Source organism: Hemibagrus wyckioides, linkage group LG21 (assembly GCF_019097595.1).
Source record: "Hemibagrus wyckioides isolate EC202008001 linkage group LG21, SWU_Hwy_1.0, whole genome shotgun sequence".
In the NCBI taxonomy this organism is placed as follows: Eukaryota; Metazoa; Chordata; class Actinopteri; order Siluriformes; family Bagridae; genus Hemibagrus; species Hemibagrus wyckioides.
The window spans coordinates 12,118,623-12,190,711 of NC_080730.1; the positions used below are offsets into that span (position 1 = coordinate 12,118,623).

The following is a 72,089-nucleotide window of genomic DNA, read 5'->3' on the forward strand; positions in this document are numbered from 1 at the left end:
TCATTGTGAATGAATATACAAATGATATTCATAAGAGTTTCATTAAACTGATCAATCTGCAGATGTAAGCACTGATGCACATCACCAATAATTTGTACAGTTAATGGTTGCTAGGATCTCCTGTCAGGATCCCATCCTCTGGCCACTCCCACATATACGATATACAGCACATTCAAGATGGTTTAACAAGGCCTCAGGATCATAAGTACAAGTACAGGTCAAGACGTTCTTGGTGTTGGCTTTCATGGAGGATGGCAAGGGAAAGCTTCCATTATGGTGTCTGATTCTTGGGTTTTGGCACTTCTGAAGAACCCAGTGACTCCTCTCTTTTGCTTTGTTTGACTTTATTTCATGCCCCTTGGCATGTAGGTGTATATGTGTCTGTGTGTGTTGCACACATTGCCAATTTTATCACTCACTCACTGTCTCTCTCTGGTTATGGCTGAAGGCACAAAGAAACACAAATAAGTAGACTGTGGTAACAAAGTTAATGTGGTGAGAATCCTCATGCCTCCTTTCTGTATATACCTGAGACCATGAGACCATGCCCCCCACATGTAGTAATAATATGGTTTCTTTGGAATCAAACACTGAACTAAAACTCACAAATAAACATTTTATGTTGTCTTAAAAATAATGTACTAAGTAGCTAAAATAACTTAATAAATAAGTTAAGTTGTTGGTTATCTAGGCTCTATAGCTTTATAGCTAGGCTCTATAGCTAGGGATATTGTAACAGCCAAAATATCACAATTACTGGGGGAAATCTTTTTGAATTGAATTTAAAAGCTTTTTGGAAAAAAAGAAAATAAATTAAGCATTATCAGCATAAAAGAAGGTCATATTTGAATTTTAATTATGTTTAATAATTTTTTAAATTTCAAATAATGTTTTCATAATTCTTCTTAAGAGACATATGTAAAAGGTAGAAGGTAAACAGAGCTTCAGATATAGTGTAAAGGTGGAAAATTAAGTAAATCATTAATTTCATTGTTTATTGTTTTCAAATGTTTCATTACTCATTTATTGAATTGATAGTGCAGTGGTTTGCCTGGTTGTAATTGCAAAAATAAATATATTAACATTTAAAATGTAATGTTTTATGCCAGTAACGTTTTGTGAAACCTGCATAGGATGTCACAAATCGTGGCTTTAACGTATAATATGACTAATAAGGGCCTACTTTTGATTCCAGTTTAAAGCTTTATCTGAGTCTGTTCAATTGTGATGTTAGAGTTTGATTTCTTTTTTTTTTTATGATATAAACATACAAACAAAAATCTCTATGAAAACCAAATTTGATTTCTTCCGATGGCCATTTTTCCCGGACCAAAACACACACCACGTGGGTTAATCACCACCACCGAATTCGTCCGCACGAACTTCCGAGGAGGCAGCGTTATGGTTTAACTTACACAAAAATGTCACTTCCGCTGAATCAGTTCGCCATCTTGAACAGGCTTGGCTAGTAAATGAAATGGTCTAGACCTAAAGAAAAATGTACGATGTGCTATTTATTTTGATAGTATTGTTTTTTTTAATGTCTCGATGATGATAAATTTAGCAGAGAGATCAATAGACTTCTTAAGACAATCGCAAATTTAGCCGATTATGGAAACCTATGGATCCCCCAAGATAAAGTTGAAAAGATCCACCGGCAGCAAAGCTGAACCGAAAGACAATTGCAGCATTTGTTTGGTTGTTTTCTAATCGCCCGGACTAATTCATTCAAGAGCAAACGAAAAGTTCCAGGCAACACGGGTAACATTTTTTTCTTCTTTATATTAGCTTGCTATCTACCTAACAAATGAGTACCAGAACAATCTACAGCCAGCTGCCGCAATGTTTGGTTTGTCATTTGTTAGCTTGCTAACAACTACTAACACACTACACACTTAAACTGGTGATTTAATCGGCAACCTTCTCGCACGATGGCATGTTTTAAATAATCTTGTAACCGGTGATATTTTTGTTAGCCAATTGATCCGAGGCCATCTACTGAAAAGCTAGCGTTTATTGCCAAACATAAGTAAGGCTTTTTTTCTAATTTGTTACATAGATTCTTTCAAGTCGCTACTCTATTCTTTGTATCCGATAAATGATGTGATTTTAACCATACACGGGTCTGTGAAAAGAGCAGTAATATTACTGGATCTAATGACGTTTTGAATAAGAGGCTGCAGCCGGAATTTATATTACTATATTTATTATCATCTGTTTGTTCTTTAATTTTTTTTTTGAAGTAGCTACAGCTGTAATCAGTTCAACGATATTCTAATACTAAAAGAACATCCATGATGATTTTTTGCTCTTCTTTGACAGGAGAAATGTTTCAGCTTCCAGTAAACAACCTTACACGACTGAGAAAAGCTAGGAAAAGGGTCAAGAGGCTGTTAAGTGATATTGGTTTGGACTACTGCAAAGAACATATAGAGGTTGGTAATTAAAAAAGTTTCATGCAGTTTGTATTGTAATTTTATGCCACACAAGTAAAAGACTTGTTCTAGATACGTACAACTTACTGTATTTTTATATTTTTAGGGCTGAAACATCAAGTGTGTGTAGTTCCCTCTTGCATCTGTTATGAATGTAAATTCCTTTCTTGACTGTGTACCAGTAAAAAAAAAAAAAAAAAAAAAAAATCAGTCTGCAGTTCCCCATCAAGCTACACAATATGGCCACCTGACCATCATACACATAGAGTATGTAAGTCTTCCACAAACTCTTGCCACAAATTGGGAAGCACATACTGTCTAGAATGTCTTTGTATGCTGTAGTATTAAGATTTTAAGATCTTTTGGATTTGTTATGCTATATATTGATAGTAGTGTGATGAGCAGTGTTAAATCTAGGTGCTTGAGGAAGTTATTATTTAAATGGTGTTCTGCAACTGTGAAATGTAATCAAGATGTTATAATTGTCTGTATGTCTCATGTCACACTTAAAGATGAACTGGAATCCCAAACTGGAATGCCTTTTCACCTGACATTAAATTCTTCCTTTAGTAATGCTTTTCTGAATGGGCACAACTCCTAATTGCCACATCACAAAATTTAGTGGAAAGTTAGGACAGATTGGGGTGTGATTGTTAGGTGTGACCAAGCCTTTCATCATTCATCAATAAAAGACTGGAAATATACAAGGAAACATAATATACAGGATACATTTTAATATGTATTTACAATATTTTCATTGTTCCTATGTAGCAGACTGTACTGTAGTGTAACCATGGCTATGTATTTTGTAAACATTGAAAAGAAAATATATTTGATGTGAGCAGAACTGTCATGGTTATATATCAGCATAAATGAATACACCCCAACAGATTTGTCAGAAAACCTTTAGTTTTCTTTCAGAATAAACATTTTCTATGGAATACTATACTACAAATGTGGACCATTGATTGCAAACAAGATGTGCAAATGAACACACAAAGTAATTTTCCTTACAAATTCATTCAAGACCATGTTGCAAAAATGAGTACACTCCAATTAAAGTTTAAGGAGCAAAGCTAAATTTTAGACAGCAAAATTCTAATTAATGAGAATTCAACCACAGGTGAGTCTAATTATTCATTATTCATTCACAGGTGTCCAGCAGACAGTTGACTATAATAGGCCGTTACTTAACATACTGATTTCATGCTGTCAGCAATGGCACCACATGGAAGAGAAATGTCAAAAGACCTGAGAAAATCATTTCTTTACACAAGAAAGGTGAATGCTATAAGATCAGCAAAACTTTTACTAATCATTCAGAATACTATAGCAAAAGTGATACTACGATGGAATTGCAACCATCTCAGAGAGACGTCCAGGACGTTCACAGAAGTTAAAACCTTGACAGGAGCATCTTCTGATGAGAAGGGTTGAAGAAAATCGGCATGCAAGTTCTCTGCAGTTAGCTAAAGAAGTAGAAACCCAAACTGGGGTGACTGTTTCCTATGACAAGCAAGTGAACACTTTGTCCTTAAAGTTGATGCATTAGAAGCAGGAAAAATGGGCAAGTGTAAGGATTTAAGTGAGTTTGACGACGGGCCAAATTGTGATGCCTGGACGACTGGATTAGAGCATCTCCAAAACTGCAGCTCTTGTGGGGTGTTCACGGTCTGCAGTGGTCAGTATCTATCAAAGATGGTCCAAGGGGTAAACTGGCGACAGGGTCATGGGCGGTCAAGGCTTATTGATGCACGTGGGGAGCTAAGGCTTGCCCGTGTGGTCCAATCAAACAGACAAGCTACTGTTGCTGAAATTGCTGAAGAAGTTAGTGCTGGTTATGATAGAAAGGTGTCAGAATACACAGTGCATCACAGTTTGTTGCGAATGGGGCTGCATAGCTGCAGACCAGTGAGGGTGCCCATGCTGACCCCTGTGCACTACCAAAAGTGCCAACAGTAGGCATGTGAGCATCAGAACTGGACCATAGAGCAATGGAAGAAGGTGGCCTGGTCTGATGAATCACATTTTCTTTTACATCACGTGGATGGCCGTGAGCGTGAGCATCGCATATCGGGAATACATGGCACCAGGATGCAGGCAAGCTGGCGGAGGCAGTGTCATGCTTTGGGCAATGTTCTGCTGGGAGACCTTGGGTCCTGCCATCCATGTGTATGTTACTTTGACACATACCACCTACCTAAGCATTGTTGCAGACCATGTACACCATTTCATGGAAACGGTATTCCCTGATGGCTATGGCCTCTTTCAGCAGGATAATGCTCCGTGCCACAAAGCAAAAATGTTTCAGGAATGGTTTGATGAGCACAACAACAACTTTGCCAATTGACCATCTGTGGGATGTGCTGGACAAAGATGTCTGATCCATGGAGGCCACACCTCGCAACTTAGAAGACTTAAAGGATCTGCTTCTAAAATCTTGGTACCACAGCACACCTTTGCAGCAAAAGGGGCACCAAAACAATATTCAAAGGTGGTCATAATGTTATGGTTGTGTGTGTGTGATCATGAGCTATGGCCACAGAACATGTTTTCTGTGTGAATTATTGTGCAGGGTTTTTCAGTACAAACACTAATGAGCAAAAGAAAAAAATCACACTTTGTAAATGTATATAAAAGTATAAATATGAAGTTTTCATATATATATATCACAGATTTTAACATAACATTTCTACCATAGTAAAAAAAAATATTAATGGAACTGAAGAAAAATTCTGAGGTGTCATTGATTTAAGGTTGTTATGAATATATTTTCCATAGTGTTCTGACAATTTCAATTTATGCTTTTATTTCTGCTCTGCATTAGGATTACAAAGCATTTGGTCCTGATGAGTTCCATATGAAACATTTTTACCTTGATGTATGCGTGTGGGATCCATCCTGGACGAAGTCACAGGTAAGACATTTTAACTTTCTTTCATTTTCATGCATTTTTGTAATTTTGTTCCAATATACTTATTGATATTGCTATATTGTTAATTAACTGTCAATTTCTCACAAATTGCTTTCTCCATTTGTGTTTTAGGACTACAGAACGAAGCAATTTTGCTGCTCAGACTGTCCCTTTGCTTCCAAATACTTCTCAGCCTACAAAAATCACTTTCGTAATGTTCACAGAGATGATTTTGAGAACCGCATCCTGCTCAACTGCTCCTATTGCATGTACAGTGGGAACAAACGAACTCTGGAGACTCATGTTAGGCTTTTCCACATGCCTTATAACATTGTACGACAGGGCATTGTCAGTCCACTTGGAACCATGGTAGGTGGTAAGGATAGTATACGGATGGACAAGTCTGTGCTGACTGACAGAAAGGAGCTGGCAGTATATTACTGCAAGAAATGCAATTATCGGGACAGATTATACAATGTAGTGCGCAGGCACATTTATAGGGAACACTTCCAGCATGTGACTACACCTTATGTAGTCAAAAACTCAGAGAAGCAAGAAAACAGTGAGGAAGCCACAATTAGTAATTATGGGATTCACTGTAAGAGCTGCCTCTTTGTCCCTCGTTCCTATGAGGCACTGGTTCAACATGTTATTGAGTTCCATGAACATATTGGCCATCAAGTAACTGCCATGATTGGCCACACCAATGTTGTAATGGCTCGTTCTCAGGCCAGCATAATTCAGAAGGGTGCTTCAGTCACACCTAGAATACCTACGCATATGGTGCAGCCTGTAAATTGCTTTAACATGCCCAAAGTAATGAGGGTGCCTGTTGGCAACCATTTCAAGCAGGGTGTCACAGGAAGCCCTGGCCAACCACTGTGCATTACACTACCTGACAAAGCTCTGTTGTCCAGCACAGCTTCCCAGTCATATACAGGAAAGCACCTAGGTAGCTTAGTGATAACATCGTCACATGGTAATGTGTCTATCCCCCCCCCAATGAAGTCCCTACCCCTCTCTTCACTGCACCCTGGTACTGCCACTTTGACCTCATTACAGGCCAAGAAGGGTTCAGCTAATGCACTGAACACCTCACAAAAACAGAAGTGGAAGATTTGCACAATTTGCAATGAACTCTTCCCTGAGAGTGCGTACAATGTTCATGTTGAAAAGGAGCATCAGCTTGATAGGGTGCAGGCTATGGCTAAGTACATAATGAAGATCCACACTTTCACAAGCAAGTGTCTGTATTGTAATCGCTACCTGCCAAGTGACACTCTGCTAAATCACATGCTAATACATGGACTGACATGCCCACAGTGTCAGTCCACATTTTATGAGGTTGACAAGATGGTAATGCACAAGAGGCAGATGCATCCAAACGAACCAGCGGATCTTTCTATTGACTCTCCATTGACATTTGATCTGACACTTCAACAAGGCAGTCCAAAGAATGTGCAGCTTATAGTGACTACCTATAATGTGAAGGAAGTACCCAAGTCATTATCCACAACTGTGCATTCACCAAACAGTATTGGATCCAGGACTACAATAATTGTAGCAAAGGGGCCAAAAAAATCCACTGAGTCAGTTATAAGGAATCGATCCCAAAATTTAGTACCCCAGAACACAGGAGTGGGAAAGACACTATGTCCACTCTGCTTTACAATTTTAAAGGGCCCCATTTCTGATGCACTTTCACAGCATCTTCAAGACCGGCACCAGGTGCTTCAAACTCTCCATCCAGTTGAGAAAAAGCACACTTACAAGTGTATCCATTGCTTGGGTGTCTACACAAGTAACATGACAGCTTCCACAATTACGCTGCATCTTATACACTGCCGAGGGGTTGGACAAGCTCCAAAGCTTCATGACAAGAACTGCATTTCAGCTCTTAAACGAGAAATGGTTGACTCGGACCCATTTGACTCTAAGAAGACAAAAATGGTTGCTCAGAGTAGATACTATCCCACAATATTTGTGGAAAAGCCTGCAGAACCCGTTCTCATCTTGGACCCCAGAGCCCACGCAAATGAGTCTTATGATGCACGTAAGGGTTTCCTGACCACCTATTTCAACCAACAGCCATACCCATCCCAACGAGAGGTTGAAAAACTTGCCGCAAGTCTATGGCTCTGGAAGTCTGATGTCTTAAATCACTTTGCCAACCAAAGGCGGTCATGTGATCGGGACTTTGTGAATCGTAAACCATTAGTCTTACTAGGCTTTAACATGCAAGCAGTGAACCAACTCAAGCATGAAATGAACTTTGGTTGTGAGTGGTTGTTCACAGTTGATGAGAAGAAAAGTGGAATTTCAAGAACTGCAAAAAAGAGACTGATGGGTTTTTTTGATTTTTCTACTGGCAAAAGCACACATGGGAAAGAGGCTGTAAACTCGGGACAATGTACTCAAAGCAGTTGTGCCTTCAAGCCAAGCCCTGGGTCTTCAGAACCCATTGACTTTCATAGAGAATCAGAGCAAGAGGAGGTGTCTATGGAAAATAGGATCCTGAAAACTACACCTGCATTTCCTTCAGTGGTTCAAAATTGGACAAAAGAGACAGTCCTGCAGGAGAAGTTTCTATATAAGAGAGGTGGGAGGGTGGCAGGTACAGATTTTACAAAGGGAGGGTCAAAAAAACTTGATGAATGTGTATCTGGTTCCAGAACTGAAGAAGCAACATGGCCAGGAGGTATCTCCCCAAATGAAAACCTTTATAGACCAGCTGGACGATTTGAAGAGAAGGGGAAAGAAATGGGTTTACTGGGTACTTGATCCAAGTTTTGGTCCAAGTCTCCCAACTTCCAAGGCAAACATCCTTCAGTCTTGTATAAGCCCCTGAACCATACATTGTGACTAATAAAACAACAAAAGTGTTTTCTTTCTTTCTTTCTTTCTTTCTTTCTTTTTTTAATAAAGGTACAAGCTTACTGAAAGAACACATTTTACTTTCATTGTTCCAGTTATGAACAAGCAGGAAAAAATAACATACTGAATCAACATACTTTCATCACTCATGTCCCCCTATGTTTTTTACTGCCTTGTGTATTTACTCACACAGTTGATTGAATTGTTACAAAATGTAGACAGTCTGTTTCTCTCTGATTAAAAATAAAATTAACATTGTAATTTACTTTATAGTGCTTGGATATGATTTTATTGTTCTAAACAGAGGTCAGTGGATTTCATGTTCTCACTTATGAACTCAGTTTTCACTGACTCAGTTCATGTTTCAGTAGATCCAGTTGATTTAACAATTTATTGGATTACAAAATCATCCATATATTTAACATTTTTTGATAAATGTTGTAAACATTGGTTATTTTGAGTTCAATGTAAAAATGTTTTTCTACAGTTAGCATATTCATTTGATGAGCAGAGCCAATGTGTTTTTTCCAGATCTGAATAAAGGTAAATTGGCTTTGTGAGTGTTAATTTAGTTCTATTTTCAATATGCTCTTAAGCTTTCAGATTGGATGAAAATGTTTGTGACCAGTATTGCCGGAGGAAGTGCCTTTTTGCAAACTTCTAACAGATTGTCACATTGCTTGGTGTCTGACTTATGATTGCCTTGTGACATTCTTCTTAAATCTGTGGATTTCTCCAGCTCCTTCAGTTACCATTGATCTCATGGTTGCTCCTCTGATAAATAGTAGACACTGATATTTAGTATTGGTCTCTTTTTGAAAGTTTTGGTTGTGCCATTTTTTTTTAATAGTGGATTTATTCCTGCCATTTTGAGATATGTTTTATGGCCAAACCCTCACTGAAACTTTCCCAAAAGTTCTGTCATGGAATTGTATCTTAGTTTCTCACCAACAGCCTCTGGAGTCATTTAGAAACAGGTGTAAGTTGTCTATAATATATTTAATTAAATGAATACATAAAGGTATTTAATAAATTAATTTACCTTTTGGTTCTTCACAACTGTAAAGAACAGAGTAAAACTTAACACAATTCAAGTCCTCCTGCTTCCCCAAAATGGTTTAATTACATTTGGCTAACATATTTTTGTAATCTTTATATTTCTGAAGATCCATCTTTTTCAAAGATGCAGTTCTAATGCATTTATTTCCTCAATCATTGGATATACAAAGACCAAGAACTTACAAAACAAGTGACCTAGATATTAAGTGAGGTTACATTGAGTGAAGTCACCTAAAAAAGAATTGCTATGGCCCGTTGGACGAGTAGAATGGCGTGCACAGCGCCATTACTTAGTATTAGTTCTAAAGTCATCAATTTTGTCATGTACACTTCTCGAACTGCACAAATTATTGGTGAATAGATTTAAACATGCACTTACCATATGCAAATGTATGGCCTGGTTGAGTAATTTAATCAGATGCTTAAAAATAATTGTAAGCTTGTACACAAACCATATTTCTCGAACCCCTAATTGCAGTAAAAGAGGTCCCGCAATTCTCTACAGGGATGTCTCTATTCATTACACCGTATCTTAGAAGACACTGGTGTTGTCTTCTAAAGCAATGTTAAGAAAAATGTTTCAATTTTCTTTTTAGCCTTTCTCAAGGTTCTTATATATTTTGATTGTTTATTTTTATGTAAATCAAGAAGAAAAATCTAAATCAAATCAATATTTGGTGTGACTATCCATCTTTATACAATTGCAAAGTCAGGAATTTTGTAGGATCAGTGTCAGATTTATGATTAACCAATTACACCATGCAGGTGCTATATTTCATATGTAGTTTGAAAGAGTCATTAACTGAAACAGAAACAGCTATCTAGGAGGCTTAAAACTGGGTGAGGAACAGCCAAACTCTGCTACTAAAGTAGGTGTGGAAGACAGTTTCATGTCACAGGTCATACATCATGAACACAGATGTTATGCACTGGCAATGTCTTTCCCAGGCAAAGATTTCAAAGCAGACTGGAGTTTCAAGATGTGCTTTTCAAGCTATTTTGAAGAAGCACAAAAAAATTGACAATTTTGAGCACTGCAGATGCAGTGGTTGGTCAAGGAAACTTAATGCAGCATATTAAAGACACATTGTACTGACTTCCCTTTGTCGGAAGATGTCCAGCAGTGGCATCAGCAAAGAACTGGCAGAAACCAGTAGAACCCTGGGTACACCCATCTACTGTCTGGCCAGAAGTGTCCTCATGAAAGAACTCCGGCCAAAAAGCCATATCCCTGACTCAACTATGCATAAGAACATAGGAGCTGAGGTGCAGAAAAATGGCAGCAGGTGCTCTGGACTGATTAGACTATATTTGAAATATTTGGCTGCAGCAGGAGGCAGGTTGTTCCCGGAAGGGCTTTAGAATGGTACAATAACAACTGTCTCCAGGCAACCATGAAGCTTGGAGGAGGTTCCTTGCAAGTTTCTGGCTGCATTTCTACAAATTGTATTGGAGATTTGGTCAAGATTAATGGTGTCTTCAATGCTGAGAAATACAGGCAGATACTTATCCATCATGCAATACCATCAGGAAGGGGTCTTCTTAGCCACAAATGCAGCAGGACAGCAACCCCAAACATACAGTGGCAGGAAATGAAGCAGGACAATGACCCCAAACATACAAACCATCATAAAATATTGAGTTGTGGTCTAAAGTCAAGGGATTTAGGTGTAGTAAATGATAATATTTCAGAAAATAAAGTGATAAATATACAAGATGGGACAATTGTCTCATTATTTTATAAGTGTTATGTATACAACATGGAATGTAAAGTTGAATGACAAAAATGTTTTCTTATGGTACTGTCCTCAGTTATAGCAGCATACAAATGTTTAGCATGAATATGGCTGTTGTAGAAGGACATTACATTTACATTATTTACTGTCCAGTGTCACCCGAATGATTAGGGGTTCCCTTCTGAGCCTGGTTCCTCTAGGTTTCTTCCTCAAATCATTTCAGGCGGTTTTTCCTTGCCACTGTTGCCCCAGGCTTGCTCATTAGGGATAACTGTTAGGGATAAACATTAGCTTTAAACTTTATATTTTTTTCTCTGTTTTTATACTTCTGTAAAGCTGCTTTGAGACAATTTCCATTGTTAAAAGTGCTACACAAATAAATTGAATTGAATATGGCCCAGTATACAACTCCACAGTATCCACAGGATCAACAACTGGTTTAGTCCCAAGTATTTTGTCCACATCTTTTAACCAGTCATAATTGCCTTTTTTAACTCCAGAATTCCAGTGAATTTATTAAAGTGATTACCAAACTTGATAATGTCTTCTTGACAGATGCACAGAAATGGAATGGAAATGGCATGGAAATGGCCTTTATTTGTCACATATACATTATAGCACAGTGAAATTCTTTCTTCGCATATCCCATCCTTGGAGGTTGGGGTCAGAGCGCAGGGTCAGCCATGATACAGCGCCCCTGGAGCACAGAGGGTTAAGGGCCTTAGCAAAGCACTGTTCCACCAAATGATTATAGCCCCTTTCATTTAGCTTAACAAGCTGCAATCCTCCACATTTTAATGTGTTTTGCATGATGATGGAAATATGTTTGTCAGACCAAATCTTTTTTAATGGGGATTTTTTAATGGTCCATGTTAACCTGTGATTCATGTTCACTATTAGTTAACCAAACATGCTATGTAACACCCTACATAATGCAGTTCCCATCATTCATTGCTATACAGGATGGTTCATTGGTCCATTTGATTGGATTGCTTTCTCACCACAAGTGAACTGCTCTAGAGTTTGTTTGTACTTGGGCCCACCCAAACCACCTCATGCCACCTCAAGGCTCTTGACCCTTCCTGAAGGTTTTAGTGTGGATCCAAGCAAGATTGTTTTGTCTAGGCAAACTGAACCAAAGAGAAAAAACACCAGGCAAAACGAATGCTCTGAACAAGCCAATTGTGAAAATAAAATGAACTGCTTGATTGGTTAGGTTTTATTTGACTCTTTATTTGACTAAGGGATATTTGGAAAATCCCCTTGAATGCAATGTCTCAAAAAGTTATAACACAACATCAAGGATCCAAGGGCTTCCAGTAGCACCCATCAACAAATGACACATGAAAGTGGGCCACTACATTAATGAGATTATATTTGGAGTAAATTCTCCAATTGTCAATTGCACATTTATAGAATTATGTTTTTGGAATGAAAATTAATAATTTAATGCAGCCTTGATGCAAACATGTGCAGTCAATTGCCCTGATGACATTGGGCATTGTATTTCAATTCAGTTAAATTTTATTTGTATTAAACTTTTAATTATATACATTGTTGAAAAGCAGCTTTACAGGAACATAAATTTTAGATTCAAATTAAACAGTTTAAAATTAAAATTTATATTTAACCCTCATATTTATCCCTAATGAGCAAGCCAGACAATATGAGGATGAAACCTTGAGAGGAACCAGACTCAGAAGGGAACCCATCCTCATCTGGATGACACATTAGAGTGTGATTATAATTTTTTTTTTCTTGAACTGTATATAATCAATATAACATCGGAATTGTGTACCCAGGAGCTTTTGATACAAGTATGAGCATCAGTGTAATTTTTGAATTTATTCAGCTGTAAGTTAAATTCCTTTCAAGCCATGGAATGTTCAATGATGAAAACCCAAGTGCAAACCCGACCATGGCTATAAAGGTCAGAGCTGATGCCAATCCAAGTGGTACTATCCACAGCAGTCCCATGTATCTCCAGTCTACATAAGACCATAAGTTGGGCATCAGGATGGATCAGGCAGGTCCAGAGAGCAGACGTGGTCAGTAACACTGGGAGACAGAGACAGAATATAAGATATGCTTGTAGTGATGCCAAAGAATGTATGCTTCACCTCCAGCTGATGAACCATGCTGTAGGGCAGTGGTTCTCAAAGCCAACGACTCCTAGATTAAGACTGACAATTGACAAGAACTTGCGACCCCCTCTACCAGACTATACAAAGAAAACTATTTTTAATTAAGATAATACATAATACATATATATATATGTATGTATACACACACACACAGTATCTCATCTGAGTACACCCATCACATTTTCGTAAATATTTTATTATATCTTTTCATGTGACAACACTGAAGAAATGACACTCTGCTACAATGTAAAGTAGTGAGTGTACAGCCTGTATAACAGTGTAAATTTGCTGTCCCCTCAAAATAACTCAACACACATTAATGTCTATACCGCTGGCAACAAAAGTGAGTACACCCCTAAGTGAAAATGTCTTTCTATGTTCTATCTTTCACCAATATACTTTTCTCACTATATTTTTTTTTCCAAACTATATATATATATATATATATATATATATATATATATATATATATATATATATATATATATATATATATATATATAAATCAAGCATAAATAATAAAGCACAATTTACAGTTTGGAAAAAAAATGATAGAAAAGTATCATATTGGTGAAAGATTAGATAAATCGTTAAGGGAAATGCATTGAATAACTAATCGTTTTTGGAAAGAGTCATCTAGATGAAAGAAAGAATGAATATTTAGTGAGGATAACTGGAATATTAAACATAGAAGAAGAATGGCCATACATGACAGAACAGAGATATGGATATCAAGACAAATGCCCCATGGGTCCTTTTTTGGTACTCTGCATTAATATCTGTTTAGTAGCAGCCTTGGCCATAAGAGTTCTAAAAGTAGGGTGAACACAACGAAACAAAACACCACCAACAACTACACCAATCATTATTCACAAACCACCTCTGAATATTCTATCCATGAGCGGTCCTCGGTTCGAACACTTAACGGCAGAGTCGCGCTTCCATAACGTCATTACTTCCCTCTTATTGATTGGCTAGAGCAGGGCTGTCGGTTTAGAACCAGTAGAGCAAAGGAAACTTTAATCCCGCCCCTAATTTGCATAAAACTTCTGTAAATTTTGGAATCGCAGGCGAAAAGTAGGAAAGAAGCGCAAAGAAAACTGATGCATGGATAAAAAGGGCAAAAAAATAGCAGAGAGAGCAAGAGCAAGTATCAGAGAAAATTAACCAAGGAAAACATAATTGTGTTGTTAATTCCTATTATTTTGCGTCCTTTTTGTTAGTTTTTTTTTTTTTTAAATCGTGCGTTCAATTCTATGAAACGTGCGTATTACTTATAACGTGGACTTGACGCAATACATCCCCCCACCCTTTTCGTTCTGCAGTAAGGGCGCTCGTGGAGTCTTAACCGGCAAGTTCAAACCTGTATACTTACAAATTCAAACTCATGACCAATGAACGTCAAGCACAGCTGGCGGATAGCGAATATTCAACCAATACCGTGTCGCCGTATGGGCCTGCGTTACCTGGAGAAAACTGTTAAGGCTTGTTTAAACTACTAAGCAGACGTTACAGTCCAAGAATTAAGCTTCTAAGTATGGCTATGTCGCAGTGTCTAGAGGATTTACCAGACTGGAGAAGGTCAGAGGTGCGACAGGATTCAAGCATAAAAGAATTATATAATGAAAGGCACCGACTTGCCCTGGAAACGCTGCTTTCTGAAGGAATTGACTCCTTTACAGACTTTCTGAACAAGGAGAGAATACCGAATTTTCTCTCCGATGACGAGATCAGACGAATCTCCCGGGCCGCGGTTGTACCGAGATGCGTTTCCTTGGTTGGGGATGATTCACATTTAGAGCAACTTAGTACTTTAGATTGTTCGTCTGTCACGTATTTCCCGGAGATTTCCGACCTAGAGCCCCCGATTTTAGAACTAGGTTGGCCTGCTTTCACTACGGGGTCGTTCCGTGGAGTCACGCGTGCTGTAGCATACTTCCAGCCAAGTTATGGCGAAAGTATTTACAGCTGCAAAGAAGCAGCAAGAAGGATGATCAAAAATGCAAAGGAGGTATTACTTACATTCAATTCCTTGCAGCTATCCACTACAGCGTATACATTGAATAACAAAAACTCAAAACTTAAAATATAACTTCCACAAATACAGCTTGGATTTGGTTTGAACACTGTACGGTGGGAGGTTGTGGGGCGGGGGTTGTTGGTGTTATTCGGGGCACGATGTCCAGTGTGAAGAACCTTGTTAATAATAATTAGAACTATTAAAATAAATGTAGCTAACATGACACAATGTTGTTTTTAACTTGTTGTATTGATCGTTATGGCTAAATTACACTGAATTAACTAGCCACAAGATATGTGGAGTGCTGTTCGCTAGATTACACAATATTATTCTACCTTCTTCTGGGTATGTTGTTGTCCCTCCTTTCTGACCAGCAATGCAAAAAGTCCGATGGGCAGCACTTTTCTTCATCTTCATCTTCAGAGTTACCTCGGCTCTTCTAGTAACAGTCAAACTTTGTTATGAGGTGATAATTGGGTGTTTCCCACTTGTGCAGTGGTGGGGGCTTTTAGTATTTGTATCTGATTTATTGTTACTGATTTTAGTAAATAACACTTCATATTTGGTTGAGTATCCCTGTTGCTTGCAATTCTGTCTCAATTCAGTGACTATTGACATCGCCATCTGTGTGTTCTTCATTTGTGATGCTTTTCCAAGCTTATACCACAGCCTCTTTCAGTTGTTGCTTGATTTGTTGCTTGTGTCTCCATTCATTCCTTTTCTTCAGAAGGTAAAATGCATGCTCATTTGGCTTAAAGTCTAGTGATGGACTTGGCCAGTCAAATAGCTTCCACTTTTTCCCCTGATGAAGTACTATACCGTGTCAGCACTGTGTTTTGTTTCATTGTTTTGCTGCATGAAGTTCCTCCCAATTACATTGGGTGCACTTCTCTGTAAATGTGCAGGTAAAATGTTTCTATAGATGTCTGTGTTGTTCACAGGTAAAACCCAGAGCTCAAACTAAGAGAAGTGATTCAGAGCTAGTAATTGTTTAAACTGTCTAGGCCACACCTGGTCAAAAAGAGACACCTGTCAGTCCCATGTTCCAATATTTTTTTTAAATGGGAACGTTCAAACAAAAGGTGTCATGTGCTCTTTAAATGTGAAGATCAGGAAATGACAGCTGAAATGTCCTTAGTGTAAAACTAAAACAAAAGGATTGGCCTTGTTGTTTTAATATTTTAGAGGGGAGTGTCTATCAGTCACATACATCTTGGGTATAATCAGAACACCCCATCTGTAAACAGAATTTTCTGTGTCCCATGAAATCACCAGTTTCTAAAATACTCAAACCAGCCCACTTGGGAGCAACAATAATGGTCACAGTGATCACACTTTCCCCCTTTGATGTTTCATGCAAACATTCACTGAAGCTCTTGACTTGTGTCTAAATCTGTCTGTATATGACTGCATAAATGTGCAGGGGTTCAGATGTTCATATTAAAGTGGACGGTGAGTGTACTTTAGTGACTGTTCCTGTTGACAATAAGCAGTTGAGCAGTCCTTCCATATGAATACCATAGCATAAATGGATGTTAATGACTTTGTTTAATTTAGGGTTTCTCAGCCTACAGTTTCTGAATCCCAAGAGGTTTGTGCGATGTTCAAGGGGGTTTATAATAAAGTAACTTTTTATTCAGGTTTTTTTCTTTAATTTGTAAGCAATGTGTATGTCCCTCTTTATTTGTTAAAATATTTCAAGTAAAAAGTCTATAATTTTGTAGAATTTTCCTCCCCCCCCCTCTCTCTCTCTCTCTCTCTCTCTCTAATCCTAATCCTTTACAAGGCATTTCTTAAACAGCACATTCACATAAAACACATCTCTATGGAGATGTTTAATATTATAATAATAAAATTAAACAATTAATAATAATATTATATATTATTAATATTATTGATTTTATAATGTGTATATATATATATATATATATATTATTATAAAAACATTATTATTATTGATTTTATAATATACACACATTATATATATATATATATATATATATATATAATATGTGTGTATGTATATATACATATATATGTGTATATATGTATATATATATATATATATATATATATATATATATATATATATATATATGTGTGTATATGTGTATGTATGTGTAATATATATATATATGTGTGTATATTATAAAATCAATAATAATAATGTTTTTCCAATTATTGTAACTAGTAGCCATTAAATATGGAATCATTTAATAGGTTATACTTTTGGAATGACAAGAATGTGACCAGGCTTTTTTCAGACTCAACACAGGAATCTCTAGTAACAGAATGTCGAACATGTCCTTAATTCTTACAAACTTTAGTATTCTATTTTTGGTGTTAGACCTACAGGCAGCTTTGTAATGTAATAATGTTCATTTAACCAAATATATCAGCAGCTTCGTACAATGTATAACCAGTGTTACACCAGGGTCAGTCGTATGAAATATTTGACAGAACTTATATACAATATAATTTAGGGTATTGTACTTAGTTTTTTGGTGCAGACGATGTGACAAAAAAATGCAGGATACCATATTTTTCTTTCATTATTGCAGGTGATTGCCATAGTAACAGATTCACTAACAGACCTGGACATTTTCCGTGACCTGCAGGAGGCATGCACCCAAAGTCGTGTCCCTGTGTACATCCTACTGGACCAGACATCTCTTCTAGCATTTATGCAGATGTGCAAAAACCTTAACGTGCAACTTGATGACCTCCAGGTATGTTTATTGCCATTTTACCTGTTTTTCTCAGTTCCATGCATTTCTCCCACCCTTCATGGATGTCAAATTATTGCTGTTTCTTGCCCAAAAATTGCTGATTTTGAACTTAAGATTCTTTGTTTTGTAGCTTATGAGAGTGCGGACACTAACAGGTTCAACTTACTACATGCGATCTGGTGCTCGTATTACTGGGAAGGTTCATGAGCGATTTATGTTGATTGATGGGAACAGAGTAGCCACAGGCTCCTACAGGTAAGGCCCAGACTAGATAAATAATTTGTTATGACATAACATGAACCAGAAAACCCAAACACATACTAATTTCCTTGATAAGCCATGTAATTCTTCTTACTTTTGACATGTTTTACAAATATCAATGACTAATATGGTCTAAATCATTTTAAACTGGTCTTGTTCATTTATGCACATTTGTGCACACAAAATAAACATTTGTGCTCATTAAGTTTTTAAGAGATTAGCTTTATTTTTCACCCAGCCACTTTCGAACACATGATCATTGCTCATGCCAGGTGATTTTTGTTTACAAAAAGTGCAGAACCCACTTTGTGGGTGTTTACGGCGTGTGGTGCAGCAGTTCACAAGCAACTGCTCTGTTGTGGTGACTTGGTTTAAAGTTAGGAAAACTTTAACAGGTTGTATTCCCTTTGTGATGGCAATGTCACATCCGCTCAGTTCATGTTGCAAACGACACAGATTATGACGGACGATGGCTCACATTTGACCTCATCCTGTATTTAAGGTAAATATTAGAACATTTTCTACATAACCTCTTGCATAATTTGGGTCAATGTGAAGTGTTCATTTGGTTCATTTGGAAGCCGAGAAACTGAAGATTCTGTTAATCAGTAACTTTGATATAGTTCTACTTAATCATGTAAAATCCGCTGTAGTGAGAGCAGGGCCTGTATTAAAAAATCGAGTAGGTGATCGAGCAAAACTGTTTATTTTGTGCAGTGGTAGCTCATTGGGTTAAGGCTCTGGGTTGTTGATTGGAAGATTGGGGTTCAAGCCTAAGTACTGCCAAGCTGCCACTGTTGGGCCCTTATCTTAAAAAGCTGAAAGAGCACAAATGTTTATTTTGTGTGCACAAACGATGCACAAACAAACAAGATCAGTTTGAAGCGATTTGGACAATATGAGGGGAAGCTGAAGGGAGTGGGACCTGTACTAAAACAAAATAAAATCTTAAAAATTGATCCAGCACAAATGTTTATTTTGCATGCACAGACATGCACAAACGAACTGACATGGTCAATTTTCTTTTCATATGGGGGGCCAATGTCAAACAGGTATTTTTGAAAGAAACTAGGTAGTTTAGTTGACTAGCATGAAAAAAGTCTAAATTGGCATGTTGATTGATATATATGCCCTTAGACTTTTTTCATGCTGTTGGACCCTTAGCCAGGCTCTACTCCAGGGTTACTGTAACATGGCTGATCTTTCATTACAAGCAATATACCAGCTTGTAACGAAAGATCAGTAACTGGAGTAGAGCCTGGCTAAGGGTCCAACAGTGGCAGCTAATTAAATCATTGCACAGATTTTGGGAAGAAGCGCCATCTCCAGTTGGCCAACTTGGTAATCTGCTCTCTGATAAGGCTGTTTGGATGGAAATATACATCAGGCTTCAAGATGATAAGGATATTCTCTTTTAAAAGGTCTTTATTTGTGACTGTATTGACATTATGTTTTACTTTTTCCACAAAATCTCATTTTCCAGTGTGTAAATTATTAATCTTTACACCATATCATGCTTCCTAAATGATCTGAAAACTTTTCCTAAACTTCAGACAGCTGAGCACACTTGGATGACAGTGCTAACTCTTTCATATACATTATCTTGATTACAGAAGAGAGGGCCATACAGTCCTACCAATTCAGAGAACTAGGACATTTATTCTTTGTTGGACTCCCAGCTATGGATGGCTGTGGCATTGTCAGTAACTGAACTGACATTAAATGCTTTAATTAATGCATTAATTTTTTAATGCTATGGCCTTCCAGTACTTAATTTTGCTATTCAGGAACAATTAAGACATGTTGATTTTATTTCTTCATTCTAAGGTTCAACTGGACTGATGGTAAACTCAACAGTAGCAATCTGATTGAGTTATCTGGCCAAATCACAGAGAACTTTGATGAAGAGTTCCGCATCCTCTATGCTCAGTCTCTCCCACTTGACACAAGAGTTGCCTCTAGTATTCAAAACAGCAGCATCTATGATTACCAGCTACTCAAGCATCAAGGAACCTCTGCTTCCACAGCAGCAGTCTGTAAACCAATGAGGCTGACCAGCACACCCAACAGAGCTCACACAAAACAATCTGGAAAAGAAAGTGAGATTGAGAGCATTCCAATATCTGGCACGTTAAATCTTGAAGGGAAGTGGATAGAGCAAGATTTTGGACATGATCCTACTGCTGCTGCAGAGAATCCTGTGAATGCTGAAAACTTTGATGTGTCTGCTAGCATTCTAAATGTGGGCACTATGACCGTCCGTCACACGTCGACACAGACCAGCTATCTGAATTTAGATGGCACAATGCAGATAAAAGCAATCGCCACTTCTCAGGATTCTTGCACCATAGCCCTAAACTCTGCCTGCAATGATAAGACAAGCAGCCCCAGCCATTCGACTGCCTCAACAACCACTACACCCAGGGACTGTTCTTCTCAAGTAGAGGTGCATTACTGCCCATACATCCACCACAGTATTCTCCCTACAGGTAGCAACCTGAGAGATTGTGTCTGCAAACTGACCAAAGAAAGGCATTACCATTTCTCAATCATCCGCTCCAAGCTGGACCACATGATGATGATGCTATCCCATGGGAGGGAGCAGGTAGATCTTGCTGGTCGGCACCATGGGGTGAAGGACAATGTGGTGGTTGGGACATGGCCAAAGTCACGGTGTCAGCAGTGAAGGGAGCATTCTTGGTATTGTGAATGTTTGACATTACATTTGTTGTCTTTCCAGCTACTTAGTGGTTTATATATAACATATGTTCCATTTTAATAACTTTATGGGGGTTTGACATGCCAAAGCACATTTTAAGAGCATGATACAGTATATAGTATAGTTACTTCATGCTCTAATTGATGTTGCATTTTTTACTACACTTTAATTATAAAAAAAAGACTGTCTTCTTTATAATTAATTATGTTTAATATTAGATTTTGACACTAACTGATGTGCTATTGATTTTGAGTGGTATGGGAAAATTTGTTAATTATGTGATTTCTCTAATCTTTAAATACATTTTGCAGTGCTGTGTAAAATGATCATTTATGGAAATTGTAAATTATTAGTAATATTTTGCACATTCATGTTTTCACTGTTTCAACACACAAGGCAATTGGATACTTGTTTTGTAATCTACTTTTACTTGAAAACATTCTGTGCTGTTTACTTTAGACATCCTTACATTCTAAGATTTTGCTTAATTTATCAGAGCACTTCTGCTTAGATAGCTTTGAAAGGTTACACCACTTTCTAAATACACTCCACCAGCAGAAACAGTGGAACATAAGAGTGCACTCCTCTATTCAAATGGGCAATGTACTGCATGTGTCAGAGAGATATGAATCATGGAGAGCTGCAATAATTTCTCAATAAAATAGGTTGTGTTGAGAGTAATTGTTGAGTGCTATTCTTTCCTCATCTTTCTATATCTTCTTGTGATTCTTCATTGTGTTAGTAATCCCTTGAACTGTTGCTTAAAATGTCTTCCAAGGCAGCACATCACATTTTTAAAATATGATCATTTTTTAGGTTTCAGACATAGTGTTAAACAATAGCAAAAAAGCTTATGGTTACATGATTGCATTCTTTTGTAGCCTGCACCATTACCAAAACAAGAATCATCTGCACTTCTGAAATTACCAATAGTCAATAACTCCAAATCTTCAGTGGCTGCCACAGGCCACACTATGATTTCAAAAGAGATCTTCAGCAGCATTTTCATACAAGTCCAGCCACTCTGCCTCAGCAATCTACGGTGACCAAGAAAGCTGTGCAGTGTTCAGGCATTTTAGACTAACTAGTTAAGATGACGCCTCAACGGGTAACACAGAGCTCATTAAGTACAACTGATAATTTTCAAAGCTCCTTGTGCATTTCATTTCGTTTATTCATTCGATCAAATTTAAAAGCTATAGCAGACATGAGAATGACCAGAAATTCTAAAACAGAACAGATTTATTTGTGCACATTTTGTGGTGTTAAGAACTGTTTTTATGGAGAACAGTCTCACCCTGTTTCATGGGTGCTTTAGGACTTTATGATCACTGCATGGTCCATCTCCTTCCAACTTACAGACAGAAACTTAAAACAGCTAAGCCTGTTGTTAAATCTGTTAAAAGATGGACCAATGCAGCAGAGTGGGAACTACAAGCCTGATTCAATTGCACTGACTGGGATGTTTTTGAAGCTGCAGATACAGATTTGGATGAGCTCACAGATACTGTAACATCATACATCAACTTCTGTGAGGAAATGTGCATCCCTACCAGGACATTCCTATCCTTCAGCAACAACAAACCATGGTTCTCAGGGAAACTCAAACAGCTTCATCGTACCAAACAGGATGCATACAGAAGTGGGGACAAAATCTTGTACAATCAGACCAGAAAAACACTGAATAAGGAGATCAGAGTGGCTAAAAGAAAGCACTCTGAAAGGCTGAAAAAAGCTAACGATCCGGCAGCTGTGTGGAGTGGCCTGAAGAAAATCACCAACTCAGCACTTTGCTCTGTAGTAAATGATCTGAAGATCTGAATATGTTTTACTGCAGGTTTGAGAAGCCCAGCCTCACACCTCTCATCCATGCTGATCTTCACCCCTCACATCCATTAACACCTCCTGCAAACCCCCTCTGCCTCCATCCTGCTACACAGCATATTCTTAAGTTCTGTGAGGAGGATGTGTGTCAGGTCTTCAAGAAACAGAAGACAAGGAAAGCTTCAGGCCCAGATGGTGTCTCACCTGCCTTTCTGAAAGTCTGTGCTGACCAGCTGGCCCTGATCTTCACACGGATCTTCAACAGATCACTTGAGCAGTGTGAAGTCCCCCGCTGCTTCAAACACTCCACTATCATTCTAGTCCCCAAAAAACCCAAAATCTCAGGACTCAACGACTACAGACCTGTCACCCTCACATCAGTGGTCATAAAGTCATTTGAAAGATTGGATCTGGCCTACCTGAAGGACATCGCTGGACTCCTGTTGGACCCCCATCAGTTTGCTTATCGAGCAAACAGGTCTGTGGATGATGCAGTCAATATGGGAATGTACTATATTCTGCAACACCTCGACAGACCAAAAAATTATGCAAGGATACTGTTTGTGGACTTCAGCTCGGCCTTCAACACCATCAACCCTTATCTTCTCCAGACCAAACTGATCTATCAGTGAGGTTGGGGAAGCTTACATCTGATTCCCTCACCATTAGTACTGGTGCTCCTCAGGAATAATGTGTGTTATCCCCACTACTCTTCTCGCTGTATACGAACGACTGCACTGCCACAGACCCCTCTGTTAAGCTCATTAAGTTGCAACGGTGACGAGTCTGCGTATAGAAGGGAGGTTGAACAGTTGGCTGTCTGGTGCAGTCTCAACAACCTCGAGCTGAACATGCTCAAAACAGTAGAGATGACAGTGGACTTCAGGAGGAACCCTCCAACATTACCCCCTCTCACCATCATGGACAGTACTGTGGCTACTGTGGAGTCATTCAGATTCCTGGGCTCTACCATCTCCCGGGACCTGAGGTGGGAAACACACAGCAGAGGCTGTTCTTTCTTTGCCAGCTGAGGAAGTTCAACCTGCCAAAGGAGCTGTTAACACCATCCTACTCAGCTGTCATTGAGTCTGTCCTATGTACGTGTATTACTGTTTGGTTCAGCTCAGCCATCAAATCAGAGATATGAAGACTACAACAGATAGTCAGGACTGCTGAGAGGATTATTGGTGCCCACCTGCCCACTCTCCAAGAACTTTACACCTCCAGAATGAGGAAACGTGTAGGTAGAATCACTCTGGACCCCACACACCCGGCCTACCTCCTCTTTGAACTTTTACCCTCTGGATGGCGCTACAGAGCAGTAAACGCCAAAACATCCAGACACAAAAACAGCTTCTTCCCTCAAGCCATTCATTTCCTGAACAATTAATCTGTCTGCTATCTCCCCCAGTGCAATAATAATCTATATATACATGTATGTATATAGGCACAATACTGTACATAAGTACCCTATTTATATTTCCATCCTACTTATATCTGTACTTCTGTATTTTTCTATATTGTTTATGTGTGTGTACTCTCCAGCACAAAGAGAAATTCCTTGTATGTGTGAGCATACTTGGCAATCAGGGGCGTCGTAAGTGGGGGGAAAAGGGTGACTGAGTGCGTAGGGCCCTGGCATTAGTGGCATGTGAGGGGCCCTGGACTCCCTGCCCTCAAGGATCCTCAAATAGTATTATTATTATTGTGAAATTGAGTGAACAGTGCCTGCGCTTGCACACAATATTCTGATCCTTGCTGTTTTAACAAGATTCGGCACACCCACACGTTTGTGTGGACACCTCATGTCTGTGGGAACAGCATGCACGCAAATTTGAATGATTTAATTGGTCATTAAAGAACAATGGCAAATGATAATTGGCTGTGAGGGAGCACCGGAGAGCGGATTCAGCAGTCAGAACTAAGTGAATGCCGAGCGGGCAAGTGTCTAATATGCACAATGTCCAAACATTTTATTTTGGACTACCAAAAAAGAAAACAAGAGAGCAGGTGAGAACATGGCGATGTTGTGTTTTGTGATAAGAGAAACAATGTTACAAAGCTAGCAATTAAAAATCTTAGCTTACTCTAACCTTTTGAAATAACATGTGAAGTGTTTGAACCTGAGGCAATTTTTAAGAGATAAAATATGAAGAATAGTATGAAATCTATGTGTGTACTGTACAGTACATTACAGATTTTGTGGATCTTGCTCAAAATATTAAAATGAGAAACCCTCTGTTCACAGTCTCAGAGAGTGGGTCCATCACAACAAGGTTCTACTGCTAGTGTTTCAGCCTTTTTCACTTTGGATTATTTTATTATTGTATTTATTTTGAATTAGACAGACATGCTTTGAAAGAAGGCAAAGTGGTGATTTGAGTTATATTGTGTTTATTTATTTATATTACTGATTAAAAGAATAATAATGTTCTGGACAACGAGCACAATGTCTCTTAATAAAACAGTTCAAATAAAAATCATATGCTACCCCTTGGTGCCCTTGGTGACATTAGACAGTGGATGCTTACTAACTTCCTCCTGCTTAATTCTGACAAGACAGGTGCTTGCACAGGAACCACATGCAGCCAGCAGTAAGCTTTTCATCATGTCCATCAGTAAAAGATCTTGGTGTGATATTGTCACTTCATGATGCAGAAAAAGTAGTTCAGGCTTTTGTAACCTCTAGGTTGGATTATTGTAATACCTTACTATCTGTATGTTCCAGGTGGATAAACAAGGTCCAATTAGTCCAGTAAACAGCAGCTGGACTCCTAACTAGAACCAGTGGATATGAACACATCACTCCTATCTTAGCCATACTCCCAGTCAAATTTAAAACTGAAACAAAATACTATTACTGACCTATAAAGCACTAAATGGTCTCATACCACAGTACCTGAGCGATCTTTTGGTTATTTATGATCTACCACGCCTACTCCGATCAAAAGGTGCAGGTTATTTGGTAGTACCTCAAGTAGCAAAGGCTACAGCAGGGGGCAGAGCTTTTTCTTACAAAGCTCCACAGTTATGGAACAGCCTTCCAATTAGTGTTTGGGATTCAGACACAGTCTCAGTGTTTGAGTCTAGGCTGAAGACACATTTGTTTAGTCAAGCTTCCAATGTACGGTTTTTCTTAGGTAAAGGAGCAGATCTGGAAGGTTCATGGGCATAATGTGTTCGGTGTACTGGGATTTTTGGATGCTGTCACCTTACCACCCTTGCATGTCACTCAGGTTTGCTGACATGGTTGGACGCTTTATGTCCAAGGAAGCCTTCATGTCTGTCACCTTCTGGCTTGCCGTCCGAGCTATACGTCCCACTCCCGAGTTCCCAGTGTTCTGAGTTTCCAATATGACCACTGGCTCTACCCCTAGTTGGAGTCTCGTCACTACGGAATTAGTGTCTATAATGAACTCAGAAACTACACTGACCTAATAGTTCCTCATGGGCCCTTGGTTGCTGTTGTAGAAAGGACATTAATTAGTTACTGTTCAGTGTCACCCAAATGAGGATGGATTCCCATCTCGGCCTGGTTCCTCTCAAGGTTTCTTCCTCAAATCATCACATGGAGTTTATCCTTGCCACCGTCGCCACAGGCTTGCTCATTAGGGATAAAATAGTAACTTTAAATTAAACTTTATCATTTTTTCCCTTCTCTGTTTCTATATTTCTGTAAAGCTGCTTTGAGACAATGTCCATTGTTAAAAGTGCTATACGTAGAAACTGAATTGAATAGAATAGTGTGATGGAGGGGGACTTAAGATTGAACAAAATAAACCACCCATAGAGAAAAGGGTGTTTTCAGAGATGAGAGGGGTCATTTTAAGTTGCACAGTCAAAATTGCACAGGATCAGTAAATAACAATAACAGCTACTAGTTACAGTACTCTAAGTAGCCTGTCAGCTGAAGTAGAATATAATGTGATCTAGATTTTCAAAATGTGCATTTTTATTAGGATTGTTGAACTGGTGTTCAGTTTTATGTAACAACAAAGGATATCTAATCTAACCTTTTTACTCTTGCTTTAAAAATTACTTTGTAAAGTAATGCACTCTGATTCACAAATGCTTCAATATTAAATATGTGGGATGCATGCATTGCATGAATTGTAGTGATAGACTGTAAACTGCATAGCTATAATTACTTTTTTTCCAATAATTCTCCTAATTTTAGATGTTAAACTTAATGTTATTTATTACAAAACTATGAATATGCTTGTTTGGGTAACTGCAGAACTGCAGTATTATTACTTTCTGTTTGAATTTACAAAAAATGCTTTATCACGTCTGGAAAGGAAACTGATATGTTTTTGTTTATGTAGGGTGTGTATGCATGAATGAGTGCATTCCATTAAATGAAGCATTTTTTGGAGTGGTTTGACTTTGTAGCTTGTCACAGTCCCTGTTAATAGCCCTGTGTGGTCCCATTGTATGTATTATGTGCCATGCCCGCCAAAGCACTTGGACTCCCCTTCCCTCCTTCTTGAAGATTGATCACTTGTCCACGCCTCTTCCTTTCTCTCGCTTCTGCCTGACCCAGTGGCTTTAGAAGCCTCTTGAATAGGGAATTTAAGAGGGGCTCCAACAGATGGTGAGGACTGGCCTGATTTAATCGCACTGCCTTTGCATCAAATTGAAAAGAGAATGGGTTAATCAGTGAAAGGAAAAGACAGAGGGAAAGACTAGAGTCCTATTCTTTTTGCAAGTAATAGATAGTCTGGCTTTAATAAAATGTTAATGCATAAGAAAAAAAATATGCATAAGAAAACCCATCCAGCCAAGAAACAACTAAAAACATAAATGGGACAAACTGAATTGTTCATTAAGGGATTTCTCCCTTCAAACCTCTCTGCCCCTTCTGTGTATCTGATATGCAACCATGACTCCCAACTTTCTCTTCTTGGTGTGTTTATATCTGTGGACTGTGTGAGAGCCCCACTCATAGAGTTAGACAGGCAGAGAGTAAGATGAATTAGATTGAACTGAATAATCAACTAACCCCCCTCACGATGTGCAACACAGTGCAACACAGTGGATGTTCTTCTTCTTCTTTCTCCAGGAAATGACTGATATGAGGTAGGTGAATTTGCTGTGGTAAACACAATATTTTTGATTAGAAGAGCCTTTCTATAAATAGCATGTTAGGAAAATTGGCATTAGTTTGTATTCTGGATGGAATAAAGGAGATCAAATCTTGCATGATGGTTGTGCAACAGATGTAGTCATGGAAAATTAACATTTGCATGATGACTTGCTAAATGCTTTTTTGATGCACTGTGTACAACAATAACGCTCAACACAACAACCATTCAAAAATATTAGTAGATGTTTGCTCTGCTTCATGTCCCTTTTTAAGCTATATTTTTATAGCTTTTTTTAAGTTATTCTGCATGGCTACATTATTGCTATAGTCATGGTTCTGCATTATGTAGCTGCATCTAAAAAACGGATGTTTTTTATGGATTTTAATTTAATAGTTTTTTTTCTTCTGATATCTATCCATAGTTGTATTTTCGAGAGCTACACCATTTGTGATTTTGGATAGGTATATAGATTTAAGTATTAAAATGTTGTTTGTTTATTCTGTTATAGTAAACAAAAGAGCAGAGAAAGTAACAGTCTGCATTCACTTGACCAATTATTGAGCATGCACCAGCATGATTAGTTTTACATAATACACAACTTTATTCTTCTAAAAGGGATTTTTTTCAACAACTCACACACTTATACATAAAAGAATATTTTGTGTGAATTTTGGAAGAGTGCAGAAATGTAGGAGAAATATGTTTGTTTATTTTTTTTAATCAGTATTAAGCAGTATTTAAAAATTACTTTATATAGTAATTTGCTCTAAATAACTACAAAAACTAAGTCATTAATTTTATTCTTAACATGAACAAATTACTAAAGTTATTCAATTTGAATGGTTGAAATTTCATACAGACCATCTTATAATAAATAGACTTAAAAAAGTCTAGTAAATTCTCTTTGTCCTAGATGTTACCAGTAAGAACCTGGTTTGTTCTACTGCTCCCATTAATGAAGACTTCTTCCCTGGGCAAACTCATTGTGACAGACAAGTGAAACTGTGTGGCACTCCTGCACTGTATATCTGTACCTTTGGGTTTGACCCCTTTACACAGTGTGTAGATTGATGACTATGGTCTAGCAGTCAAGGAATGCGAGTGTTATGGGTCCCAAGAATAACACAGTAACAACGATCCTGTAAAATACAGGTAAAGTTAAGCATCAGTGAAGTTCCAATGAACTCAAAATATATCTGTATGTATACCTTCCTTTTTCTAGTCCCATTGTTTCTTAAATACATACATTCAATTCAATTCAATTCAATTCAATTTATTTTGTATAGCGCCTTTTACAATGAACATTGTCTCAAAGCAGCTTTACAAAAGAAGAGAAATGGAGAAGGGGGAGGGGAAAATATATAACTAAATAACTAGAAATAAGAATAAATTATTAAATTAAATTATTAAACTATTTTATTTTATCCCTTTATCCCTTTTATACATGTCTATCACAATTACATTCCTGCAGTTCTTTACAAAATACATTCATATTGTTGACATTTTCACATTCTTATATACTTTCTATAGCTCCACCTGTCCATAACTGATTAAAGACCAATATGTCTATATAGCGCAAACTCTTACTAAAATAAAATTAGTGTTTGGTTAAACAAATCTACAATCTTGCCTATGAAGCATCATCCATACAGTGAGGGAAAAAATTACTTGATCCCCTGCTGATTTTGTATGTTTGCCCACTGACAAAGAAATGATCAGTCTGTAATTTTAATGGTAGGTTTATCTGAACAGTGAGAGACAGAATAACAACAAAAAAAATCCATAACAACACATTTCAAAAAAGTTATACATTGATTTGCATTTTATTGAGTGAAATAAGTATTTGACCCCTTTGCAAAACATGACTTAGTACTTGGTGGCAAACCCTTGTTGGCAATCACAGACGTCAGACATTTCTTGTAGTTGGCCACCAGGTTTGCACACCTCACATCTCAAGGAATTTGGGCCCTCTCCTCTTTGCAGATCCTCTCCAAGTCATTAAGGATTTGTCCCTCCACAGATTTTCTATGGGATTAAGGTCTGGAGACTGGCTAGGCCACTACAGGACCTTAATGTGCTTCTTTTTGAACCACTCCTTTGTTGCCTTGGCCGTGTGTTTTGGGTCATTGTCAGGCTGGAATATCCATCCACGACCCATTTTCAATGCCCTGGCTGAGGGAAGGAGGTTCTCATCCAAGATTTAATGGTACATGGCCCCGTCCATCGTCCCTTTGATGCGGCGCAGTTGTCCTGTCACCTGGGGATGGTGTACTTGGGGTCATAGGCAGCATTCCTCCTCCTCCTCCAAACACGGCGAGTTGACTTGATGCCAAAGAGCTGGATTTTGGTCTCATTTGACCACAACACTTTCACCCAGTTCTCCTCTGACTCATTCAGATGTTCACTGGCAAACTTCAGATGAGCCTGTACATGTGCTTTCTTTAGCAGGGGGACCTTGCGGGCGCTACTGGATTTCAGTCTTTCACAGCGTAGTGTGTTACCAATTGTTTTCTTGGTGACTATGGTCCCAGCTGCCTTGAGATCATTGACAAAATCCTCCAGTGTAATTCTGGGCTGATTCCTCGCCGTTCTCATGATCATTGAAACTCCATGAGGTGAGATCTTGCATGGAGCTCCAGACTGAGGAAGATTGACAGTCCTTTTGTGTTTCTTCCATTTGGGAATAATCACACCAACTGTTGTCACCTTCTCACCAAGCTGCTTGGCGATGGTCTTGTAGCTCATTCCAGCCTTGTGTAGGTCTACAATCTTGTCCCTGACATCCATGGACAGCTCTTTGGTCTTGGCCATGATGGAGAGTTTGGAATCTGATTGATTGCTTCCTTCTTTGGACAGGTGTCTCTTTCATACAGTTAACGAGCTGAGATTAAGAGCACTCCCCGAGAGTGCTCCTACTGTAATCTCAGCTCCTTACCTGTATAAAAGACACCTGGGAGCCAGAAATCTTTCTGATTGATAGGGGATCAAATACTTGTTTCACTCATTAAAATGCAAATCAATGTATAACTTTTCTGAAATGCAATTTTTCTGGATTTTTTTGTTGTTATTCTGCCTCTCACTGTTCAAATACACCTACCATTAAAATTACAGACTGATCATTTCTTTGTCAGTGGGCAAACGTACAAAATCAGCAGGGGATCAAATAATTTTTTCCCTTACTGTATAACAATGACCCATTTCACAGAAAACAGCAGCTAAACTGCTAACACATAATAATCTGCAAAAGTTGAGCAGCAGTGAAGACACAGAGCTTTATCTTCCAGGTGGATGGTGTCAGTGCCAATGAAAAACAGTGGAAAAACATTATATACAACATTTTTAATGCCTTTACCGTAGAGCTTCTTGCACATTGAAATAGGCCTTTAAGACAATTTGATATTTTGTTACGTTCAAGTATATTAAACATTGTACAGCGTACACTTTCAACTACATTTCAAAAGCAGCCAGAGGCATCAAGAAGTACTTCCGCCAGCCTCATGGTCCAACAGAGAGTGTCCTGATGAGTCGTCACCAGATCCTGCTTTAGCCTCAGTGTCTGGCCATTGGACTGAAAACCAGACGAGAGCTGACAGAATGCCTGCCAGTACTGGTAGGCATAACACAGACTCAGAACACAGGCATACACACTAGTTCAGCAGTGACTTGAGCTGAGGAAAATTTGGTTAAAGTAAAATAATCCTGTAGTTATCCCACTTCGGGTAAATTTGCCTGTTAGAAGTGGGATTCAAACCCACACATCCATTCTGAGACAAGAACTTGTCTGATGCCTTAGACTATATGGCCATCCTGACATATCATTAAAGAGATTAATCAGTATGGATTTGAGAATCTATTAATTATCACTAAGACTGAATTATATTTGGGGATGGGTAATGGATGGATTATTCCCTGGGGACTATTTGGAATTATTGCTCTGGGGTAGTACAAGCAGCTACAAATCTTTGTGCAGGCTGGAATACCAAAAGTGCCTCTTAATTCTGCACCTAAACTATAGTATAGTTCTATGTTTGTCTGCGTCACCCTGTATATTGTCTATGTTCTGTGTAGCACCTCTGGTCCATGAGGAACGTTGATTCATTTCACTGTGTACTGCATCAGCTAAATATGGTTGAAGTAACAATAAAGCTTCTTTGATTTTGACTTAATGAAGTACAGAGTCTGTGTTTCATGATCCATGCCCTGTTGCAGTACATGAATATGTATGTAAGCAGGGACTAAAAGTCTGCTATACCCATTGGACAACAGTCTCAATGATGGAACAAGGGACAGTGGTTTCGGGGAATGAGTTGCTGAAACTCGTTGCTGAAACAGTCAGGAAAGGGAATCTGGTTCTTAGAAATCTGTTAAAAACAGAGCCCACTTTGCTTAACCGGAGTAAATTTCTTGGCCTGCTTGATATATTCATGCTTAGTGTCATCAGTCCCCCTAGGAATTGTTTGAAAGCCATGTGAAAAGGCATGTGGCATGGCAGGTATTACCTCACTCAAGCATTAACTCAGTGGACCAGTCTATGTGAGGGTTATGGCAGCTTAGCCATGGTAAGCCTAGAAATGTGGAAAACTTCAGCAAATAAATAAGGTGGAACTGCAACTTCTCTTGGTGGTGCAACTTTTTTTGACTGAAAGGTGTACAGAAGAGGTGGTGGACACTACCACTGGCCAGGGGTCTTTCATCAAAGGCAGTAAATGTAAAGAAGGGCCAGTAATTGGAATAGACTTCCATCCTTCCTTCTCTGAATGGGACTTGGCTTTTCTTTTAACTATTGTGGCTACTTTACTGACCACTGCTGCAACATGAAGATCAGTCCTCAGTTCTACTTTGCTGGGGCCTGTTGGCTCAGTCCAAGGTGGGTCCACCAAAAGAACAAACAATCCAAGCAATAAACAGATTAATACTTAGAATAACAAGTAATCTGATACAATTCACAAAATATCCAAGTGGCCAAAATATAAAGTGGCTAAATTATTTTTACATGAGTATGCATTATTTTTGTTACAGGAATCTGTGAAATCATTCAGTCAGAATTCACAGTACCTCATCCCACTACTCTCTGTTGTGTGTCACTACTGTAGTTGCTGCTTTAAGCTGCATTAGGATTGATCAGATTTTGATTCTGTAGATGACAATATTCTTTAACATGGACTTATAATAGGTGCTGAGCTGGCTCAGATCATATTTCATTGATCATTATATGTTTGTAAATCTTTTTCATCACTGCTCTTTCCATACAAAAGTAAAATTTGGTGTTTCACAAGGGTCAAGGACAGCCGAAATGTCATTTGCTATTCTGATGAAACGGTCTGTGCTGCTAAATGTTTAAGCAAAGTTAGTTAGGATTCTAACTTCTACATTCTGGACTAACTGAAGCTTGCTTATACTGGAAGATCCAGACAGTAAGGCATTACAATAATCCAACCTAGTTGAAAGAAAAGCATGAACTAGTTAGTGTCATTATAAATGTAGTGACGACATAATTCTTATCCTCAATATTTCTGATAAAAGAATGTTATCCTAGTAATGTTATCTACATCATAGTCAAGTCCAGAAGCTTTTATTGTCATTTCAACCATATATAGCTGACACAGCACATAGTAAAATGAAACAACATTTCTCCAAGGCCATGGTGCTATATAAAACAACAGCTACATAAAACATCACAGAGCTAAGGGCTAAAAAAGTATATAAAAAATAAAGTGCATATTGTGCAACCTAAGTGTAAGCTAACGTAACTTTTAAGTGTAAGAAAAGGACAAGATGAGTGTGTGTGTGTTTGTTTAGTTCAGTTCTGGCTGTTCTGGATGAGCTTCACATTAAAGACTGGAGTCAATAATAAGATAATTCATCAGCATTGCAAAGGACATTTTTTTAGCCATCCTTGACACTTGTGAAACACCAAATGTATGTATGGTTTGTATGGTTAGAGCAGTCATGAATAAGATTTTACATGATCATAAAGCTGCTGGCAACTTTAATCAGTGCAATTTATGGGCTGTACTTCCCAAATATCACCAACATGTGGACATTCAGAGTGATAATAACACTCCGGACAAGACTCAAACAAACAAACACTGTCACCAAACAGGTTAAGCTCTGGACCCCACAGACTGAGCCCATCTTGCATGACTGTTTTTCTCTGACAGACTAGAATGTGTTTAAAGCTGCAGCAACTTGGGAGGTCTCTTCTCTCAGCATACAGAATTTTGATGAGTATGTGACTGGGTACATTAGCACTTGTGTTGATAACATCAACCCATCAAACAAGTCAGGACGTTCCCCAGTCAGAAGCACTGGATAAACAGTCAGGTACGCCACATGCTGCATGCTCGATCATTTGCATTTACTTCAGGCAATGAGACAGAGTACAAAGCTGCAAAGTATGGACTGAGAAAAGCCATCACAGTGGCAAAGAGACAGTATACAGAAAAATGGATAGTTTCTACTCTACTGCTGATGCCGGGCGGATGTGGCAAGGCCTGCAGCACATCATAGACTACAAGACCACCACAAGCACTACTATCAGCCCCTCAGGCAGCCTGCCAGATGACCTCAACACCTTCTACGCCCGCTACGAGACCTCCAGTGACAATGCAGAGAGGAGGCACACACACACACACTGGGACCACCCAACCCCCCCATCTCCCTTCCTACTGTATCATCAGCTGTGGTACACAAAGCACTGAGGAAGATCAACTCCTGCAAGGCAGCAGAGCCAGACAACATCCCTGGGCGGGCCCTCAGAGATTGTGCTACAGAGCTGGCTGATGTACTCACCTCCATCTTTAACGTCACCTTCAGTCAGAGCACCATACCCGCCTGCTTCAAGACCATAACCATCATACCCTTTCCCAAGTAGAGCCCCCTGACCTCCAACCAGTGTTTTGAAAGAGTAGTGCTGACCCACATTCAGAGCAGCATCCTGGACACACTGAACCCCCTGCAGTATGTATAACGGCCCAACAGGTGCACCTCAGATGCAATTTGCTGTTGCCCTCCATATTTCCCTTTCTCATCTGGAAGATAAGGACACCTACATCAGGATGCTCTGTATCGACTACAGTTCTGCCTTCAACACAATCATCCCCCATAAACTCACCCACAAACTGTTTGCACTAGGACTACACTCCAATCTCTGTGACTGGCTTCTGGACTTTCGGACTGGCAGTCTGCAGGAATGGAAATAGGATCCTCTACACATTGTTCACACATGACTGTGTCGCGTCCCACAAGGACAACATCATCCTGAAGTTTGCTGATGACCCCGCAGTGATAGGACGGATCACTGGCGGGGATGAAGCGGCCTACAGGAGGGAGGTGTCCAGTCTTGCGACATGGTGTGAGGACAACAACCTCACCCTCAACACAAACAAGTCAAAAGAGATGATAGTGGACATGAGAAAGGAAAGGAGAACTCACCAGCCACTGTATATCTTAGAGCTTGAAGTGGAGAGGGTGAGCAGCTTTAAATACCTGGGGGTCCACCTCAGCAAGGACCTCACCTGGACACTCAACACCACCCAACTGGTTAAGAAGGCACAACAGCGGCTGTACTTCCTGAAGAGGCTAAGGAAGGTGAAGGCTGCTGAGAAGCTCATCAGGACTCCACTGCCCTCTCTGCAGACCATTTACCAGCGCAGAGTACACAGGAGAGCTGCCTCCATCCTTAAGGACCCCACCCATCCCCAACACGGACTGTTCACACTCCTACCCTCAGGACTGTTCACAGGAGTGTGAAATACCACACCAGATTAAGGGACTCCTTCTTTCCTTCAGCCATTAAACTTTTAAACAGGTAGCCAGAGGACATAGACCAGTTTCATCTATCTCATAGATTAGTTGGACTAAATTGCTCCTAGTCATATTGCACATTTGTTAATGTTACTGCTGCTATTATTATCAAGTAGCTGCATCTCTCTGTATTCAATTTGCCCATGTTAATGTTAATGTTACTGCTGCTGCTATGATTATCTACAGTTGCATTCAATTTGCATACTGTAATATTGTTTTGCACATAAGTGAATATTTTTTTCATCATAAGTCAATATTGTACACTTAAAGATAACATAGTGTATATTTCTATTTTTACATACTATATATCTCTAATTCTGTGGCATAGTTTTTTTTTTTTAATATGTTTGTGTGAGTATTTATGTGTGTTTGTGTTTTATTTTATTTTTTACATAGTTTCTGTACTTGTCTGGCATTCACTGTGGACAGCAAAGAAAGAATTTCATTGTACAGGTAAACTTGTTTTCCTAATTGTGTACATGACAATAAATGCTTTGAATCTCTTGAATCTTTTTGAATCGCTTACAAACATATAATGATCAACCAGAGCTGTGAAAATTATCAAAGACTCTAACCACCCAGATAACTGTATGTTCTATTTCCTCTTCTTATTTCTTATTATTTGCAATAATTCATGTTTTAACATTTTTAGTTTTAATTAAATTTTGTTTATTTACATGCACAGTCTACAAGTGGCCAGGTTTTCAGTTCACTTCAAGTTGTATACTATGTATAACTATGTACATAATACTTTTTTTGGTGGTGTTATTCCTAGTTAATGTGATAGGTGAATGTGGATCATCCACACTGCTGGTGGCAGTGCAGACACAGTATTTATAACAAAATGTGTCAGTGGTGAGTGGAGAGAAACAGACAATATTTAAGCAGTTCGAGCAATTCTCTGTAAGGTCTTACAGTCTGAGACAGTGTAGTTGCCATACCTGAGAGTGATATAGTTGGCCAGAACACCCTCTACTGCCCCTGTCAAGGGAGTTCAAGGGGGAGGTTTGCTCTCCTTATAATCCCCAAGAAGTAAAGAAGCTACTTTTTTGGTTGGGCAAGTAAGGTTTCCCTTTATGTTACCAACAACGAACCTTTTGATTCTCAGGATGGGTAACTAGATCCATTGTTGTTTCTTTACCAGTCTGCAAGCTGCTGTACATCCTTCTTGCATGTTGATTCATCATTGTTGCTGATGAGGCCCAGTGCTGCAGTGTCTTCAGCAAACTTTCAACATAAACAGCAGTTGACTGAGCACACAGACCTATGGAGTGTTGATGTTCATTGTGGTGTTGGTGCTGAACATGGTGATGTCAATTCCGATGGACTGGAGACTCCCGGTCAGACAGTTCAGGATTAGGCTGCAGAGGGAGGTGTTCTACTCTAATTTCCTGCAAGTTGATGTTGGGTGATGTTGAATGTATTGAATGTTGAACTAAAGTCTGAGAATAAAAAGTTACACAAATTTCTCCTTTAGGTCCAAGAGTGTCAAGTGTTGACTGGGTTACTTTAATGGAAATTGGGCTTTATCTGCATAATGAATAGCTGGTTGAAGCACTTCATGGTGGTGTGTAAGTGCTATACCCTGTTAGTCATTAAGGTAGGTCACAGAGATGCTATTAGTTGTTTTAACACACTCAGGGACAACTGCTTAGCACAGGGTGTTATTAAATATGTCTGAGTGGTTGGCCATTGAATATGACCAGCAGCTTTTTGAGGGCTTAATCTGGAATCCATTGTGCATATTCACCAGAACATACTACTATTTTGCATTTTATTATTTTTGACACTGAGTACTTGTGCAAAAAGAAAAAATAAATAAATCTACAATGTACTAAAGAGATCATGGAATTATAATAAATTCATGGAATGCATTTGTGTTTAAAATCTGAGCCAGGCAGCTGCAGGAAGCCAGGGGAAAGATAGTAAAAATGAAGTGGGATATCTTAGGGTGGTTGAAAACAGGTTGTAGAGCTGTTTTCTGGATAATTTGTAGGGTTTTAATGTTGCTCAGTGGCCAAGATCCATTCTGCAGTCTCGAAAAGAAAAGGGACTGAACAAGCACACAAGTGGCCTGTGTGGATAGAAATGGATATTGTAAAGGAAAAAACAATATGAGTGTGTCAGATTAGCAATGAGAGAGGAAAAGGGCAATGGTAACCACAAGGTTGCATGCAGTGACTGAAGGTAAGATTTGTCCAGGGAGATTCTGACATGGGGATGAATCACCTGCGGTGAACAGCAATTCAGTTTCAATCCCTGTAATTCAGATCTTACATCTATGAAGAGATTTCTGACAGACATGATAAGATTTGAGCAGAAACAGCAGTGTCTAAGGGAAGAAATGAATGTCATCCACATAGCAAGTGGTATTAGAAACCCAAGTGAAAATATGTCCTCACCAAGTGATCAAGTTTAGAGGAGAAGAAGAGGACAGAGTACTGAGCCATGTGGGGCACCAGTGGAGAGTCTCCATGGAGCAGATGTGGATCCCTTTCAGATCACCTGATATGACCAACCTTCCAGGTAGAAAGCAAACCATTGCCATGCTAGGCCATTTAAAGACTCTTTAGGATAGACAAGATAGGATTGGGGTTGGATATGGCAAATGCTGCTGAAAGATTTAGGAGTATGAGAACTAATGGCAGTTTGGATGATCTAGCAGCATGCTTGAAATGTGGAGCTTTTAAGCCAGACTGGTTGGGGTCTTGGATGTTGTTCTGTGACAACAGTGCATTTGGAGAATTTAGAGAGAAACAAGAGAAGATAACATAACATGTTAGAGAATGATGATGATGGTAGTAGTAATAAAGGGGAAGAGGTATTTTGAGATGGTCTCGAGCATTGTATTTGACTAAAATGTCATGGTCATTCCATCTAATCAAAATGACTTAGTCCCCAATCATTTATTCAGTTTGTGAAGATTAGGTAACATAAAAATGTTACAACTGCATACAACTGCAACTGTATACAATGCATACAACTGCTCAATAAATTTCATGAAGATCTATGGCACAGCTATCCAAAGGGTAGTTACAGTTGTGCATACCTTCACTCTGGTTTCAACTGTGGCTAGCTTGATATGTGGTCTAAAATGTGGGTTAAAATCAACCCAGGGGTGAGTCACACTTGATGCAAGTTACACTTGCATCTAAAGATTCAGAAGCATGCCATGGGTTGTTCTAGAAGAGATTAATTTATAATCATAAATTAATTTTGGGGGGCGGGGAAATGTGCTGAATAAAATCATGATTGTTTTATTTATCTGTACAATCTGTACAATTAAATTAGTAAATGTAATGAGCTCATCTGTAACATGTGCATCACAATGTTAGAACATAACATGCAGTGAAATCACACAAATTGCAAAAAATTATAATGGGGCCAAAAATGTGACTTATCCCTCTGCACATAAAAGGAACACAGAAAATATGTTAGCCAAATTATCAGAAATACAAAAATAAATAGAAAATCTTTCATTCACACCGAAACAATAAATGCACAAAATACAAAATACAAAATACTCATATTGTTCATATTTCATCCATTTGCCCACAATCCTCAGCTAGCATTTGTTAACCAGTGAGGTTAACATTTTACATTCCCATCATCCTGGCCCCAGCACCCCATGGCTTGCGTTACTTTCTATATAATATTGTTCATCACAGTCAGCAAATACCCTCACCAGGGCCCTTGTCAGGTTACTCTGTGGAAGTTCAAATACACTTCAGACACTACTTGATAGAGAGGAGCTGCAATTTGTGCAAAACCTTCCACAAACTTCTCTAAATGTTCATAAGCATGAAAAAACATGATCAGATCATTCAAATATAGCAATAATGAACAAAATCTTTGGTCATCTAATTTCTCTATCCCCATCAAGTTTGGGAAAGGTTTTCAATATCTCTCTGTAAGCCACAGGTAATTGATTGTAAGCACTGACCAAAATGGCCATCCCAGTTTGCTGTGGGCAAGCCACAGTTATACATCATGCATCAATGGTTTGGACCAAAAGCAGTAATAGGTACCTTTAATTTGAAGGCATTATTGGCCATTATTGTGTGTGATATCAGCTGGTAAGAGAGAGAAAGAAATACTTAAAGCATAGATAAAATAGATGAGGCATAGTGAAACACCTGTAGCACTGTAGCAGTAAATTGTGAAGTTCACACTTTATAAACTGTACAATTGTTTGAAATAGATCTTGAGACTTGATAGTTTTCCTTTGTGCAGTATTTGAAATAGATTTGTTTTACTTTGTCATGTTAATATTGTATATGTTCTTGACAGACACACTAAGAGGTGAGACAATTTACAGTACTGAATAATGTGGTACCAGCTGGACAGGGCTATGGCAGTGTGGAAATCCGCCACCATCCTTATATTCCTTTTGGGGAACTTCTTCCTCACTGATGCCTTTAAACACCTATCTGGTCAGCACCTAAGGTCTCATTTGCACAAGGAGCGATACCACATTCGGCCAAACATCATCCTTATCCTCACTGATGACCAAGACATAGAGCTTGGTGAGCTATTTCTAAGCAATAGAAATTAAGGACAATACCTGCAAAAATTTAAACTGTATGAAGTTTGTCACTGCTCTGGTGTTATTGGCTTTCACCTTCTCCTATCATCATATTTTTGGTATATGTATATATGTCTATATTATTTTCTCTCTCTCTCTCTCTCTCTCTCTCTCTCTCATTCATTTAGGGTCCATGATGGCTATGAACAAAACAAAGCATATAATGATGCAGGGAGGCACCCATTTCTCGAATGCATTTTCTACTACACCCATGTGTTGCCCATCTCGATCATCTATTCTGACTGGAAAATATGTGCACAACCACCACACCTACACCAACACTGGCAACTGTTCATCACCTTCATGGCAAGCCCACCATGAAACTCGTACCTTTGCTGTTTACCTTAACAGTTCAGGCTATAGGACTGGTTAGTAATTAGTAATTTGAATTGAAAATATAATATTATTCATGAGAAACAGAAAGAACACCCTCCCTCAATTCTATGTATCTGTGCCTAAATAAACAAATAACTTTTGGTGAAAACAACATCAACAGAAAAACAGATTTGAATATGTAGTCAACCCCTCCCCCCCACAAAAAAATAAATAAAAATAAAACAAAAAAATAAACCAAAATTTAGAATTCAGGTGGGAACAATAAGTTCACCCTTCTTCTATCTCACAATCATTAAAACAGAAATTACCAGCCATAGGTTACTATTGAAAAGTAAATGAAATTATCAAAAAGAGTGACTACCTCCATTAAAACAAAACCATTGATATTCCAGTACACTTGAGTGCTCATCTACACAATGCCAAGAAGAAAAGACATCAGCCAAGACCTCAGTGAAAATAGGTGCCAGTCTTCCCAGGAGTGGGCATTCTGGGAACATCAGTCCAAGGTCAGATTGTTTAATGCCAAGATCACTTGGCATTAAACTAAGAGATCTTGGGAGATCTTAAAGCACACCAGCAATTTGACATCTAAAGAACTAAAAAAAAACATCTAAATTATTTGAAAGGTGAAGAGTTAAAGTCCACACCTCAACCAAAATAATGTGGGAGACCTTCAGAAAATGCTTACTTCAAATTATTCTTGCTAAATCCGGTTCTACATGTTACTGATTTATAGGTTGTACATATTTTTCCCACCTGTCTGTGGGAAAAATGACTACATATTCAAATCTGTAGTGTTGTGTTGTTACCTGAAGCTGTGTGTTTGTTTATAGAAGTTGGTGAGGTTCAAACACTTGTTATTTAAATCCTGATAAAGAAAAATATAGAATTGAAAGAGAATGCATTTTCTTTTTCCCAAGACTGTCAATGTAGCAAGAAATTGTATTTTATCACACTGTTTATGATTTGCTTCCTAACATGGCTTTGTTTACTATTGAATACTATGTTTTACAGCCTTCTTTGGGAAGTATTTGAATGAGTACAATGGCTCCTATGTGCCACCTGGATGGAAGGAGTGGGTTGCACTAGTAAAGAACTCTCGCTTTTATAACTACACATTGTGCAGAAATGGAGCCTGGGAGAAGCATAACATGGAGTATCACATGGTTCTGTCTAATGATTTTGGTTCTTTTACATTTAAATAACTACATAAATTAAAGTACTTTTCCTTCATGTATGAAACCATGTACACTTTTTCATGTTTATAGTCTTTATAATATCTGACTCAGATAGTTACAACACTTAGGCTTAAAATAGTTTCTTAGGATTTCCCAGTATGTACAGAGATAGCCCTACAAAAAAGTTCAACTTTACATAGCTTCAGTGAAATTTGTAGTTATAAAGTCTATTATGTTAAAAGACATGAATAATTAACATAATTCTTAACTTATAGGACTACATCACTGACCTTATTACAAATGATAGTATCAGCTTTTTTCGAATGTCTAAGAGACGGTACCCCAACCGACCTGTGATGATGGTGCTGAGCCATGTTGCTCCACACAGCCCAGAGGATGCTGCACCTCAGTACAGTACAGCCTTTGTGAATGCCTCTCAACACATGTAAGCATACAACAGACAATCAGTGATTTCAGTATTGGAACTATTAAAAATTGTGGAAAACCTTGAAAGATATACCTAATTGCAAAGTCCATACATCTGTATACAACATAAACAACATATATCTATCTACTGTCTGGTCTACAGTTCGAAATTAACACAATTATTGTCATTTTTCTTCTGTACCACACCACAATGGACTGAAATGTAGCAATCAAGAAACAATCAGGATGAAGTGTAGATGTTTAGCTTTAATTCAAGTGCTTTAACAAAAATATTGCATTAACCATTTAAGACTTGGCGGAAGTCGATAAGTTGTTGGGCTACTCATTGAAAGGTTGTGAGTTCCTGGGACCACCAAGCTGCAACTGCTGGGCCCTTGAACAAGTCTCTTAAACCTCCATTGTATAAAGATGAATGTTAGTCACTCTGGATAAGGGTGTCTGCCTAATTCTGTAAAGGAATTATAGACATTTTTACACAGTCCCTCTATTTACTCTGGCTCTAAAATTATTAAGACCAACTAACATAATTATAAATATTATGATTATTTTTAATACTTGGAGGTAAATCCTTTCCAGTCAACAACTTCTTGAAGTTGAACCCATGCACATCACCAGATGTTGAGTTTCCTCCCTTGAGATGTTATGCCAGGCCTTTACTTCACCTTCCTTCATATGATGCTTGTTTGTCATTTAGCCTTCAGTTTTGTCTTCAGTATAGAAAAGCATGTTCAATTAGGTTAAGGTCAGCTGACTGAGTCTGCTTTTTGGGAACATTCCCATTTTTTTCTTTCTTTGCACTTCATTGTGGGTCATGAACATGTACTGTGAAGTACTGTCCTATCAGGTTTGCATTTGACTGAATCTGTGTAGATAATAAATAGCTCTATACACTTATGAGATTTGCCTTGCTGCTTCTATCAGCAGCTACATCAATGTATACCAGTGACCCAGTTTCACTGGTAACCATTCATACCTATGCCATAACACTTCATCCCAATATACTTTACTTCTTCCTGGTTTCATCTGTTCAAAATCTTGTTCAGAACTGGGCAGGCTTTTTCCAGTGTTGTCAAGCAAAGTCTTATCTGGCCATTCTGTTCTTGAGTGGTTTGCATCTTGATGGTTAATTCTCTGTATTTACATTCATTGCTTGATTGTAGACGTTGACCTCCTCTATGAGTGTTCTTGACTTGGCTGAAGTTGTGAAGGAATTTTTCTTCACTAAGCAAAGAATATTGCAGTCATTCAGCTTAGTTGTCTTCCATGGTATTCCAGGACTTTGGGTGTTCCTGAGCTCACCAGTGCATTCTTTCATTTGATGAAAGTACCAAATTATTAATTTTGAACAATTAATTTTGAATTAATTAATTTTGAAATTATTGATTTGGTCTCTTCTAATGTTTCTGCTATCTCTCTGAAATGTTTTGCATTTTTCATTCTAATGATGGCTTCCTTCACTTATATGGACACCTCTTTGGACCACATATTGAGAGTTGCCTTGAACTGCTGGCTGCTCTCCACTGTCTTGCAGACACTGGGGGAGTGTATAAGGTGCAGTAGACACAGACAGGTCAGTAAGTTTTCCTGGCTAAGCTATGCTGACCGGTTCTTCTATCTCTTCCTCAAAAGCCAAAAACAGCAGCTCCCTGGACTCCCAGACTATGCTTCCTGGATGCACAGCATCACACAGAGCTCTCTGGGTCCCACCTCAATGCTGCTCCAATCAGTGGCCCTCATGACCATGATGACAATCACACCTTGATTGCTGCATTTTAAATTCCTTTGTGATGCTGTACAGAGGCCAAATAATGAAAATTGTATCCAATTATTTATGGATCTATCTATCTATCTATCTATCTATCTATCTATCTATCTATCTATCTATCTATCTATCTATCTATCTATCTATCTATCTATCTATATAATTCAATTACATGTTAAATCTGAATGCTGATATAAATATGTAAACACTGAATTACAGTAGTATTTTTGTATCTAAAAGACCTAAATTGTCCTGATAATAACATGCTGTTACATTTTATTAATATTAATAATTAAATAATATTGAGGTAGAGAAATATCTAAAAGGTAATTATTTCTGAATTGACATAATAGTCCCAAAAGAAACTGTATACTGAAAATTCATCAAACCTAATTAAATGTAGTAGTGCTGCAAAGTATTCCTATTTTTCTGTCAAAAATGAAGGAGTAAACATTTTGAATAATCAGCAAACATACCTGCAGTCTTAAAGCATAATCAAGTTATGCCATAAAATGTTATGTTGAAAATGTTATTAGTTTTTTTTTTTTGTTTTTTTGTTTTTTTTTACAGAAAACTTATTTTTAAATACATTCTGCTGGTAATTCTCTCTTCAGCACTCCAAGCTACAATTATGCCCCCAACCCAGACAAGCACTGGATATTGCAATACACTGGCCCCATGAAACCTGTTCACATGCAGTTCACCAACATGCTGCAGAGAAGGCGACTACAGACCCTGCTTTCTGTTGATGACAGTGTAGAAAAGGTGTAAAATCTCATTCAATTCACCTATTAGATGAACTTGTATGTGCCCACCCTTGCTATCTTGTCCTATATTGAGGACAAAACACTAATGAATGTGCTTGTCTGTTCCTTTTTTTCTGAAAGGTGTACAATATGCTGGTGGAGATGAAGGAACTGGACAACACCTACATTATCTACATGTCTGACCATGGCTACCACATTGGCCAGTTTGGCCTCATTAAGGGAAAATCCATGCCCTATGAGTTTGATATTCGTGTTCCTTTTTATATACGAGGTCCAAATGTGGAGAAAGGCTCCATGTGAGTTGCAAATCAAACAAATCTTAGTTGTGTATGTGACAGTGGTTATATGTAACTCGTTTAATACAGTGTTTGGTAGCTCTATTTGAGCTGGAAAGTATTTGAATATGAATTTTTTTTTTTATATGAATTTTTGGTTTATTTAGAAAACTTACATTTTTACAAAAATCAGAACCCTTGTACAAATCTCAAAAATAGAGATTTTATGTAAATTATGCTACAGGTAAAACATCTAATATATCCACAGAATATGAGTTACTTTCAGAGCAGTAAAGGAATTTATTCTATGATCAATCAAGGGGGGTGCGTGGCTTAGTTGTTAGCACATTTGCCTCACACCTCCAGGGTTGGGGGTTTGATCCTCACCCTACCCAGAGTGTGTGGAGATGTATGTTCTTGCTTTCCAAATTGTCCAGTATGTGAGTATGTATGCTTATACGATGGATTTGCAGCCCTGTGACCAATTAAATTATTTAAAAAAAATGAACACTGCAGGACATGGCATATCAGGCAGAACATGGAACAATCTACATGCTCAGCCTGATTGAAGACAGTAGGAACAATAGATTAACAACGATGTTATCAACAATTAAGTTTAATATGATCTTGAGCAGAATCCTGGATCAGCCACATGCATCTGGTGTAAAACCTATGTCAAATCAAATATGCAATCTTGATGGTTCACTGTGGCAACCCTGAAAAGGGAGTGGCCGAAGGATTACAAAAACAACTAAGACAATGAGTTGACAACATGACAATGAAATAAAGATTTCAGTTGTTCCACTCTTGGCCAATGTTAAATTCTTGTGTCTTTTTTTCAGTAACTCCCATATAGTTCTCAATATTGACTTAGCACCCACCCTTCTTGATATGGCTGGAGTTGACATTCCTTTGGACATAGATGGAAAATCAATCCTCAAGCTACTAGAAACTGACAAACCAATCAACAGGTACAGCTTCCAAAGATGTAACAAATGTAATTTGCTTATACTGTAGTTTACCTAACTTTTTTTTCAATTTTTAGGTTTCAGTTTAACAAAAAGAGGAAAATGTGGAGAGACTCTTTTCTGGTAGAGAGAGGGTAAGTTTTTGCTGAGGATATGTAGGGACATAACTGTTTATTAAAATACATAAAATATATCCCACAAAAAGAATACAATTTTTTCACCAACATGGATGATACATCTTATTTTTAGTGATTCCAGATAAAATGCTAATGTATTAGTCAATAAAGTACTAATACAATTTCTAAATATAAATATGAACAATTAGTTTTGAGGTAGTATACGCTCCTTCTAATTAACTATGCAGGAAGACTTTGCATACGTTGAACAATGGAAAAGGAGACAACTGGGATTCACTGCCTAAGTTTCAGCGTGTTAGAGAGCTCTGCAGCAAAACAGAATATCAGACTCCTTGTGAGCAATATGGACAGGTTTGTAACATGAAACACACACACACACACACACACAAACACACACAATCACTTTCTCTTTTACTCTATCTGCAGAAATGGCAGTGTGTTGTGGACTCCCTGGGTATACTAAGACTTCATAAGTGTAAGAGAACAGCACATAGCTATGTCACAAATGATCAGGACAAAATGGCTAGAGGCCCACCACAGTACTGTAACTGTGAGCCTGAGGTACCTTTCAAATGGAGGAAGATGCTCATTAAGAAAAGTATGTTTGAAGCATGCTATGTGAATATTTATTTAAATGTATTTAAATTTATCCAAAAAATAAATTTAAATAGCAAAACAAAAATAGTGGGCTTTATTTGTTGTTATAAGCACTGCTACAATTGAACACACTCCTTACACCTCATATATGTGTTCCCTATATCTTATAATTTGAGACATTTTATATAATGTGTAATAGTCATATTATTTATTTATTTTCTCCAGAAATTAAGACAAAGAATACTTTGTCTCAGAATCGTTGGGCCCGTTCGCTCCCACCTCACCTGGACAGTACTATGTACACTCTGGATCTGGTGGAGGGTTATCGGCCAATTGCACTAAATAACATAAGTCCCAGATTGGGCAGGGAAAAGGCAGTTTATGGAGGTTATAAAGAGCTCAGTGGAATGGAACCAATAACCAACAACCTTACATCACACACAGCCCTAAAAGTCACCTACAGGTTAGACTCAGACATTGTTTTGAATAAAATATGTGAATAAATGTATACTCATTGTTTATATGTGAAGGTTTATATAACGTTATGTGAATTGTAGAGTTTCAGTGTGCTTAAAATCTCAGTATAGTGCTTGTTTTAGGTGTTCAATATTGATAAATGACACAGTGATGTGTGATGGCAGAATGTACAAATCACTTCAGGCATGGAAAGACCATAAACTACACATTGAGCATGAGGTTGGATTGTACATCATTAATGAAGTCTTTTTTTAAAACTCTTAAAAAGAAAATATAGTCATGTGCACATTATATCATTTTTCCTTTATCAATAGATTGAGACACTACACTCCAAAATAAAGAACCTTAAAGAGGTCAAAAGACATCTGAAAAATGTTCGCCCAAAGGAGTGTGAATGCAACCAAAATATGTGAGTATAACATTTTGTTTAAGGGTGAAGGGCAAGCAAAGGAAATTGAAGCAAAGGAATTTTTAGTAGACACTCTGAATAACTAGAAATCGGTTTGAAATAACCCCATATCTACCAGACATTATTGCTTTGCTTCTGTTTATGACAATGTGTGCATTCATTTGTGTTTAAGTTATCAGTACAAAAAACAAAGCACTCAGATGAGGTCAAATGCACACTCTAAGGTTAGTCAGAGTTACATGTAAGCTTAAATAGCAGCTGTCATTCAAGGAGAGAAATGTTTGAGTATTATTAGTACTTGGCAGTCCGTTTCTACTCCTATTGACCAAATGACATGTCTTCACTTTGCCATAGGCTGGCATCTAAAGGTAAAAAAAAGTGGCTGCTGATGAAACTGAAGAGCAAGAAGAACTTTCAGAAGCTGCTGAAGAACCTTCGTACTAATAGCACTTGTAGTTTGCCTGGCCTTACTTGTTTTACTCACACTAACCACCACTGGCAGACTGCCCCCTTCTGGACAAGTAAGACCATGGCATACCTTGATTATTCAGTTCTATTATTATTCAGTTCTACATATGCATGCATAGTCTGACTGACTATGGTGAGAAAATGTAATAAAAATTATTTGCATTTTTTTCAACACAAAAGGGAGAATCTACCATTAACATCACAGAGGTATTTACCTGGATGGAACAAAAAAAATTTTTTTCGCAAAACAAAACAAAAAAAACACCAGTAGTTCATTTGGTAAGGGGAAAACACAGACAAAGCCATTTGGTTAACCATTTTAAGGGAGGAGGAGCAAAGGAATATAGTAAATGGGTAAAATGTGGCATCTTCATTTGACTAGTTTTACAAAACTATGTTTGTGTGTGGTTTTAAAATGGTTCTTCTTGTAGCTTATCTGAAAACTGGCAGCATCTTGAGCTTCTGCAGTTTGTTCTTTAAAACTCAACAAAGTAAAAACATTGCATATGCATAACTTATTTAGTTTCATCCTGTGAGATCTACACCTATTGTATAGCCGGATAATAAGCTTTTTGGCAAATCTCTGTCTGTTTCTCCATTTGTATTAATTTAGTATGCATTATTCTATTCAATCTAAATAATGTATTAGTAATCACTTTGGATGCTATATAGAAAATCAGATAAACAGCATTAAATCATGTCAAATTCAGTTTACAAATTATAAACCAATACATTTTCTATATTCATAAACCTAGCTAATTAAGCCGAGTTGCCCAGTCTCATTTAGAGCTGGTCTTCTAGCATGCACTGTACACTGCAAATTCTGGCCTTTGAAATAAACTCTCAGTGAGTTTATTCCAACTACATTTAAGTGTACATGCGTGACCATCAAATATATTCTAGCACAAAGTTGAATTATCTCTTTTCTGAGAGCTGATTTTTCAGCTCTTTTCAGGAGCTAAAACTAAACTCCTACGGGTGTTAAAATTCTACTAACATACAGAATAAACTTTAACTAGAGTTTATTTAAATAATAACTCTTTCATAGTCTTAAACAATTAAAAACACAAATGGTTTCAGGTGAAAATAATGACAACAAAAGACAAAAACACCATACTGATTACTATCAATCTCTTAATTTTATTTAAGAAATACAACATATTGAAGAATGTACTCTGCATGGATGCTTCCTAATCTTCACTTACAGTGTAACAAACATTACTTGCTATAATAGCAGCTAAACATTTGGGAAAATGTGTGCTCAAATTGCAATGACATTGAAAAAAAATTCTTTACATAAAAAGAAATTACATCATGAAATGAATTTATTTTTATTTTTTCAACCAAAATAAAGTAGGGTGTTAATACCACATCTCAATGCATTAGTTTACATACCATCTACCTTAAAAAAAACATTAAATATAAAATTCTATCTAAAGCAAGATTGTGTTAATATGAGGCAGACTGTTGGCTTTAAAATCTACATAGAACATAAACATGTACATCAAAGCAAGGAACAATTCCAATTAGAATTTGTTAAGCCAACAATGTCTGCAAATTAAATTATACAACTTTCTGACACAACATAAAACTGCAAATCACATGCATATAACATTTGTACATCAAAACATTTGAAATGTCTTAATCCTGCCCTTTCTAGAACCAGTATCTTCTAAGAGATGTTTTCACTTACTTGAAAAGCATGCTCTGAGTTGACAGTGAAAGGCCTGCTTCAGTATTTTGGCACTGAGAATTACTGGTGTCACTGTCAGAATGACATAACACCACCTGTGTTCTCATGAGGAACACAGGTGTTGATATGAGGAGCATGTATCTTTTTCTGATATATTCTAAAACCAGAATAACTTGAGAATGTTAAAGAAAATCCTGTTTGTCCACATTTTAGTCTCATGTTTTTCCCAGAATACATTCCATTAGTTAGTTTCAGGTGCCTGAAAAAAGTAAAGCTGTACCAAAGGATGAAGCACAGAGAAAACAATTCAGCATTTTAGCAAATTAAGCTATGGCTGGGAGTTTCCTTCAGTGGTTATGAGGTGATCCTCAAGGCTCTGGCAGGACTGAAACGCAATGAAAAGAATCTCTGTATAAGCAATTAGTTTAAAAAAAAGTGTTGAACAACAATTTGGAACTGGATCAAACTGTCTTGACAAACCTTGTGAAATTTCACTGGATGATCTGTTGCCTCTCCAACACTCCTTAGGTCGTTTCCTTCCAGGTAGTTGTGGAATAAGAAGATGAAGTGTTAAGGAGTTAAATACTAATATTTGGAACCATGTGTTAAAAAAAGTACTACACTTACAATTAAAAACTGGTTCCATTAATGACTAGTTGAGTATGTAAAAGGAGAAGAGGCAATCCACTGTGCAAGCTGCTGACTTTTTGATAACTTTGAAAATGACTATACTAGTCTTACTTTTGGGATACTACCTGGCTCATCAGCAGTGTCAGACTCTTCATTCAAGGCAAATTTCTAATTTTTTTTTAGAAGATGAGACGTTTAGGGCTGTGGCCTCCCAGGTGACTTTGTCTTTAAAACAGGGGCTCCATTTTTCCAGGAGCCTGGAAGCAGCCTCTGTGCCAAACATAACTGTGAAGTCTTGCAAAATATAAAAGAGTACTACCTTTACCTTACATTACCTTACTTACTGTAAGTCAAGTATTTTTCAAATTCACATTTGTTACCTACCAGTCCTTTAGTGTGCAAGAAAAGAGGAAACACCTGAAGAATATCCACTGATTTCTGTGGGTCATGGAGCAATCTGTTGATTATTCAACATATAACTTAATCCATAAGCATTTTCACATGTACAGTGTGTGGCAGAGGTAATGGATGTTTTTCGAACAGCTAATACACAGCAATGAGGAGGGTGGCTGTTCAGTTCCTGTTAACAAGGAGCAGAGCTTAGCCACCATACTCGTGGCTGTGTATTGGCTGTTCGAAAAACATCTGTTTCTTCTGCCGCACAATGTACATGTGAAAATGTTTATGGGTTATATACATTAAATAACAACTACACAGTCCATAAGAAAACATGCATTGCAGTGATGAAGGCCTTGGGTCCATGCTCTGGACGCAGCTCTATTTGAGAGCATGGTGAACCCCAACCCCAAGGAAGAACAGTGGCAAGACTTCCTGCTCTCCTGCCTAACAGGCCAAGCCCTCCGGTGGATAGATCTCCTTGCTGCAATTGGAAGCCCCTGCCTGTTCCAATGAGAATAATCAATACACAATTGGGGAACAACCAACAAGACAGGGGTAGAGACTAGATATGAATCAAAATAAAGACGTGTCAAAGTAAGAAAAAAAACAAAGAATAGAGTGGAATATAAACACAACACATGTGGAAATAAACTTATACTAGTGGTTGGTATGCACTGTGCATTTAGCACAAAAGCACAAGGTGGAGATTCTTGACAGATCCTCCCCTCTAAGGTGATGCTTCCAAAACACCACTCTTGTTGGGGTCCTGTTCCTGTTGGCAAAATGTCCTCTTCAGCTACATGGTCATGCAACTGTTCTTACATGCCGGGTCTCTGGACTGGAAGAAGGCATAGAGTTGGGAGCTGCTTTGTCAGGGATAAAAAAAACAAAGCAGGGTGTGAGACAGGGCCTGGGACTGGCCCAGGGCCTGGGACATGAACAGGGTTTGGGACATGAATATGACCTGGTATTGCAACAGGGTTTGAGACATGAACATTGGAAAATGAACACGTCCTGGGACTGGAACAAGGCATGGGAGGCTGCCATGTCAGCTTCGGCAGGGAACATAGCTTGCAACTCACACCATCAGACTGACGTACAAGGCAGAGATTCATAACAATCAATTTCATATTATATACAGTCATGGGGGAAAAAAAGAACACCATCCTTCATTTACATATTTTTATTTATCAGGGCCTACATGAATAACAATTGTGTGGTCCTCAGCAAATTTTATAAACATTATAAACATCCTAGAAATTGTGTTTAACAATTTAACATTAAACATTAACTTTACAGCAAAATTCGGAAGTGATTCAGTTTGCTGTGTTCTCTGTGGTGAAATACATGTTGAAATGAGGAAAAAATACAGGAGGGCTATGAGTTAAAGTACTATTGTGCACAAACAAAGAATAACAAAGTTGATCACTAATACTGCAACCAGATTATTATAACTTTTTTATTTTCCTTTTTTTCCAATACATTTCTTTTCACTTAATTTCTATACTTTTTTTGAAAACTTTTTACACATCTAATTTTGAACTGAGGATGGAAAAAAGTTCTGACATAATTTTGGTTTCATTCAAACAGAAATGAAATCAAGTAGCAACAGCAAATGGCTGAATTATCCCAGAATCTTGTCAAAATAATGTTTTAGACTTAAAAAAGATTCCATAAAATCCAATCCTCAGCTGTAATTGAAGCACCTAATAAGTCACAAGTGAGGCAGTAATCCCTTTACAAACAGAACCATCTTATATAAATGAATAGAATACTTGATTTTAACAGGTAGTTTATAATTGTTATGGGTTGTTGTTTTGTTTTGTTTTTTTTACATGTTCCAAGAGGGACCATTCTGTGCCTGTACCAGTGCCAACAACAACACATACTCGTGTCTGAGGACCATCAATGAGACTCACAACTTTCTGTTTTGTGAGTTTGCTACAGGATTCCTCGAATATTTTGACCTTAACAGGGATCCCTATCAGGTAAACACATGATTACCCTATAAGCAATTTAAACCATATAAAGTCTATAGTCAAAGAACAGAATGATCATTTCTCCTTCTGTGTTTGTCCTCTCTCTGTATAGCTAATTAATGCAGTTAGTACACTGGATCACAATTCTCTCAACCACATGCACCTACAGCTCATGAAACTGCATAGCTGCAAAGGTCACAAGCAGTGCAACCCTGAGAGAGGTTAGATATCACAGACACTAGCAAGTTCTGTATACAACCAGACTTTTTTTTCCCATATATTCTAAATATTTAAATTTTATAGGGGCCAAAGAACGAAACTTCCCTATTAATTACAGGTATGCTTTCATCAAAAATACTTGACTACATTATATGACGCAAGTTATAATTGCTTCTGTGTGTATGTGTCTTGCATATGTGCCTGCATGGTTGTGTTTTTGTTCTGCATGATATAGGTCCAATTATAATCAAAAGAGGCCAGTGAAGAAACCAAAATCACTGTGAGTTGCTGTTCCCATTTATGTATGTAAGCATTCTTCAATTATGGAGAGTTCTTGTTCTTTATCAGATGACCTACCTGACATTTGGCATTAGATGCTAGAGAATCATTTCATTCCTTCATCCATTCTGTACAAAAATGTAATGTAGGTCAGTGTCCTACTACCTGAATGAATCTCTGTCCTAATTCTCTGCTTAACTTTTTTTTTCATTAGAATAGCAGCTTAACTTTTTTTTTTCATTAGAATAGCAGCTTAACTTTTTTTTTTCATTAGAATAGCAGTTTATCTGAGTGTCAGGCAGTGGCCTTAGAGCAGGGGTGTCCAATCTTATCCACAAAGGGCCGGTGTTTCATTTCAATCAAGCAGAAGCTACACCTTATTCCAGCTGTTTAATCAACAGATCTTGGCTTTCAGTATACTCAGGTGTGGCTTCTGCTGGGTTGGAATGAAAACCGGCAGCCACACCGGCCCTTTCAGGATAAGATTGGACACGCTTGTCTTAGAGTATAGTGTCGGAAGTAATTTAATTTTTTTTTCTGTACATCCAGGGAACAGATATGGGAAGGATGGTTGGGGTAAAGGCGTCATGCATTACAGACCATGAAGTGTATGAACAATGTGAAACTGGGAAATCCAGTACAGATTATACAGAGTATACTGTATATACAAAACCTCAAAAGTGCCTATTAACATTAATACAACATTTTGTAACGTTTTTAGATTTGAAATATGCCCTGAATTAAGTCACATATAGTCATCTGTTGTATTTAGCATGGCCCAGCTGCTTAAAATAAAAACCTGCATTACACACTTAATCATACACAGCAGGAATGGTGTTGTATGGATGTTCAAACATTCTTCTCAAACATGTTATCAGAAATGTCATACAAATGTCAAATGTCAGACAAATGCTATTTTTTTATTTCTCCCCTTGAATGAATATTGTACTTAAAGTTGTGGAATTTTTTATTTACACACCATTCTTTATGATGTTATTACCTTATATCAACTGCTAAATAAAGTATGATTCTGTTTCATTTTGTAAAACACAGTGATACTGCATAATACGTCAGATTGAATGATTTATGAATAACATATTCATTGATTAATGGGCATTTTATTTAAATTTTTCCTTTTAATTTTATGTTTAATTTTAAATGATTACACTTTAAAAAAAACAAAAAGGTCTGTAACAAACTTCATTTGAATGTAGTTCAAAAACTTTAACTAAATTCTTCAGTGAGCATAATTTTTTTTGTTGTTTTTAATATTAACCTTCTAGACTAACATTTGTGTATAAGTGTTTTGTAGTGTACAAATAAAATGTGCAAGCTCATGTGCAAACTATAGTGTTTCATGAACTACTGTTCGGGGCAGTAACATGTTACATTTACTTCTTGTGCATATTTTATGTACAGTATATGTTGATTAGCAAATGACCAAAAGAAAAACTGATATGAATTAGATGTGTTTAAATGATTCTGGTGTTATTTTATTGTTTGTTGCCTCATTATCATTATGTTTGTAAGGAGTTAGCATGTTTCATGTGCACTGACTGTACTTTATACAAGAACATTCTTGAGACAAATGTGAGGCCATATGTCCAGCAGCTTAAGCTGGGCCAAAATTGGGTCATGCAACAGAACTTTGATTTCAAGTACACCAGCATATTGACCTCTGAATTGTTAAAGACACAGAAAATCAAGGTGTTGGGATGGCAAAGTCCAAAGTACAGGGCTTAGTCCCAGTGATATGCTGTGGCAGGACTTTAAGAGAGATGTACATAAATGAATGCTGTTAAAATTTCACTGTTAATGTAACAATTTGTAGTGCTTAAAAAGAACATGTTCAATGTAAATCATTACACTAATTAGTAATTGTAAACAATGACACTGGGTGTGTTTAAGTTTCTTATTAAAATGTCAGTTTTGTCATTAAAATAATCTTGCTAGTGTTTTCTAATTAATCATTTTACTTATTAAAAGATTCTGCCCATGCTTTACCATTTTGATGGTAAAATGTACAAGTCACAGAAACATTTCTTCATTCATCCTGACATGTTAGGGAAACAATCAGTAGCAATATAGGGGCAAAACACAGAAAAAAAACCCAGAAGCAGACATGAGCATTGTAGATTCGTGACATTGTGATGATGTATCACTGTTCACGTCATGGACAGCTTAGACATTTCCCCATCTGACCATAAAAGGTTGACCATAAAGGACTGTTTCTATGTTTATGTTTTGGTTTTCCAGATGTGCCTTGTCCCACCTGAGCTATTGTTCTGTTCCTGCCTTTTTGCCCTCACCTGTGTCCCATGGTTCCCTGATTCTTTGTCTATTTGTCTAATTTGTCATTAATGTTTTCCTTTGTTGAGTCTTCATCAAGATGTTGTGTACATCTGTTTCTGCATGTTTCCATTTCCATGCTAGGCTAAAAACTAACCCTAGGCAGCTGGCTCTCCTATCCATTCTACTTTCAAACCGACTCCAGTTGACCACAAGGGGGGGTTTAGAGACTGCTGCATCTTTATTTTTACAGAGTCATGGCTCAGCGACAGAGTTCTGGACGCTGCCATTCAGCTAGACAGGCTCACCTTCTTTTGTGCTGAGAGAAAGGCAGTTCTGTACGTTAAGGTTTGTGGTGGTGGCGTGTGGGAATTCACCACTGTTCTACACTGGAGTGTACATTCCCCGCAGCGCTAAATGCTAAAGAGGCACTATGCTCACTTCTTTGAAATACATACATTTTTCAACTTTCGATACTTGTACATTATATACATATGTGCAAATGTGTAATCAGGAGCTTTTGAGTTTAAACATAAATTCCTTTCTGCCGAAGCCATTAAATGTCCAATAATAGGGACCTGAGTGCAAAAAATGACAGCAGTTCAAAGCCACCTCAATGATCTTAAAAGGTGACAGACATGAGGGCATCCTAGGAAATAAAGTAGGCAGCCACTCTACCTTCAACAAACCTGAGTGAACACATGAGATTACGGGGGTGACAGCATCCAAACATCCCAGTTCTCCAAAACTCACTTTTTCTAATTTGCCTTTGAAGATGGACCTTATACAGCTCATTTTCAGGCAGCAATCCCCTACCTTAAGGGGACTATGACAAAGTTTTCATATGATACAACATCTTATTTTTAAAAAAGGAACACATTGTTTGTTATACCTCCATGGGCCTCTCAGCATCTTCACTGTCTACCTCTCTCACAGCAGAAGTGGTCTCTTTATTTTGAGTCTATTGTCCAAATATCAATGTTGTTTGGTTTAGCAAACTGAAGCAATACCTGGAGACAACTGTTGCAGTGTGTTAGGTAGTAAGATGCTCAGTGTACATAGTCATGTGAAAAAATTAGGACACCCCATTAAATATTCAGTTCTTTATTAAGAAATGACATGTCAATTTCTGATCTTGTTTTAATTTGTTAGTTAACTTGTTTTAATTTACACTGTAAAAAATTATTCTGTGTTTTAGTCAGGTCCACAAGTAAAATCATGTCCTGTCCACTTGCAGAGTGTCTCACTACACAGTAGGATCAATATTCTGTGCCAGAAACTCTACGTCATGATGACGTTCTATTTTAATGAATTTGAGACAGACGCGCCATCCGCCAAAATCTCAAGAAGAGGACGACATCAATGCTACTCTGCTGCAAGCCATTACTTCTCTGACTGCTCGCTTTGATTCACAAGATGAAAAGTTAGAAGAAATGGCGAATCAAATGCGAAGAAACAGCATCATGATAGCAGAGATCTCCAAAGCTGTTGAATGTAACTTAGCTGAAATCAAAGTCTGTAAAGAAAATTGCCTAAAGATGAGCATATCGGTCCTGGGTCTAACTGCTGCACAGAACGACCTGGAAAGTAGAACATCAGAACTTGAGCGATATAGGAGAAGATGGAATCTCCGGATCAACGGAATGAAGGAGAGGTCTGAAGAAGATCCTCACAGGGAAGTGATTGACATGCTTGCAGAGACTGCACCGCAATTGATGCAGAAATTAAATGATATTATTGACACAGTGCACCGGATTGGTAAGAAGGAAAATCAATCCATGGAGTCAGATTTGTGGAAGACTTTACGAAGAAGGACAGAAACGCCCGTGCTCGGGCTTCTGATCGCTCAAGCACGTAAAGAAGGAAAAAAAGCGTACCGAAGTCCATTTGGTTATATTGAAGGAAGGCGCATTGACACATCAAAATCCGGCACTTGAACTTTTTACGGTTAGGATGGAGTGAGATGTGATCATTTGGAGATAAATTACGAGGTAAGTACTAGGTTAACTGTTTTTAGTACAAATCTGATTCGAGGGTGCAACCAGCGCTTGTTCTTTCTTTAATTTTATATGTTGTTTATACGTTCTCTTATGTTAAGCTACCGTTTTCATTACTCTCTCTAAATGTTCAGGGCATTCAAAACAAGGTCAAAAGAAAAGCAATGTTTTTATTTTGTAATGATAGTGGATCTCATTCTATTTTTTTTTTTTTTTTAATTTTTACGAGAAACACATTCTACTGTAGATGATGCTGATTTTTGGTCGAGTCAGTGGGGAGATGTTAAAGTGTTACTAAACCATGGTAGTAGCAGTTCAGAAACTTAAGTCAAACAAATCTCCTGGTCCTGATGGCCTTACAACAAATTTTTACAAGTTTTTTTTTTAATGATTTGAAAACACTATTGTTTAATGCTTTTATTGAATCTATTGAAGACGGTTCTCTGGGTCCCACAGTGAGTCAAGGCTTGAATATTTTAATCCCCAAACCAGATAAAGATTGTAGATATTTAGCTAATTTTCGCCCATTTACTTTGCTCAATAATGATTATAAATTTTTCGCACACGTTTTTGTTAATAGATTGAAAGAGGGCCTTAATGGTGAAATTAATGAGGTTTAATCAGGATTCCTTAAAGGACGATCTATTTACAATAATATAAGGCTAGTATTGGATCTGATTGAATACAATCATTTGATAGAGGATGATGGATATATTCTTTTCTTAAACTTTAAGAAGGCCTTTGACACCTTAGAACATAGTTTTCTCTTTAAAGCTTTAGAACACTTTGGTTTTGGTGAGCAGTTTGTTAGCACTGTTAAAATAATTTATAAAGATATGAACAGTTCCATTTCTCGTCCTTACAGTACATCACAAAGATTTCCTATTACCCGTGGAATAAGGCAGGGCTTCCCACTATCCCCTCTTTTATTCATTGTGGCTGAAGACATGTTGTCTACTTTAGTTATTCATGATCAAACGGTAAAGAAATTAAATGTATTTGATAAAAGTATAGCAATCAGTCAACTGGCAGACGATACTACGTTATTTTTACAAAACAAAGATCAAATTCCTTTGGCTATTTCATTAGTTAACACATTTTCCAAGGCATCAGGATTTCAGTTGAATTTAAGCAAGTGTGATTTTTTTGCCCTACATCACTTGTCTGTATATTCCGGTAAAAGATAAAGTGAAATTCTTCTCTGCATTACAATTACTAAAGACCAGAAATTAAGTATGAGTGACAATTTTGAAATTATTTACAAAAAGCAAAACAAATCCTAAAATGCTGGTTACAGAGAAACATTTCAGTTTTTGGTTGAAAGTTGAGTATTTATCCAGATTAATTTATCCCGCTCTTTCTTTGGTTCCCAAAAAATGTATAATTTTATCTGGAGGGACAAAGCCCATTATATCAAAAAAAGCTGACATTATTAAATCCTATGAACAAGGTGGTTTGAATTTGATTGAATTTGAGAACATAAATATTTGTTAAAGCTTAAAAGGCTGCAAATGTAGATTATTTTAGTAATAGTTTGGGGTCACAGGGTCACATGACATAGAAGCTATTGAAGAAATTGTGTTTTTTTAAATAAAAATTAAAATAAAAATAAAAAAAGAGATTTTTTGGGATACAAAGAGGTGTACCCTGTGGTGGTGTCCAAGTAGATCATTTTGGTACTAGATTTGGGTCACAGGGTCACATGACCTAGAAGCTATTGAAGAAATAGTTTTTTTTTTATTAAAAAATAAATTAATAATAGCAAATTAATTCACATGATACATAATTAATACTATCAATTAATTCAATTTCTATTTATAAATAAACAAATGCTGTTTGCAATGCCGCATGCTATATGTATATTTAAGAAGAAATTAAAATAACTGGGGAACATAGTCAGGTAAGTAACAAGTACCACATTTCAGTCGTACAGAAATTTGTCGACAGTCCCTAAACTACCGCTTCCGAATGTCTGTCTAATGTCTGAATATCAAACTAACTTCACCACGGTTCTGATTATGTCGTGATCACGAGAAAACAACTTTTATCTTGAGATCATGAGAAAATTAAGTCGAGATCACGAGAAAACAAAAGCAAAAAAAATAATATCACATGGCCTCTCTGGGCTTCTGTAGGATTATTTTGCAGTGGTCTCTTATTTTTTTCCAGAGCTGTATATTACACAGGAACAAATCCTTGTGTTATAAGAATTGGCTAAGTAGAAATATTTGGTCTCTGAGCATGGGGGTCGCTAGGCCATTTTTTGGAGGGCTTTAGCCCCACTAACATTTCTACTCAGCCCCCCTAAAAATTCTGTGATTCTCCATAAACTGTACACAAATTCGTGATCGCTTCTGTTGTGATACGCAGAATGTTGTTGAGCCAGAAGTTATTACTGTTATCTTTGTAAACATGTCGAGAACCGAGTAAAAATGTTCACAATGCTGTCCAGTAATACTTCATGATGGTAGCGGTAAACAACTGCAATATTACCCATGTCAGTGTTCATGACCAGTGAAGTGGGAATTTACCACTCCACGAGTTAACCTGTGGCTGATTACTGTGCAAAGGGCGCGAATCCTCTCCACGCAAACTTTTTACACAGTCGAGGGACCAGGAGCACATTGTCTGCGTGATAACTGCTAAACGGTCCAGAGTGCAACAAATACGCTGAAAGTAAATGACTGCTTATTACGTGAGTACAAGACAAACACAATAAAATAGCTTCACACTTACTGACGATGAACTGGTCTGACCCCGATTTGAGTGAAGCAATGTCTTTATTCAGACAAAAAATGAATCTATACCTGGAGGATGAAGAGATAAACGATTCAGAAAGACAAGCTAGAAAAATTTGTAGAGGAATTGGAGATGAAGGATTGAAACGACTCAATGCAAGTGGGCTCAGTGATGCAGATAAAAAAAAAAAACCTGAGACATTGTGGAATTTTTTTGAAGGACAATTAAAATTAAATATGAACTTCAGAATTCACGGGCTCCATCTCATTCAATACAGGCAAAAACCCAATGAGAGCATTGATGACTTTGTGACCAGAGCCAGAACTTTAGCACTGAAATGCCAATTTACTGACGATGAGCTTAATAAACGTCTCGTTGAGCTTATCACTGCCAGTACTCCCTTTGATGCTCTCAGAAATGATCTCTACAGCAAGCCCAAAGGCCACCCCATTGCTGATGTATTAGCAGAGGGGAGAAAGTATGAAGCCCTAGCTGCTGGAAACGAACAAATACAACAACTTGGCATGCCAAACACTGAAAAGGTCCATATTATAACGAGAGGACGAACATGTCAAAACTGTGACACAAACCATAAGCCAAGGCAGTGCCCAGCATACAATGATACATGCTCCATGTGTGGTAACAGAGGCCACTGGGCAAAGTGTTGTAAAAAGAGCAAACAACAAAGACAGATATCCAACCAGCACAGAAGAAGTAAGTCACGAACACACAACAAATACCAAAGCCACACCAACCCAAGGAAAGACCACAAACGCAGAGACAAGACCAGCATTGATGTTATAGATGGTATTAAAGACGATGACGAGTATGCATACCAAAATCATTTCTACTCCATCACTATCAGTGCAAAGTGCATGCACAGCATCCATGTGAAACCACCCAGGGATGAGGCATATACAATTCTAAGTGTTAAACCACCGTTTCTACAAGGACATGGATACACGCTTCGCCTAAAAATAGATACTGGGGCATCTGGAAACGCACTTCCACTGCGTACATTTGAACAGATGTATGGTACATCAATACAAAGTATGGAATGGCTAAAACCAGCATCCAATGTAAAACTAACATCATACACCGGTGATGTAATTCCCTGCTTTGGAACCATCAACATGCCATGCCGGTACAAAGAGTCCAGATGGATAGATGCAAAGTTTTATGTTGTTGATGTACCTGGACCAGCTGTAGTTGGACTACCCACATGTGAGCTCCTCAGCCTTGTGACAGTACATGTTGATGCAATAGCGAAAAAAGAAAACAATGCAAAAGAGAGAAGACAAACAGAAGAGAGTACGCGACAACACATAAAAAGCATCAAAGAACTGAGAGAGAAATACCCAGACCAATTTGATAAAATAGGTAGTTTCAAAGGCACAGCAACTCATCCTGAAGGAAAATGCCAATCCATTCATCAACGCTCCACGCAAATGCAGTATTCACATCAAGGACAAACTTCAAAATGAGCTGAACAAACTTGTTAACCAAGGAGTCCTAGTCCTAGTCAGATTGGTGTTCTAGTCTTGCTTTCAGCACAAAGAAAGGTGGGTCACTTCGGATCTGCCTAGACCCACAGAAATTAAATGCGAGTCTGAAGAGGTGCCCTCACTTGATTCCAACTCTGGAAGTACTAAACCCAAAATTTTCAAATGCAAAAGTGTTCAGCAAACTAGACGCAAAAGCCAGATACTGGTCGATACATCTTGATGAAGAGTCACAAATCCTAACCACATTCCGCACTCACACTCACGTTCCGCACTAAAATGGACCAAATTCTTGAAGGCCTCCATGGTGTAATCAGCATAGCAGTTGCTGTATGACGTTGCAGTATGTGGAGTTGATGAGGAGGATCATGACAGGAACCTGATAAGCCTGATGGAAAGAGCTGCAAAAACAGGACTTGTGTTTAAAAGTGTATAATCAAGCAGCAGGGCATATGCTTTTTTGGCAATCTGTACACAGACAAAGGCATCAGGCCAGACCCAGCCAAAGTCCAAGACATACAAAAAATGCCAACACCACAAAGTAAGGATGATCTCCATCGATTTATGGGCATGATGAACTACCTATCACCGTACATTCCGAAGTTTGCAGATAAAGCCCACAATCTGAGAGGATTGCTGAAAAGCGACTCAAGTGGACATGGGATACTGATTATCAGAAGTGCTTTGAGGACTTAAAGACAACAGTTACTGTTGATGCTTGCTTAAAATACTACAATCCAGCAACCACCCTCACACTGGAGGTAGATGCATCACAGAGAGGCATTGGTGTAGCGCTGGTGCAAGAGAACAGGCCCATTGCTTTCAGTTCAAAAACAATAGCTGAATGCCAATCAAGATACAGCAACATCGAAAGAGAAATGCTTGCTATTGTGTATGGTATGCAGCGATACCACACATACTTGTATGGCAAATCATTCATTGTGGTAACTGACCGCAAACCTCTCGTCACCATATGCGCGAAGCCTCTACATGCTGCTCCTCCCAGGCTGCAGGGATCAGAATGTTGATCAAGATGCAGGGTTACAACTACAGCATCATGTATCGTCCTGGAAATCAAATGATTCTTGCAGACACCCTCAGCCGCCTGCCAAACCCTGAAAACAATGAAGACATTGAACTGGATGAATGCATAGATGGATTAGATGCAGAATTTGAAGACCCTGAGCAACATACTGTTGCAATTGTAAACTTCTCCCCAAACAAACGGGAGTATCTCAGAACTGAGACTGCAAAGGACCCCAAGCTCAGTGCATTAAAAGAAGTCATCCATCAGGGCTGGCCAGATAGGATACAAGACCTGCCAAAAGACATGCGCAGCGATTGGCCCTTCTGGGATGAACTCGCCATAGAAGCAGGAGTTATATTCAAGGGCAGACAAGTGTTCATTCCAGAATCTATGACCACTGACATTCTGATTCAACTCCACTCTGGCCACCAAGGCATCGAAAAAACATGCAGGTTGGCTAGAGAGAGTGTTTATTGGACAAAGATAAACACAGACATTGAAAAAATGTGCAAATCTTGTAGTACCTGTGCAGAGCATCAAGATGCACAACCAAAAGAACCACTCATTTCACATGAAACACCCACAAAGCCGTGGCAGTACCTGGCGTCTGATCTGTTTGAGATTCACGGACATCAGTACCTACTTACAATGGACAGGTATTCCAAATATCCTTTAGCTGATGAAATGCCCGTTCCAGCAAGCAGCCATGTGGTTGCACAAAAAATGCAATGCTACATGTCTTTATTTGGAAGACCAGATGAAATAATGACAGACAATGGACCACAGTACACAGGACAACCATTTCAAAAATTCATAGCTGATTGGGGAATAAAACACACCACAAGTTCACCACACTACCCAAAAAGTAATGGATTTATTGAAAGACACGTGAGACACATTAAATCCATTGTCAAAAAAACAATACAGCACAAAGGAGATGTTCAAGTAGCCTTGTTGCAGGTGCGAGCATCACCCATTGACAGTGATCCACCATCCCCTGCAGAATTGCTCTTTGGCAGACCTATCACCACACTCCTACCGAGCCATACAGATCCAGGGAAGCTGGAACACAGACAACAACTGGAAAAAAGGACAACAATGATGAAAATACATCATGATCGATGTAGTGGCAGAGACTTAGCTCCACTGTTCCGTGGACAGAGTGTGAGAGTTCTGGACAAGGAGAGGAGAACATGGCACCCAGGGACTATTGTGGAAAAATGCAAAGAGCCAAAAAGCTACTTGGTCCAAACACCAAATGGAAACACAATCTGACATACCAGGAGCCATCTTTGTGAGATGTATACAACATATACACAGAACATCCAGAAGAATGTGCAATTCGCTGAAACACCCAAAAGAGTTGTGGCTGAACAAAACCAGAAGGAAACAGATGAAAGCAAAATCAGAATACGCAGAATGTTGATGTGACGCATTACGTTGCGTGCGTGAGCTGGAAGTTGTTACTGTTATCTTTGTAAACATGTTGAGCACCGAGTAAAGATGTTCTTAAAAATTCACAATGCTGTCCAGTAATACTTCAGCCTCAGCCCCTTTTATATTAAACGGTGGCTCCTCCCCGTCTTTCAGTGCGTTCTTCAATCCGCAGAGCGAGGATCAGAGGACGTATGTGTGTGTGTGTGTCTGATCAGGAAGACTCTTATTTGGCTTGTTCAGTACTAAAATGTTATACTATGCAATACAGTGAAATGCTGCAATACGTTTACATCCTACCCTGTTAGTCAAACATTCATTTAGCCCTACCTTCTGGTAGGGCTACACAATTAATTGATTTTCTAATCGTGATTACAATTACAGATGCCACGAATATGTAATCATTCAAAGCTGCGATTACAAAAAAAATCCACTTCCATTATTCTGCGTGCTTAAGGGGTGTTTATTGCATGTTTATTGCATGTTACGTTGTGAGGGGCTATAAATACTTTTAATTGGCCTAATAGTCTGTAGGCGTGTCCTTATCAATGCCAAAATATCAAAATATATATATATTTTTATAACATATTTATATGTTATAAAATATGGCATGCAGTTGCTTCAACCAATGGTATAAAGCTATTCAAAACAAAATTTAGTGTAAATTGTGATAATAGTAATGAATAATCGCAATTACAATTTCAAGGCAATAATCGACAATTATGATTTTTCTTAATCGTGCAGCCCTACCTTCTGGCATAAAAATGCTAATGAGATGCTCTCTCCTCTATGCTAAAGTTAATTCAGTTCTTCCCACTTTATATATTGGTGAGATTGATTTTAAGAGTGAACACTGTACTAACAAATATATAAGACATAATTAAAACTTATCCTTGTCAAGTTAAAAGAAATAACCTGGATCACATTTTTGATAAAATATACTGTAAGATATTTTAGAACAGCTTACCTAAGTTTTCCTGTTCCTCCAAAAGCAAAAGAATTACACTTCAAAATGTTAAATGGTATATACTCCTCTGATACCGTTATTCAGGTCAAAGCCTTATGAGGATTCCAGAAATGACTTAAATACTGGAGAGCCTTGATAAGGATGTGAGTCAATTTATTTTAAAGCAGTCTTTCTTTCCCCAAGATGACAATTCTGTGATCATTTACACACTTTCATGTTTGTCCAAATCTCTATTACCTTTTTCCTTCTATGGATAATAAAACTAGTGATAGTGAAATCTTTTCATACAGTGAAAGTAATCTTATCAGAATAAGTGTCTAAAAAGTAACCTGTACAATGTGTCTCATTCCAAGTCTTCTGAAATCTCATAGTATGATGAAAACATAACATTTTTAGTCTTTGTTTACAATGATGTTTGGTTGTATTAGCTACTAGATAAATATCAAACATCATTCGTTTTAGCAAGTCTTTTGATCAAATATCATGACCTAATGAGGTTTGATGTTGCTGTTGTATTGTCATAGTAACATCAAAACTGATATGATCAGTTCATTACACAAAATTATCTTGAAAAAACCTTTAAAATAGGCAACATGAGTAATCCACTAATTTTACTCTGTTGACTTGTCCTTTATAGAGCTTAACAGCCTAGCCACTGTTAACTTTTGAATGGAATGAAGATATGAATATTTCTGCATGTGTTTAGACTGTTGGTGAGTAATGACATTTATCATCTTTGGTAACCTATGCTTTTAAATCCTTTTCAAGTGGACACACCTACATCAAGGTGTTCAGGATCACTACAAACTTCCAGGCAGGTGTGTTGAACCAGGTTGGAGTTGAACTCTGCAATACATCATTGTTACACCTAGGAGCAGGATTAGACACCCCTGATTTAAGTGGCATGAATGTTTTACATCCAATATTAAATCTTATTTTGGTGCTGAACAAAAAGGTAACAAACAACTGTTGTTGCACATCACTGATGATTTATTTACAACAAAAGCAAACAAGTGTAAATGTGCAAATTTGAAAAAATGCTTGTGTTTTTATTTTTTATAAGCATAAAATACAGAGGGAGGGGGGAAAAGGATAAAGGAAAGGGTTGAACAAACATAGCTGGTACTTTAACCATTCTATATTTTACAGACAACATATTAAAGGATGAGGACAGCAGAATTGCTGGGCCTGCTGTGGTACATGTGATAGAATCCTTCAAAATTCATCTGCGAGGTAAGCTTAACATTAGATCTCTTAATTTGCAGGGGACTGGGGACTATATTTGTGTAATTGCTTTTACTTAATAGTACCTTGTTTTGTTTACATTCTATAAAGGCCAATGACTGATCCTTGTGGTTGTGGAAAATGTGATGGAGTTGGATCAGACTCTTGCACCGCAAGAGTTCACTCTTTGAGGACCAAGTTGCTGCAGTAAGACTTTTTTTTTTTCCTTCTTGCTACTGTTTAATCATTGTACTGGTTTAAAGTTTAAGAGCATTGTTGTTTTAGAATTTTTGAATTTTTTTCAAACTGACTGTTTTCTTGTAACCTTGTATTGTTTCTTCTTTCTTTGTCATGTTTCTACGATTGGGAATTGAAGTTTTTGAACTGTTTAATGTAAAGTTTTTTTTAACACAGCTTATTATGAATTCTTCATTAGGGCCCTAGCACCAAATGTATCTGTGTTTTTGGATGGAACGCATCTGTTTAAAAAATAAATGCTGAGTTTCAATTTTGCAGTTGTGTTGATTTCATAAAAAATCTGGTTCCAGATAGATATCCAGAACTTCTTGTAAAAGCAATGAAGTCCAGTAAACTGAAATAGTTATGTTGAGGAAAAATTACTATTTTATGTCAATTAGACTTCAGACATAGACTTTAACATATTAAATGCTCATTAATTGATACAGTACTTTGGCTCAATTTACTGCAAGTTATTTCAACAACTACATACAAGTTGAATGAACTTATATGTGAAACTTAACTGAGTCAATGCAACAAGATGACTTGACAAAGTCAAGTTGTGTCAGCAAATCTTTTTTTTACAGTGTAGATGAAAGTGATTGCATGTAAACAACAAAATATCACTTTGTTGTCACTTGAGTATTTTACCTTAGGAAAAAGTTAGGACACCCTATGCCCTAATAGCTAGTGTTTCCCCCATAGGCTGAAATAATCTGAATGAGATGTTTCTTGTAGGCATCTACCAGTTTCTGACATCAACTGGAAGAAAGTTTCCCCCACTCCTCAATGCAGAATTCTTTCAGCTGTGTGATGTTTGGGGGTTTCTTGCATGTATAGTCCGTTTCAAATCACCCCACAGGACCTCAACAGGATTTTGATCTGGGCTTTGACTTGGCCATTCCAGAATTCTCCATTTTTTACTTTTCAGCCAGTACTTGGTGGATTTAATGGTATGTTTTGGATCATTGCCAACTGAACCGTTGCAAGGTTCAGTTCCACTTTAGCTTAAATTTTTTTGACAGATGGTCTTACATGTTCCTCAAGCACCTTCTGATACAATGTAGAGTTTATGCCAAACATGCCGTGTTAAGGTGTCCAAATAATTCAATTTTAGACTCATGTCCTAAGCACATTATTCCAGAAGTCTTGGCCTTTGTCTCTGTGTTCTTTGAGAAACTTCAGTCTTGCCCTGCCCATGTTTTTCTTAGAGAGAAAAGGTTTCCTTCTTGCACACCTCCCATAATAATTATATTTGTGTAGTCTCTTTCTGCTTGTAGATTCATGCACTTTGGCATAAACTGTAGCAAAAGCTTGCTGTAGGTTTGATGATGTAATGATGATATTTTAGGGTTTTTGGAGACGTCTTTTAGTATCTTGCAGTCTGCTCTTGGGGTGAATTTGCTTGGATGGCCTGACCTGGCCATGTTTGCAGTTGTTTTAAATGTTCTCCCCTTGATTTTCTGGACAGTGGAATGGCTGTTTACAAATTCTTTTGAGATCTTTTAATATCTATCCCTTACCAGACTCAAACATCAACAATCCTTTAAGATTAAGAGAATACCACTCTAAATGTCTGATGTTTAAATAAGGCAAGGCTCCTTCAAACTGCTCTGTAACAATGTTCTAATAATTTGCACCTGATGTGATACACCTGTAGGCAATTTCCAAATATCCATTTTAAGTACAAATAAATGTGGGGATGTCCTTACTTTTTCCTAAGAAGAATTTGGATTTTTTAAAATTACATTTTACAGATCATTTAAAAAAAGACTTTTCTTTGGTTTTATTTGTTGAGTTATATTACTTGAATCTTTCAATACTGTATTGAAGATCAAATGCCCATATGTTTAGCTATGTTAAAAAAACACAGGCTTTCATGGGGTGTCCTAATTTTTTCACATGACTGTACTTAAATATAGTTTAAATATAGTTAATATACAAAGATAACATCAATATACATATAGTAGGGGCAATATAATTAAGATTACAGTGCACACCTGTGACAGTGGAGCCCACACTGCCAACCCCACTTGGGCAGCACCCCAACACAATGGATAGCCAAAGACCACAAAGCAGCAGGAGAAAACATGGGGTGCAACCCACCTGCCTGGAAAGCTTGACTGCACTTGCACTGCTACAACCATGCTGTTCATTCTGTAATCTGACACTTTTGAAAATTCCTCACCTTACTATGTGCACTTTAAATAAAATCAGCACTGTATATACCTTAAGCTGCCTCCTGTTCCTCTGTGTCTCAGTCCAAGGTCCTTATAACACCATATATAGTAAAATAATATAATCATGCATATTTGAAACAGTAAAGTGCATTTTTCCAAACAACGGAAGTGTTTGTCTTGATTGTTGAGCTATAATCAAATCTACAATCAGCTCCCTTAAAGCTCAGAATGGGCTGTTATTGGAGCGTCTAGACAATCTGGAGAATAGATTGTGCAGATCTAAAATATGTATCCTAAATGTGCCTGAGGGGAGAGAGTCTGGCTCATAACTGCTAGCTGAAGCAATGTCTGAGATTTCATAATCTCACCACTGCTAGACAGAGCACATGACTCTTTTGGCCCCAAAACTGTAGCAGGTTAGTCTGCGTAACGCTTTTTTCACCATTATTGTGACTGGGAGCTTGCATTCAGATGGGCCAAACAACACAAGGTGATGTTTAAGGGGAATACTCTGAGGAATTCTTTCTCTGTCAGGAATTTTACTTGTGATAATTGTATTTCAATTAGCTCTCAAATAGAGAAGATATTAGCTTTAAAGGTGCACATCCAGATGCTAGAGAGGTAGTGTAGTATCTGCAGGGGGCAAGTCTGGATGCCTTAGGTGGAGTTAGTAACCCCCTAACTCCAGCATTAGAGCCCACACAGTGATGACTCGACGGCATAGTCACAAAGCCACACACCCACAGGAGCACCACCCCTCTCTGCTTCACGTGTCTAACAGGTTTGCTCTACTCAGTAAAGCATCTGATGAGAAACCTGCAAGAGCTGTGGATATAGGAGAGGTTATGGTTATACCAGGTTATGCTCAGTGGACAAACGAGACAAACGACAAACTTTTCTTACAGCAAAGCACATAGTCTTAGAACAGGTCTAGTTAATCAGTGACAATCCAGAGTCAGGGGCAGGGAGCAGACAAACAGGCTGATCTGACCGTCTGCTAGCTGCAATTAGTCGTTTACAACATAGAGACTGTGTCGGTATAAACACTCAAAATTTGTTTTAGTAAGCTGATTATCATAAAATTAGATCATAGTGAATACACAGCCAGCACCTTTGATCTGTAACTAGGACTTTTAAACATAAGATCTCTTGCATCTAAAGCACTTATTGTCAGTGAAATGATTACCGATCAGAAGCTTAGTGTTCTATCCTTACAGATACATGGATTGAACCAAACAAGTATGTAGCATTAAATGAAGCTTGTCCACTCATTTACAGTTACATACATCACCCATGCCTAACAGGTAGGGGAGCTGGTGTCGCAGTTATTCATAAGCTATGCACCATTCAAAAATCTAGACATAAATTCAACATGTTTGAAATTCTTCTGAAGTCAAAAGATCCTCTGAGGACAGCAACTGTGTCCATCTTAGAATCAGTAGTAAAGTTTTGAACTCATAATGGAGGTCACACACTAAATATAGAAAATATAGTCACACTTCCACAGTTGGAAGCTATCTCAGACCATTATCTTGTTTCGTTTAAAATGTGTCTTAGACATAATATATGCAATTTGCCCTGTCACAGTGTTAAAAGTACATTTACATCTGCTACTGCAGAAAGATTTACCCATAGTCTCCACAGAATTGGATCAGGTGAATGATTACTTCAGAGAGTCAGTCTTTCGTTACATCCTAGGTACTGTAGCTCCACTAAAAAGGAAAATAATAATAAAACAAATTGCATCAAACTAAATTATTAGTATTTCAGTTAGCATGGATGGAAAGCCTTCTCCACCCTAACTGAAGATAAAAAATAATCCTAAATTTTTATTTAATACTTTCTACCACTGTAGAAAAGCACACACCATCTATATGCAGCATATTAGGCCAACTGCTTTTCTCCTTATATATGCTACCCCTTGGTTTAATTATTCATAAACATGGTATTAGCTTCCACTGTTATGCTGATGACACACGGCTACATGTTTCAGCTAAGTCAGTTGAGACACACCAGCTTATTAAGACTGAGGAATGTGTAAAGGACATTAGACATTGGATGCTTACTAACATCCTACTGTTTAACTTTGACAAGACAGAAGTGCTCGTACTAGGACCACATGCAGCCAGCAGTAAGCTTTCCGATTACAGAGTACATCTGGATGGTCTTTGTTTCATCATGTTCAGCAGTAAAAGACCTTGGTGTGACCCCTGGTCTTTCATTTTAAACTTTTGTAGATATCTCTAGGGTAGCCTTCTTTCATCTCAGAAATATTGCTAAGATAAGAAATAGGTCACTTCATGATGCAGAAAAACTAGTTCATGCTTTTGTTACCTCTAGGTTGGATTATTGTAATGCCTTACTGTCTGGATGTTCCAGTAGGAGCATAAAAATAAGTTATGAACACATCACTCAGTTATGGCACAGCCTTCCAATTAGTGTTCAGGATTCAGACACAGTCTCAATGTTTAAGCCCAGGCTAAAAACACATTTGTTTAGTCAAGCTTTTAATGTATAGTAGTTCTTTGGTAACGGAGCAGATCTAGAAGGTTCATGGACATAGAGTGTTTGGTGTACTGGGATGTGTAGATGCTGTCACCTTACCACTCTTCCTGAAAAGATATTTCTTGACCCAGGATTGACATTTCAACTTGTGAATGTGTAAAAATTATTCACACCTTGACATAGGGTGTTGATCTCCTTAGGCCACACCCTCTCCCATTACACAAATACTCATCACCTGATATGCTTAAATCCAATAAGCATTCAAGTTTATACAGCTTGGAGTTGGAAAATATGCATAAAAATTATGATTTTTCAAAATACTCACTTGCCTAGTAATTGTGCACACACACGCTCTGTCTCTGACCCAGGTATAACATGGAAAGGCTTTTAAGGCTTTCCTGAGAGGACAGCTTATCCAACACTGCTCAATATGCAAATGCCCGGAACATGAAAAACTAAATTAGAGGATATGATCAGGATTCTGAAAAGAAGTCACCCTAATTTCAAGAGAGTTTAAAATAATAATTCAATGCAGAAAAAAAGCTTAATTTGCATTATTTTGCACAAAACAAAATTATTATGAAAAAGTTGAAAGAGCAGGTAAGTACTAAGTGCATAGGGTCAAACAGCTTAGTACTCAAAATTTCATTTCTTCTGTTTTCAAAAATAAAAATGAATTGATTACAGATGGGAGGGGAATTAATAAGGTCATTATTTTAGGTCTTTTTTTTACCAATACACATCACAAGGGGAAGTAACTGTAGAACAATTTGAC

General features: G+C 37.8%; 3 protein-coding genes across 10 annotated transcripts; all 3 read left to right on the forward strand.

The window, feature by feature from the left end:
* The first annotated feature begins 1,424 nt into the window (after positions 1 to 1,424).
* adnpa (activity-dependent neuroprotector homeobox a) lies at positions 1,425 to 8,263 on the forward strand. 3 transcript variants are annotated; one of them, XM_058373615.1, is made up of 4 exons: positions 1,425 to 1,761; positions 2,323 to 2,435; positions 5,263 to 5,352; positions 5,482 to 8,263. In XM_058373615.1, exons 2-4 carry the CDS (start codon positions 2,328 to 2,330, stop codon positions 8,128 to 8,130), a joined length of 2,847 nt encoding a protein of 948 aa, XP_058229598.1. In that variant the 5' UTR covers positions 1,425 to 1,761; positions 2,323 to 2,327; the 3' UTR covers positions 8,131 to 8,263. The 3 variants fall into 3 exon arrangements, with proteins under 3 accessions (XP_058229598.1, XP_058229597.1, XP_058229599.1); XM_058373614.1 differs by lacking the exon at positions 1,425 to 1,761 and adding an exon at positions 2,542 to 2,706; XM_058373616.1 differs by lacking the exons at positions 1,425 to 1,761; positions 2,323 to 2,435 and adding an exon at positions 2,730 to 3,716.
* A 6,021-nt stretch (positions 8,264 to 14,284) lies between these two features.
* Positions 14,285 to 20,961, forward strand: fam83d (family with sequence similarity 83 member D). The gene is made up of 4 exons (XM_058374098.1): positions 14,285 to 15,173; positions 17,744 to 17,911; positions 18,042 to 18,166; positions 20,000 to 20,961. Exons 1-4 carry the CDS (start codon positions 14,700 to 14,702, stop codon positions 20,856 to 20,858), a joined length of 1,626 nt encoding a protein of 541 aa, XP_058230081.1. The 5' UTR covers positions 14,285 to 14,699; the 3' UTR covers positions 20,859 to 20,961.
* Positions 20,962 to 27,508: 6,547 nt separating this feature from the next.
* Positions 27,509 to 54,260, forward strand: sulf2a (sulfatase 2a). Of its 6 annotated transcripts, XM_058373357.1 has the most exons (20): positions 27,509 to 27,794; positions 39,899 to 40,134; positions 40,322 to 40,561; positions 41,544 to 41,695; positions 41,983 to 42,152; positions 44,531 to 44,681; positions 44,804 to 44,979; positions 45,801 to 45,929; positions 46,004 to 46,060; positions 46,291 to 46,414; positions 46,490 to 46,661; positions 46,886 to 47,123; positions 47,260 to 47,356; positions 47,452 to 47,546; positions 47,901 to 48,067; positions 52,582 to 52,724; positions 52,828 to 52,936; positions 53,019 to 53,052; positions 53,170 to 53,214; positions 53,763 to 54,260. In XM_058373357.1, the coding sequence occupies exons 2-20, from the start codon at positions 39,936 to 39,938 to the stop codon at positions 53,791 to 53,793; spliced, it is 2,529 nt and encodes an 842-aa protein (XP_058229340.1). In that variant the 5' UTR covers positions 27,509 to 27,794; positions 39,899 to 39,935; the 3' UTR covers positions 53,794 to 54,260. The 6 variants fall into 6 exon arrangements, with proteins under 6 accessions (XP_058229340.1, XP_058229342.1, XP_058229343.1 ...); XM_058373358.1 differs by lacking the exon at positions 27,509 to 27,794 and having other exon boundaries at positions 39,239 to 40,134; XM_058373359.1 differs by lacking the exons at positions 53,019 to 53,052; positions 53,170 to 53,214; positions 53,763 to 54,260 and having other exon boundaries at positions 52,828 to 52,952.
* Positions 54,261 to 72,089: the final 17,829 nt, after the last annotated feature.

What these genes read in the sequence shown, in the direction of transcription:
- fam83d (XM_058374098.1), top strand. Translation starts at nt 14,700, where the DNA reads ATGGCTATGTCGCAGTGTCTAGAGGATTTACCAGACTGGAGAAGGTCA. An exon ending in TGATCAAAAATGCAAAGGAG is followed by an intron (nt 15,174 to 17,743) that starts GTATTACTTACA and finishes TCATTATTGCAG; the next exon opens with GTGATTGCCATAGTAACAGA. An exon ending in TGCAACTTGATGACCTCCAG is followed by an intron (nt 17,912 to 18,041) that starts GTATGTTTATTG and finishes TTTGTTTTGTAG; the next exon opens with CTTATGAGAGTGCGGACACT.
- sulf2a (XM_058373357.1), top strand. Translation starts at nt 39,936, where the DNA reads ATGTGGTACCAGCTGGACAGGGCTATGGCAGTGTGGAAATCCGCCACC. An exon ending in TGACCAAGACATAGAGCTTG is followed by an intron (nt 40,135 to 40,321) that starts GTGAGCTATTTC and finishes TCATTCATTTAG; the next exon opens with GGTCCATGATGGCTATGAAC. An exon ending in GCAGTGCAACCCTGAGAGAG is followed by an intron (nt 52,937 to 53,018) that starts GTTAGATATCAC and finishes TAAATTTTATAG; the next exon opens with GGGCCAAAGAACGAAACTTC.
- adnpa (XM_058373614.1), top strand. Translation starts at nt 2,584, where the DNA reads ATGAATGTAAATTCCTTTCTTGACTGTGTACCAGTAAAAAAAAAAAAA. An exon ending in CCATCATACACATAGAGTAT is followed by an intron (nt 2,707 to 5,262) that starts GTAAGTCTTCCA and finishes GCTCTGCATTAG; the next exon opens with GATTACAAAGCATTTGGTCC. An exon ending in CATCCTGGACGAAGTCACAG is followed by an intron (nt 5,353 to 5,481) that starts GTAAGACATTTT and finishes TTTGTGTTTTAG; the next exon opens with GACTACAGAACGAAGCAATT.